The sequence below is a fragment of the Dermochelys coriacea genome, chromosome 1 (genome assembly GCF_009764565.3).
Source record: "Dermochelys coriacea isolate rDerCor1 chromosome 1, rDerCor1.pri.v4, whole genome shotgun sequence".
Classification (NCBI taxonomy): domain Eukaryota; kingdom Metazoa; phylum Chordata; order Testudines; family Dermochelyidae; genus Dermochelys; species Dermochelys coriacea.
Window position 1 is genome coordinate 196,544,490 of NC_050068.2, and position 72,089 is coordinate 196,616,578.

At 39.8% G+C, this 72,089-nt stretch overlaps 1 protein-coding gene across 2 annotated transcripts; it reads right to left on the bottom strand.

Moving 5' to 3' along the window:
• Positions 1-14,651: 14,651 nt before the first annotated feature.
• Positions 14,652-58,492, bottom strand: ZPLD1 (zona pellucida like domain containing 1). 2 transcript variants are annotated; one of them, XM_043510926.1, is made up of 12 exons: positions 57,142-58,492; positions 56,916-57,028; positions 46,379-46,492; positions 35,801-36,021; positions 31,922-32,103; positions 31,162-31,234; positions 27,540-27,637; positions 25,261-25,341; positions 23,576-23,747; positions 22,491-22,599; positions 19,482-19,511; positions 14,652-17,921 (listed from the first exon to the last, which is right to left on the bottom strand). In XM_043510926.1, exons 3-12 carry the CDS (start codon positions 46,482-46,484, stop codon positions 17,746-17,748), a joined length of 1,248 nt encoding a protein of 415 aa, XP_043366861.1. In that variant the 5' UTR covers positions 46,485-46,492; positions 56,916-57,028; positions 57,142-58,492; the 3' UTR covers positions 14,652-17,745. The 2 variants fall into 2 exon arrangements, with proteins under 2 accessions (XP_043366861.1, XP_038228943.1); XM_038373015.2 differs by having other exon boundaries at positions 56,916-58,492.
• Positions 58,493-72,089: the final 13,597 nt, after the last annotated feature.

The following is a 72,089-nucleotide window of genomic DNA, read 5'->3' on the forward strand; positions in this document are numbered from 1 at the left end:
GAAACCGGTGGGGACTGATCGTATAGTAATGTTAACATACTAAATTAGCATTCCCTACAATTTATGGCTCCTGCCCCGTTCCACTTCCCTTAGCAGACAAAAGCCAAAACCCACAGATCCCAGTGAGGGGCTCACTGAAAAGAAAGTGATTTTTTCCTTCCCACTAACTTCATGGAAACTGCTGTGGGGGTTCAGGGTTCCAGGTGCACAGGCTAGTGGATTCTTCTCCCTCAAACCTACAGGGCAATCATCCATGCACCACATTGGCATTTACACTAATTAACACCAGGGCTGAATTCAGGAGGATATATTCAAAGTGAAAGTTCCCTCAAGAGATAGACTTTAAGGCTTTATGCTTGGAAGGGGAGCAGTTCAGTTCCAAACTTAATCTGTTTCATATGGCTGTTTGTCTACACAGAATAAATTCATCTCAATATGAAATAAAACGCACATCCTTACTAGAGCTGCTGCTAGCTTCCAAACTGCAGTTTCACTACTAGTGAAAGAGTACCTTACAGTAGTTTCCCCCACACACATGCCCCCAAAATGCTATTTTGGTGTAGGGCTAACTAAGTATCCATCTTCTTTTTGTTTATGGAGAAATATAATGGCACCAGGATGCAACAATAAAAGCACCGCATCATAATGCAACAAAATGTAGTGCTATTACACAAGTGTGTTGTGGAAAAACTTCTTCATCTTGTCATGCCACACCACAATAGGAGTTTAACTTCAAAGCCCAAAATTCATTCTGGGGATGTAACACAGCCATGCCCAGTTTTATGGTGACCGGAACTCTATAAAATGTTAAGATAACTCACTTTGCAGAATTCAGACTCCTCCCATTGTTCTTGGGATGATCTGGTCTCAAGATGAGAGGGGGGGTTGAACTACCACTGAAATTTGCAGGACACCACATTCATGCTTTCCAAACAAAAGCCAAGTGATAAGCTCAAGAATTTCAAGCTATTTATTTACACACAGGCACATTAATTCCTGATATTTCACCCATTTCATTTCATTTCATTTTTAATACAGTTTTTTAATGCCATTATATCTCTTTTCCCGACAGCTGGATGTTAAGTGTGACAACTGCCAAAGAAGTATTTCCCCAAACATCAGTATTATGAGCAACACAGCCTGATATAAACAATGCTATAAGCAATGCTAATTTCAACAGCTTCTGAGCTTACATCTACATTGCTGACACTATGACATTATGTATACTAACCTTAATGGCTCCAGTTATATGATGCCTCAGTAAATTTGCTAACATTAACTTACAACAGTGGCAACTTAGCATTCTTTCATGCTGACTTGTATTGATTTGGAAACCTGCTGGTTCAGGAACAAAATAGCACAACCGTTAAACTGATTGCAGCTGTATATCAGTCATAAAGATTTGCTTGTTGGGCAATGTTATAGTTTAGTCTTTATGTGCTCAAAAATAAAATACAGAGCCCTGTTGTCTGTGACTCTGATCTAGGTTGCTGGAAGGTGCTGTAACCTACACTGAAAACACTGTTTCAGATAAAAGAAACAGGCCTGATCTATTTTCAAGTTTCATCTGAAAAAACATCTTTCCATGCTTGCTTGCATATCTTAATGTCTATCTCTCCTTCTGCATTTATGCCGCTATTTAAACATGACCATTTAATCCCTTTGGGATCCAGCTTGTATGACAGACCCTATGGAAAATAAACGTGTGTTGTACAGTTGTAGCATTAGAAGTATCTGTATCCTAAAACCAGAGTGTTTTTCTTATGATGTCACAGGATGTCAACAGTCTTGCTCTGTGCAGTTGTGTCCCACTCTCCCACCCCAGGCCAGCTCAGGCATTTTATATGCTGCCTCCAGAGAGGTGGACATTAGTGTCCAACAGAGTCCAGGACATGGTGGCCAGGTGCCAGGACCTGTTGTCAATGAGACCTGTGAGACAAAAGGCCCCAACTGGCTACTCTCTCTTCTGTAACACTCTCATCCCCACCCCATTATAGAAAAGAGCTTGACTGAAAGACCAGTGTGAGGGGGAAAAATCAAAAGTTAGTTCATGATTATTCCACATGCAAAAACTAGAGAGCCATATTCCACCTCCAAAGAAAGAGTGAAAAGCGCATGTAGTTACTGGAAGGACTGCTCATAATTGATAAAAATAGTGAAATTCAGCAGAGGAAGCAAAAGTACCACCCGCAAAAGCTGCGTTGGACCAAGAAGTTATTGAATATCATCTTCTAAATCACTTCCAGTTCCCATTTCAAGATGGGACAGACATGAGGATGCTGAGCAGAAGAAGATAAAAGTGCTCTGCTTTCACCGGAGGGATAGCTCAGTGGTTTGAGCATTGGCCTGCGAAACCCAGGGTTGTGAGTTCAATCCTTGAGGGGGCCATTTAGGGATCTGGGGTAAAAATTGGGGATTGTGCCTGCTTTGAGCAGGGGGTTGGACTAGATGATCTCCTAAGGTCCCTTCCAACCCTGATATTCTATGATTCTATACCTCCAGCCCAGGGTATGTCTACACTGCAATTAAAAACCCGTGGTTGGTCCATGACAGCTGACTCGGGCTTGCAGGGCTCAGGCTAAGGGACTGTTTAATTGCAGTGTAGGCTTCTGGGCTCGGGCTGGCGCCCAAGCTCTGGGACCCTCCCACCTCACAGGTTCCTAGAGCCTGGGATCCAGTCTGAGTCCAGAAGTCTATACTGCAATGAAACAGCTCCGCAGCCCAAGCCCAAGTCACCTGGCACGGGCGAGCCACAGTTGTCTAACCACAGTGTACTCATACCCTTAGATACTATAGTGATAGGGAGCAGTATAAAACCCTATGCTAAATATAGCTTGTCCCCTCAACTGCTCTGCCACTACTACATTACAAGTGGAATGGTTTTATCATGGTTCATGAACAAAATTAAATGTTCCATCAACACACGGATGGGAGGGAGAACTGTTGTATCCAGATCAGTTGACAGGTTTCTAGTCAACTCATCCCCCAGCTTGACTCTGTTTGTGCAGAAGGTGGGGCCTGAAGGTTCACCTGAAGTTTTGTAACTAGACTGCTGCCAATGGAAATAATACACTTGCCCTGCAAGAGGTTCACTTTATGTCCTGAAACTAAATCCTTGCCTTTTTAATCTTGGTTACTTTTTAATGAACTCTCTCTTCTTTGCAGTTTCAGAGTGTTGGAGATGAAAGGACAGAATGAATAAAATAAGTGTTGCAGGCCACTTATATCTAATTTCTTCCCATGTCATTTTGATACGTTGATATGCTGGAGTAGAACAAGGTGACATTTTTCAGACAAAGTTTTTTCACTAGAAAACGCATATTCTACAACATTTCACAAATTCATGTCAAATCTGCCAAATTGTTTCTTTCAGGAAAAATATTTCTGAAAGTCAACATGTTTCATTTTGACATTTTCAAAACAAAATATTTTGACTTTTTTTATTGAAGTGTTTCAAATTTTACTTCAATTTTAATTTTAAAAAGATATAAAACCCTCTAAAACTAAAAGAAGCATTTTCTTTGACCTGAAATTTGTCTTTCAAATTTTTCAATTCAGCCACTAAACCAAAACAATCAGTTATTCACACCATTCTAATTCTGTCTTCCTATTTCATTGGCGCTGCTCACATGAACTAAGTCACCAAATTACAATTAAATGCACACAAAAGCACACCATTTCTCAAGATTTCTGTGTGACTCTGTACTTCCTGGAGTTGGGGGGAAGGAGAGAGACATCCCAGATGAGCTAGGGGGGAAACTGATAGTCTTCAAAGAAAGCCCCACTCAGTGTTTCTCAGTGATAAAGCAGGGCCTGACTTTGTGATATTTCTGAAACTCCATCATCAAGCACTTTCCACAAGCCAACAAAATTAAGAATATTCTCCCTATTGTCCACGTTTCCCCTCCTTCTACACATTACATACTGCCCCAGAAGTGCTATTAATATTGGCCCTGTGATACGCATCAGGAGCTGGTGATCACAAATCATAGAATTGAAGGACTGGAAGGGACCTCGAGAAGTCATTTAGTCCAGTCCCCTGCACTCATGGCAGGTCTAAGTATTATCTAGACCATCCCCGACAGGTGTTTGTCCAACCTGCCCTTAAAAATCTCCCATGATAGAGATTCCACAACCTGCCTGGGCAATTTATTCCAGGGCTTAACCACTCTGACAGTTGGGAAGTTTTTCTTAATATCCAATGGAAACCTAGATTGCTGCAATTTAAGCCCATTGCTTTTTGTCCTATCCTCAGAAATTAAAGATTTTTTCTCCCACCTCCTTGTATCAACCTTTTATGTACTTGAAAACTGTTATGTCCCCCCAGTCTTCTCTTCTCCAGACTAAACAAACCCAACTTTTTAGTCTTCCCTCAGAGGTCTTGTTTTCTAGACGTTTAATCATTTTTGTTGCTTTTCTCTGGACTTTCTCCAAATTTGTCCACATCTTTCTTGAAATGTGGCACCCAGAACTGGACACAGTACTCCACTTGAGCCCTAATTAGCATGGAGTAGAGAAGAAGAATTACTTCTGATGCCTTGCTTACAACACTTCTGGTAATATATCCCAGAATGATGTGTGCTTTTTTTTTTTTGCAACAGTGTTATACTTTTTACTCATATTTAGCTTGTGATCCATTATGACCCCCAGATCCTTTTCTGCAATACTCCTTCATAGGCAGTCACTTTCCATTTTGTATGTGTGCAACTGATTGTTCCTTCCTAACTGGAATACCTTGCATTTGTCCTTATTGAATTTCATCCTATTTACTTCAGAGCATTTCTCCAATTTGTCCAGATCATTTTAAAGTCTAATCCTATCCTCCAAAGCACTTGTAACTCCTCCTGGCTCGGTATCATTCACAAACTTTATAAGTGTGCTCTCTATACCATTATCTAAATCATTAATGAAGATTTTGAACAGAACTGGACCCAGAACTGATCCCTGCAGGACCCCACTCATTATGCCCTTCCAGTATGACTGTGATCCACTGATAACTACTCTCTGGGAATGGTTTTCCAACCAGTTATGCAACCATCTTATAGTAGCTCCATCTAGGTTGTATTTCACAAGCTTGTTTATGAGAAGGTCATTCAAGAGAGTATCGCTTACTAAAGTCCGGATATACCACATCTACCGCTTCCCCCATATCCACAAGGCGTGTTACCCTGTCAAAGAAAGCTATTGGGTTGGTTTGTCAGCATTTGTTCTTGACAAATCCATGTTGTTACTTATCACCTCATTATCTTCTAAGTATCTGCAAATTGATTTCTTAATTATTTGCTCCTTACTATTGGTAAGGTAGAAGATGAAACCAATGGGAGAAGGATTGTGCTTTAGAGGTGCTGAAAAAGAACTAGAAAGAGACTAACAGGAAAGGAAAGAGGGGCAAAGAGGCAAAAAACTATAGTGTCAGAAAAAAGGAAGGAGAGAAGCAAGAAAAGAAGTCATAATTTATGCCAGAAAAATCTACATTTTCTTCCATAAAACAGGCACTTTTTAGTGTTTCTATAAAGTATTAAAGTAGGGACCCATTTATGAGGTGCACTGGAGCTTGAACTGCAGAGCTGTTTTCACCACATCAAATCAACACACGTGAATGTTAACATTTATTGCATTGTATGCTCTCTGCCTTGAAATTGTCGCAGGCATATGCCTCACGGGGGGGCTGGGTTTATGCCGTACAAATGGCAGCAAGGATCGAGCTCTGTTGCTTTGTCCTATCAAGCTGCAGGCAGTGAAAAAAACATGTAGTTTGCATATCCTCATTAAGAGAGATTATTGTCTGTCCCTGGCACACCTGGAGGCACAATTAACAGAGTCAATCACAGCAGCAAGAAGAAGTCTGAAGTAGGACTCTTCCTTATGATTTCTTCTTGAGAAAAACTCACAAAGCAATGAGGATCATATTCAATCTCTCTAGCACCAGAGCAATCCTGTTGAAATCATAAGAACAAACAGCTGAAGGTGCAGGAGGGAGGGGGGAGGGGCTAGGGGGTTGCCTTTTGAACTTTGTTTGCCTTAGTTTCTTAACTATAAAGGCCCAGATTCTGATTTTACAAAGGTATAAGATCAGAATAATGCCATTGAAGACACTGGGGTTTTATGTGAAACCAGCCCCAAACAGAACAGCTGAGAGGCAATGTTTCAATCTGAAACACCTAGGCCTTGATTTTCCAGATAATTTTATATGTTCAAAGGTCAGGTCCCAAATTATTTCAGTTGCAGCTGTGACTGCTCAGCACTTCTACAAATCTGACCCCAGCTGTCTCACATTGGGCATCAGATAATGAGAGACAAACAATTAGGGCTCATCTACATGGACACGTTTCTGCGCAGTAAAGCAGCTTTTTGCGCTCAAACTGCAGACATGTACACACTGCCACGCCACTTTGTGCGCAGAAACTCCTCAGTTGCAGTGCTGCAAAAAAACCACCTCAACGAGAGTCATAAGGCTATTTGCTTAGAGCTCTGTTGCCAGTGTAGACACTTGATTGCTCTCTGTGCTGTAACTGGCCTCCGGGATGGGGGTGGCGGGGTAATAGGTGCTTATATAAGAAAAAGCCCCAAATATCAGGACTGTTCCTATAAAATTGGGACATCTGGTCACCCTACATAATGTCTCAAGTGAACGTCTGCTCATTGTTTTGAACTCGGTTGCCCTGGAGACATGCACCCCTCCCCTTTCAAAGCACCATTTCTGACAGCCCGAGAGAGAGAGAGAGAGAGAGAGAGAGAGAGAGAGATTGCTGTGCAGAGAGCCCAGGGATGGAGGCGGGGGCTGATGTCAGAGTTTCCCCCTCTCCCTGCCTCAGGGCTGGTTGCTACCTGCCACTGTCTGAACTTGCAAGACAGCATGCTGACACCCTCTCTGTCCCCCAAAACACTCTCTGTCCCTCAAAATGTCTCTCTCCCCTCCATACGCACACACACTCCCTGTCGCACACTCTCCTCCCCCCCCCCCACACACACTTCAGTTGAAAAGCAGCTGGCCATGTAGTAGGATGCCCATGGAACAATGGGATTGGGAAACCTGCATCATGTGTCGCTGTGCCTGCCCCATGAGACATTGCAAACCCTTCCCAAAGCACCCTGTGGCCAGTTGCACAGTGGGATAGCTACCACAATGCACTACTGTCTTTGCCCTTGCAAGAGCTGCTAATGTGGATGCTCTCCAGCATAAAAAGGAGCACAAGTGTGGACATTCAATAGCAGTTTAATTCCAGAGTTTTAATGAAAGTGGTATAACTTGTGGCGCAGAAACTTGCCAGTGTAGATATACCCTTAGTAATCACCTATGAACAGTTTGGTCTAAGAGTACACCTTAGGTGACTTGCTCGCTGTCATACAGAAACTCTGTGGCAGAGGCAGAGAAAGAATCCCGTCCTCTAGGGCAGCATTCAACTGTCTTACCCAGGAGACTCTCCCTTCTCTTCCTTGAATCCCCTGTCTCATTCACTACAGTTTTGAACTTGTGCAGTAATGAGACACAGGTCCTACACACAACAGCCTCCTTCTCCACCAAACCCTGATTCTTTCTCAGATCACCATCTATCCTGTGCACTGTGGAAAGAATCCCTGGGGTCTTGTGGAGAAATAGTATTTGATCATGTAATTACAGAGTATCATAATGCACAGCCTGGCCAAATTAACTTTGTGCAGGCAGCCTTAATTGTGGCATTCCCTAACTTTTCAATGCTTGACATTCTACCTCAATATTCTTTTAAGGTAGTTTTTTGGATGTAATTTCCTAATTTAAAAAAACAGGAAAAAAATAGAATTTCTATGATGTGTAACAATATTGTCCCCTACCTTGAGTTACCAGCTGGGTCAGGACCTCTAGATATATAGCACAAATGTCTACCATGGGAGCTAACAGAGCAACTGGTAGCAGTAGTAGGCTATTATCCTTTATAAGCAATGAGGGATGAGACATACACTTTGCCCGTGGGTTTCACAGCTATTTGCTGAGGAAGGTAGAGATTCAGAACTCCTTGGTTTAATTCCAAGTTCTGAAGGGCAGCGTACTCTAGTGGTTACAGATACTTCTACCTCTGTGCCCTCATCCTAGCTCCTGCCCCACTTCCCATCTTCTCTTATCCACCATCACTCCTGAGGGTCCTGGCTCTTGCCCTCCAAGCCCTCCACTCTTCTCCACCCCTTCCTCCACTTCAGGTCTCCTCACTTTGTGCACCTAACCATGCCCCCTCCAACTCTGTTCCAATCCCCCACTCTCCTCCAATCCTATCTCCATTTCACTCTGTTCCTAACCACTGAGGTTTATAGCATGGTGATTTTGAGGCAAATTTTCATGGGGATGGCAAAAGGCACATTCCTGGCATCAGTGTCCCCACCCTCCCAAATTGCAAACCCTTTCTCCAGCACATAGAAGCACTAGAGCTTCTCAACAAAACAGTAAGAATCTTTCTAATATGGACAAAACAATGTATTTTCCCTTAATCTTATTCTCAGAAATGATTAAACTGTTTTAGTTGAAACAAAAAAAACAACACTGTGAAGCAGGAGCCCAGCATGGAAATTTTAGCACAAATAAAGTTTGGCAAAAGCGAAAGCAGCCCTACCAGGTCCTACCTATAATAAAAAGTCAACATTTACCAGTAGTTGTCATACCACTTATTTCAGAGTCTATTAGGAATACTGTATTATCTCACTGATACTACTCTTTGGTAACTGTTGGCAAATGTTCCCTTTTTAATGGTGGTCATTGTATATCACTCACACAGGTGAAGCTTAAGGAATTTATGAAACACTTTCAGATCCTCTTATGAAAAGTGCTAAGCAAATGCAAAGTATTATTGTAGAGTTCATGCCCCTATCTCAAGCGAAATCAACATTTATGTTCTCAAAGGATTAAACTATAGCCAAAGCTATTATTAAGATAGTTCTATGCTATTGGGTTGTTTTCTACTTGCCCTAGAACATTATCCACAAGAAAATCTTTCTGAGTGAGGCTGCAACCACAAGTTTGGACAGGTGGAAATATACATTGTCTTCATTTAGCAAGCTTAACTTAAAGGCTCCCAGCCCCAGCAGCATTAGGTGATTAACCAATCAATATACCAATACAATTCTCTACAAATATTGATAATCAGTTTTCCCATAGTTTCCTGTAGTTTTTAAAATGCTGCAAAAACAATGAGGCATATCCTGGTGTGCAGCTGATCTGCACCCAGGGCAGGCTGCTTAGATTTCACCTTTGCACTCTTCTGAGCCTGCTGAAGCCGCCATGGGAGGCTGGCCTCCCTGATACAGATCAGCCTGCTCTACCTCATCCCAGCCACAAAACGCCTCAAGAAGCTGAAGCCAGAGCCAAGAGTGGACATGGAGTTGAATTATAATTTATCAGCTGTTCCAGCAACCACTGAAGTTGGAGGATAGCGGCTCCTGTTAATGTGACAGGGCATTGACCTTTGTAACTCAGATGCCCAGCTGAATCTCTTCCCCGCAATCCAGAGTGTTGGATCTTTTTCTACAGTTCCTGAGGCAGTTTATACCAAATGTATCATGCTGTCTCACAGCCCAATCCCATGGTCTTTTTATTCCATTCTTTTCACTGATTGGCTGTGTATTTACTTTAAGTCAGAGAACACAGACACCCAGAGAGGTTATCATTCAGTGTTTTCCCCTTAGGTTTATATACCCATATTTGAGTAGTTTAGATGCATTCCCACAGTACAGAGTTAGAGCTGGACACAACTGATTTTTTGGTGCTCTGGCTGTTCCAAAACAAATTGGTTTGGATCAACCCACATCTGAAAATTGAGAATAAAAAAAAATTGGCAAACCGAAAAAATCCATTTTGAGGCAAACAAAACAAGCTATTCAACCCAAAGTATTTTGGATGGCATTTTTAAAGGGCTAGAGTCACAAAACAGTTGGAGGCAGACGACGTTCCTCTGCCACCACCCTCATAACTTTTAGCCAAGTGGTTAGGATGTGGGAGACCTGTGCTCAATTCCCCTCTCTCCCTGGTATGGATCTGAACATAGGTCTCTCACCTCTTTATTAAGGGCCTTAATCACTGAAGTATGGGGCATTCTGCGGTGGGGTTCTCTCACTCTCTCCTGTTGAAGCTGTTCCACTTTTTATGAATAATTAAGTAGTCAATGGAGCAGGGGCTTCCCCCCAATAGTACCCTAATAAACCAGCAAGCTATAGAGTCCTTCTCACTCTCTTTCCCTGGCCCAGTAACTATGAGTTGCCACTATGAATGTTAACTACTGTCCAGAACTACCTATTATTACATTGATGAATCCAGCTCACTGAACCACCCAGCTGTTTAATTAGTCAAATTCCTCCTCAATTCAGCACTTGATGGCTTCACAGAAAACTTATGTCTGCTCTTGAAGCAGGACCATGTAAACAGATGTTACTGCCTGCTAAGAATTATGAGCCTGCCAACAAGCATAGGAACAACATTTTGGTTTTGAATGAAGAGACATGAGATAAAAAGAAATTCTCTTATGTGCTGAGGAAAAAGCACTCACCAAATCAGACTTGAGATCCATTTTAAATAGCAGAGGTAGTGGATGTCATGCAGATTCTTAACAGTATGAGGAAATGGCTCTGTAAGACATCGATGTGAGTGTCATGAGTCTGATGCACACGCTATATTCTTGGGGATGTCCTCAGGCACCATCTTTCTGAAAAAAAGTTTCATTTATGTGAAAAATATGTAAATTAAGAACAGAAACAACCTCAGAGAACTGCTTTCAGGGATAAATAAAAAAAGATGTATGCAGAGATGCTACATTCTGCTTCTTGTATTCAGGAAAAAACCATCTTGGTCACAGGGTTAGTCAAACCAAAACACATAAGAATGGCCAACCCTATCCCTCCATGAACTTAGCTAATTCTTTTTTAGAATCCAGTTATACTTTTGGCCTTCACAACATCCCCTGGCAACAAGCTCCATAGCTGGACTGTGTGTTGTGTGAAGAAATACTTCCTTATGTTAGTTTTAAACCTGATGCCTATTAGTTCCTGCTTTGAGCAGGGGATTGGACTAGATGATCTCCTGAGGTCCCTTCCAACCCTGATATTCTATGCTTTCTGGAATCTAGTTTCATTGGGTGACCCCTTATTCTTGTGTTATGTGAAGGGGTAAATAACACTTCCTTATTCACTTTCTCCACACCAATCATGATTTTATAGATCTCTATCATATTTCCCCCTTAGCTGTCGCCTTTTTAAGTTGAAGTGTCCCACTCTTTTTAATCTCTCCTCATATGGAAGCTATTCCATGCCCCCTAATCATTTTTGTTAGCCTTCCCTGCACCTTTTCCAATGCTAATACATCTTTTAACACAGATGATTTAGGCCTTTTTTGGTTTGCCTAAATTTGCCTTGTTTGGTTTGGTTTGGTTTTGGTTTTTTGGTTTCCTGATTTCTACTAATGTATTTGCTATTTGTAAACAAGGCTTGTTAATTCAATTCTGGACTTGTCTATGAAGTCATTTAAACAAACACTGACTATTAGGTCCAGGATTCAGTGGCTGACCTTCTCCCACACTACCTCTGTCCCAAATTCTTCTACTCTGCCAGCTCTGAAGTAATCTGTCATCAGCCCCATGATAGGGCATTGGGGGGAAATAAAGAATGCATCCAGAACTGGGCTGTGTGTTTGCAGAGGGAGACAGGAGAATAGTGGATGTAGGTTTTCCATTAAATCAGAAGGTGGTTTATGTAAAATGCCCTAGGCCAGGGGCTGCTAAAGAAAAGCTTCATCCTAATTTATCACAAAGCAGTTCACACATCACACCAGGCAGCCCTAAAGTATACCACAAGCATTTCAACCTGTGCCTAGGATCCATAGGTCCTCTGCAGCTGTAAATCCGTAGCTGTGTGCTCATCGAGCCCTATTCATAAGCATCCACCATATGGCTCAGATGAATAACATTCATCCAATATGGTTTCATGAGCTGTTCAATTTGTGGAGTTTCTCCTAATTATATAAATAGCATCTTTTTTTTTAACTCGTACTGGAGTGTACAAGATTTCATTGCTGACTGGGGAATAGTCCACTTACAGCACAAAGCCACAGAAGGTATTGGATTCACACACATTTTCACAAATAGCACTCATACAAATAAAGAGCATGCCTCCATGAATATCAGTGTATGTAACTGGAGAAATTTAGTCACATAATTTGTAGATCTGTCTTCTCCCAACAAAATTTATCACTTCTGCTCTGAAGGCACTTGGAAAGATTTCAAGAGTCACTTACATAAGGAGTGGCAGGAATCTGCAGAATGATTTGCACGCAACACTGAGAACTTTCTTTAGTTTAATATTGTGCTCCTCTACCCTGTTTGCCCTCCAAGTGAGGAAATCTTATAGGCTAGAACATCTTCTAATCATTTGAGTATCTATTGTACCCACTTGTGGAATACCCCAGTGCGCTAGAGATACAAAAGGCAGCCATCAGAAACATTGTCTGCCAAACCGAGAGGGAACTGTGATATACCCTGATCCAGGGACTATTTGCCAAAATCAACTGAAATATATTAGCAGCTAGGATGTATTAACTCCAGCTGATTATGCTATTTATTTCTTCCAAAGTAGGGAGCCAAAAGTACTCACAACTTTCTATAGCTTTATTAAGTTCCTTTGGATCTAGACCAACCCTCAGAATCTTCTGTGATTATTCTACCAACCACCAATCAATTGGTTCACTGACTTTTTAAGCTTTTTAAGATCACAAGCTTGTAAACTGCATTTAGGTTGACCAGGAGTATTTTAATAGCTGGAGTTACCCTGTGGGTCTACAGAAATATCATGTGCATCCTTTATACAACCAGTTTTATTAGCACAGCTAAACATTCTTCTAGTCTATTATTTTCACTTAAAACGCAGGAGAACCCCATTATCACACCCAAAAAAGTCATACAATCAGATGACCTTATAGTGCTTTCTAATTTCTACCGTCCCTACTTTGCTGACATCCCAGTTCCTGGTAATCTCTCTCCATTCTATGTCACTATTACCATCTTCAGGCAGACCAGCATAATGCCATTCTAACTAGCATGTACCCTCCTCCACTCCCTCAATGAAACATATGAGGCATCCTGGCTCAAGCTAATGCTCCATGAGTCACTTTGGCTTCCCCATCACAGACTGACCCACTCCTAGAACAGAGAGTGGGGAAACTAGGAAAGGCCAGAAATTATTGTAGCTCAATACAAATGGCTCTTTGGAGGCTAAACCCCAGGCCTATTCAGAGATGTGGGCAAGCCCCAACCTCGAACTGAACTATCATAGGCAAAATCCCCCACACTGGGAACCCAAATTCTGTATGAGGAAGAACAAGAGTGATTATCTGACCCTATGTTAATTCCCATTGTTTTTGAAAAATATGTCAAATACTTGGAATAATGGCAAGTGAGGGAAACTAACTTTAAAGGCTTGCTTTACAGGATCTGTGTTATTGTGTACCATGCTGTACGTATCTGATGTACTTCCACTAAGGTTACTGATACCACTGCTTGGTGCTCTCATGATATTACATGCATAAAGGTCATACATATTTTAAGGACATTGCTTCCATAAGCTATACCTAGCATTAGTACAGGAGGATGTGATCAACAAAATGTGCGTTAATAAAACTTACCTCTTCTGGTTATTTTTATCTCCAATGGACAAGTGTGCTCCCAAGAAGTGGACAAGTGTGCTCCCACGCTATGGTATGCAAAATAAATAAATAAACAAACATCCAATGCCAGATCAATACATGACAATAATAGTTTTGCATTGTTACATATCACTTGTCACCTGTAGATTACAAAGTGCTTCACAAATGGGGTAGGGATTATCCCATTTGACAGATTAGAAAACTGAGGCACAAAGCAGTTAAGTGCCTTGCCCATCAATAGGACCTTCAACAACAGAACCCAGGTTTGACTCCCAGCCTGGTACCTTGATCACGTCCCCACTGACATGCATGGTGCAGTCGTTAGAACATAATGCATTTTTCACTCACATAGCAGAACATACAACATGGGGCAATAGTTTGAGGGGGGGGTGGTAAACCTGATATTGGACATTTTAATTAACTCGTCATCTACTAAGCAGAATACTTTTTACATGGAACTTTGTTGTACTATAGCAGCAGCACAATATCCAAGCTGCCAGCAGACCAGTGGGTGGTTCCTTGTTAACTATTATAATTTATGTCTATTTACAACAATTCCCTTATGGTACTGTCCCTTTCAAGAGCTGAGATGGACTCAAAGATATAACAAACTTATTGTTATACTTAGAATCCTCCCCCCGCCCCCAATAACAAAGACTACTGTTTTTCAGTGGTGTTACCTGAATCATAAGAGAATGCTTAATGGACTGAAAACATTCCTTATGGTGAAAGACTCAAGAAGCTCAATCTATTTAGTTTATCAAAGAGAAAAGATTAAAGGGTGACTTGATCACAGTCTATAAAAACCTACATGGGGAACAGAAATCTGATAATAAAAAGCTCTTCAGTCTACCAGACAAAGGTGTAACATGATCCACTGGCTGAAAATTGAAACAAGACAAATTCAGACTAGAAAAAAGGTACAATTTTTTCCACAGTGAGGGTAATTAACCATTGAAACAATTTACCAGTGGATGTGGTAGATTCTCCATCGCTGCAAATCTTTAAATGAAGACTGGATCTTTTCTAGATGAGATGTTCTTCTTCAACCCCAGCTATTAGATTTGAGGCAGGAATTAATTCATGGAAGTCCTATGGCCTACATTATACAGGAAGTCTGATTAAACTATCACAGTGGTTTCTTCTGGCCTTAAAAAAATAAATCTATGAATCATGATAAGTGTTGAAATCTGAATCTCACTCATTTCTTGCAAATTTCAAGTTTCTCCCTACTCCCCTTAGATTCACTATGACTATCTGATGTTTGTTTAGATTAAGTCATAGTTAGAGCTCAGCCAGTAAAATGTTTTTTTGATTTAGTGGCCAAATCAAAGTATCTGAAAAAAATCATTTCAGGTTGCCCTGAAACAATGTTTCTGTTATTCTTACAAAAACAAAAACAACCCACACAAAAAAATTTGGGGGTTGAACAAAACATTTATTTCTGCCCAAAACTAAACGTTTCATTCTGAGATGGTTTTTTAACCACTTTTCTTTAATGAAATCTAGCTAAATTTCAAAACAAAAAGTCAAAATATTTAATTTTTAACATATCAAAATGAACATTTTGACTTTTTTTTCTTGCATTCCTCCCCACACTTTTCCGCAGAAATTATTAGATGAATTGATGAGAATTCATGAACAGTTCCCATTTTTAGGCAAATAAACTATTCAGCCCAAATAAATAAATAAATAAATAAATAAATAAAATAAAAAAAATTTCACCCAGTTCTAGTCACAATACAAGAAATTTACTAGGATTAAACATGTGATCCCAATTTTCACCTCTGTAGGATTAAGTATTTTAATTTGAAACAGAATCAAGATAATAACCATAGCCGACTGGTGCCTCCCCATATTGGAGGGGAACAATCTAAAGGGGAGGACATGTGATCACTCACGTGTCTCCTATGCCCAGTGACCTCACTGCCCTGTGCCCATCCCGGGCCACCGCGCTCTCCCCGCCCACATTAACTGCAGGGGGGGTTCCAGCCTTCTCTCCCTATGCCTCCTCCCTGCATGTTTGGCCGCTCTCCTTGGCAGCTGGGCAGGGAATGGGACGAAGCCGCATCTGCCTGAGAGAGCCTGGCGGGGAGGCAGCGGCGGCCCTCTCTCTGCCCAGGCTCGGCTGCCGGGGACAGAAGCAGAGCATGCCAGGGAGGAGGGGCAGGGAAAGGATAGAGCCCCTCTCCCTCCCCACTCCCAGTAGGCCAATCTTTGGGGACATTTGACCCCCACCATGTCCCCTCCTACATGTTGCCTCTAAGAAAGACATTCAGACAAATATTTCTTCTGATATTTTTCAGTTTATTTTATTAAACAATCATGTTTTACATGTCATCAGACCTAACCCCTGAAGTGCAAAAAATTGTTTCTGAGGTATTAAGACTGGAGGAAAACATGCACAGTGTTGTTGTTAAAGACCCTACACTACAACAGGCTGGATAATTTCGGAACAGGCCTTTATACAGCATAGTCTAGATCAGAGAAGAGTGATATGACATGTCTGTATTTGCATTTAGTCTTGAGATTCAGAGACCCGAACATTAACCATTTCTGTCGCATCACAGAAAGCACACACATGATTAATATGGGAAAAAGTGATAAATAACAATGAGGTGCTGCTGAGCCAATATGTACAGTACATGGTAAATGAAGTTCAGAGTTTACTTACTGAGCCTAGACCCAAATCCTAACTAACTGTTTAGCAATCAAATTAATATATATACTGTATCTACCATTGCCACGCTTGTTATCAGTACCAATATCCTCTTCCAGATTCCTGGATAGATGTACCTAAATCCCTATTCATAGACACCTATTGAAAGGGACACATGATAATTCACACTTAATTCAGATGATCTGAGGTTTATCAGATTAGCTGGAGCTGAGAGTCTGGTAAGGCATGTGGCCTGTTCTTGCAAGGATTTTCCCCAAACAGGAAGGAAGTCTAGCTCATAGGGAAAACAGCAAAAAAGGGAAGCATCACTCTGTGGAAAGCTCTGGGTGGAAAGACCATCTTATTTTTTGAACTGTGCAACTGATATGACAGAATTGGTCCTTTCAAATTACTTCAGTGGAGTTTTTGCTCAAACTGCAGAATTTGGCCCTAAAACATCCTTTTGGCTGGAAAAGTGTTGGGTTTTTTTTTGTTGTTGTTCGGGGGGTGGGAGGGTTGTTTTGTTTTAGAAATAAAGGAATAAATTCTTTCCACCCTAGGATGTCCATGACAGCAGAGTTTAACTCAAGGCAATAGCAGTGCTGACTGCATTTAAGTAAGGCTTAGCAAAAATTGAACAACAGATGTTGCAGGCAAGCTTCTGTTAAAGTTGTCAAAGACTTCCCTGTGAGAGTTTTTTGTCTGAGTGAATGACAGGATTGTGCCCAGGGAATGGCTTTGGATTTTCAGCACTAAACAATTTGACAGGCAGATACCATGCCAAATTTTGACTCTCCTTACACTGTGTTCAATCCCACTGAATTCAATGGAATTAGAAGACAAAGCAGACTTCTGCCTACTGTGTCATATGACCCCATTTCCACATGAATGATAATCACCATCCACTTATTTTGATTCTTTCTGCAGTTATTTTTAGTCCAGATAGACAATAAAAATGTAGGTTCTGAGCTACAATAATTTGCTCGATAAGCTCCCACAATAAAGTAGGAAAATACACAAAAAAGGTAAAAGTAGAGGCAGTCTTTATCAAAGGCAGTGGTTAAATATGAATGTGGCAGGTTGGCCAGATCTGGTTTAATAATGGTGTATTTAAAGGTGTTTTATCTTAAGCATCTTTAAATTTTAAGACCCTGGTTGACAGTAGGACAGTAGGACACCAATTTTATTGTCAGTACACCCACAGGCAAAATGTTCAATAGTCTGATCACAAACACAAATGAGAAGAATTACGTAGGATTCTTGCCATCACTATGACTGTTTAGCTATACAATAAAGTCTACAACACTACAAATAATACTAGCTGAAATTTGATACAGGCAGAATGTTGCCTTGGTAAATTTAAAACATAAGTATATTTCATGGACAACGAAGGCAATCTCCCACCCCCAAAACCAGTGCAAATTAATTGTTCCTTTTAGTTGAAAACTGGGTTTCGTATGCCACCCAAAACTGAACTGCTGGGCCATTTCCTGCGCAGGAGGGTGAGGGAACATACGAAAAAGAAAATGCTCATAATCCCTAGAATGACTATTCCTGAAATCAGTGCACTGGTGACTGAGTTCAGCTGGAAAGGAGGTCCATTTGGATGAGCTGCAAGGGAAAAAAAAAGGCACAGAAAGGTCTCATCAGAATCTCTCTCTGCAGAGCTGGGTCTTCCTGCCACAATGCCTTTATATACAAAAATTACAGTTAACAGGCTGATACTGAACTGCACATTAAATCTATCTAATGTATTTAGGAGTGGCTGCAGGTGCATAGCTCCTTCACACGCACATTCACCATGATAAACCCATTGTTTCATGTTCTCTGTGTGTGTGTATATAAATCTCTCCTCTGTTTTTTCCACCAAATGCATCCGATGAAGTGAGCTGTAGCTCACGAAAGCTTATGCTCTAATAAATTTGTTAGTCTCTAAGGTGCCACAAGTACTCCTTTTCTTTTTGCGAATACAAACTAACACGGCTGCTACTCTGAAACATTCACCATGATGTGTGATGGGTGTGGGTGTAAGACAAGAGGACAATATTTAACGCATAAGATGATCTGAACTCCATGCTCAGGTGTGCAGGATATCAGCTGACAGGAACCGTAGATCTTTCTATTTAATGCCAGGTTTCTGTTTTACATGATTTTATTATGGAGGAGGAACCTTAACATGCTTCTGGAGTCCCCACCCTTCAAATGTTGGAGGAAGGGAGAGGAAGGGGGGACTTAAGGGGGGTTGGAGGAAGGGAGAACTAGGGGTTTCTTTCCCAGTTGCCTTAGACTTCAGGAGGGATAGCAGCTGAATTTTGTTACATGGATCCCTAGTAAGTATTGACAAAGAGTGATCAGCCAGACAACAATAACCAAGAAACTGGGAATGCATTACAGATTTATTTCTCCACCAAAAAGAATTCCAAGTGATCAGGAGGAGGAGCACTCTGACAATCTGCAGACCTCCTCCCCCCTATGCTAGCCCGTATTTTTTCCATACAGCCTATTTCCTCAACCACCAGAGCAGAAGCATTGGACTCTAACATAAGAATGGCCATACTGGGTCAGACCAAAGGTCCATCTAGCCCAGTATCCTGTCTTCCGACAGTGGCCAATGCCAGGTGCTTCAGAGGGAATGAACAGAACAGGGGATCCTCAAGTGATCCATCCCCTGTCATCCATTCCCATCTGCCTTACCACAGACCATTTGTGTGGTTCCTATGGTTACCTCCAGGACAAAAGAGCTGAAACAGGATTCTTTTGCCTTTTTGAGCTGTGAAGCCTGCCAGGCTAGGCTGTACCATAATGACCATTTTATGGTTTAATTCATCTGTTGTAGGAAATGAATTTATTGCTTAAACCTGCCATTTGGCTTCTTGCAGTTGCACTGTTTCCTAATGTGCCATAGCAGCATAAATAGGGTTGCATTTGATCTGTAATTTTAGTTCCATAGTAGAGATTGGAATTTGTTAAACTGTTAGGCACATGAACTTAACGGAGCATTCCAGATTTATCAATTGCTTTTCTTAGAACACATTCATATTTTCTCCTTTTAAATTAATGGTAATAAGGAAAATTTCAACACATAGCTGAATCCAAATGGTTTACCCACTCATTAGTGTAGCAATCCTGTAACACCCCTCTTTTGTGTTTCTCTTATTCTGATTAACTTACCTAGCTGTGAATTGTTGGTTGGTGTCTCATCTGTATAAAAATATAAAAATGGAGCTATTATATTTTACAGATATCAATATCTGCATCATCTCTTCTCTCCCACTAAAACCAGACAAAAATAAAGCTAGGACTATCCTAAAACTCAGCAACTGTGTTGGCAATGGTGGCTTGTCACAATCAATGTCTCTGATCAAGTCAGGCTAGGAACATTAGCTATGAGAAGCTTCCTAATTTTTACTGCGAGGATATTGGTCTAATGCACCACTTATTACTCTGCAAAAAAAAAAAAGATCTTTATCAAGGTCCAGTTATCTGAACGTGTCGCTAATTCTCTTCTGTCACATTTCATAAAAATATGATCCAAAACAATGCAGCAGGAACTACTTCTTCTCACCATCTGCTGTATTAGGGGGAAGGATCTCAGCGATGGTGGAGGTACTTTATCTTTGTTTCATTAAGGAAATCTGTGACTAGAAAGCATTAGGAAACTTCTCCTCCACACACACTTTTTTCTTGACAGGAGCACAGAGGGATGAGTTTATGTTTTTAGGGATGAGTTTATGTTTTTCCCCTAATTTTCACTTATTCCTCATTGTCGGTCCTGAAACTAAATATCTTATCTTTGTTTGGTTTTGCTTTTCTCTTTGTAAGCCTCAATCACAGCTCAAAAGTACATTTATTTCAAGGTCCTGACTTGTATTTATTTTTAACTAGGATATACAATGGCTTCCATTCTTTTCTTTTTAAAGACTTTTGCCTTCACAAGTAGATAACTATTTTGTTTCTGTACACAGAGAGAAAGCCACATATTTTGTCTAAAATGACTTATTAGAGATAAACAAACAAGTGCAAGGTCTCTGTGAAAGAGCAGAGTGTTAAAATAGCTTAAAACATACATGAGACAGTCACAAGGAGCAGCAATCCTATGTATCTATCTAGGTTTTTATATGGCTCCTCATAACCATAATACCTGACAGCCCTACAATCATTACTAGATTTTAGCCTCAAGGTAGGGAAGTACCTTTCCACACATTTCACAAAAGGAGAACTGAGGCACAAGGTAGATTAAATGAATTGCCCAAAGTTACACTGGAAACTTGTGGCAGTCAGGAACTGAACCCAGACCTCTTGAGTCATAGTCCAGTGCTTCATATACCCAACTATCTTTCCTACCAGTGCAACCTAAAAGCCAGAAATAAAAGTAAAATGGTCCTCTATATATTCCATAAAATGTTTGAATTCCATTTTTGAAATAGATGACAACTGCAAAATGATTATTTCCCCTTTTCATATCTATTCATGGCTAAACTAGAGCTAAGCAAAGAATTTTCAACAATCATGTATTTAAAGAATTTAGCCACCTCTTCTGCTTATGGAATATCCATGAACATTCTGTGGTTTACTTGAATGTATTCAATATCCAAAGGCAATTGATTAATATTTTTCTATTTTTGTAAACCTATGTAGATTGATCCCAAATATTTGAAATTTGAGCTGTATTGCTTATGACTGCTCAAATATATCCTGTGGTCTTGTTTCTGTTTCCTGATTGAATGATCATATGTGGTGCAAAATAACTGCAAATCTGAAAATTCAGTTTCCTCATGTTTGCAACTCTGAAATTAGTTTTCCCCAGATATTTTTAAACTAACTGAACATTCATGAAAAGTGAACTCAAAAGGGCCATGAGCATGGCTGAAGTAAATGCCTTATCTACTTCAAATATGTGCAGAATTTTTTGGCATTATTCATCCAATTCTACTTTAAAAAAACAACAAACCTTTTCTAACCAAGCACCTACAAAAAAATGAATACATTCCCAATTCTCTATGGGCAAATTTCTCCTCTTGCATATCCATGTATCCACCACTACACAGCAAACAGAGACAAACAGAGTCCTAGAGTCCTAATAATTCTTTTCCCTCTATGGGACTGTAATCTGCTCTCAGTTTCATTCATTTCAGTCCAGATCGACTCCACTAAAACCACTGACCCAATGACAGTTACTTACATGCATCTGACTCAAAATTTGGCTCAAAATATTTTATCTTTACTAGTTACCACAGGTATTCACAAAATGAATGCTTCTCAGAAATTCCAAGATGTATTTGAAAAACTTTAAAATTCTAGGAGAACAGAAATCCGTGGAATTACACTCTGGATAGGTACCAATTTAAGTGAGAACAGCATCTTGGCAACTGTCTTTACATTGAAAACCTGAACTGTTTGCCTCAGGCTCTATTTACAGCTGAAAGCTGAGCAAAAAGTATATTACCAACACAAGTCACAGTTAATGTCATTAAAGTTTCATCTACACTGCAAAAAATGCTGTGTTCTTTACTTGTCTTATCTAAATTGGGTTAAAATAGCAGTGAATGCACAGCCACTTGCGTTTTAACTTAGGTTAGCAGCCCTATACGCTTTAATTCAAACTTTTTAAGTCAGTTAAGAGCTAAGTTGCTGTGTCTTCACTGCTAATTTAAAGCAAGTGAGCTAACCCTAGTTAAGAACACACCATTTTTGGCAGTGTAGATATACCCTAAGATGGAAGTGAAAGAGCTAGGCAAGAGAAGGAGTAGTTAATGTTAGAGTGGGTATTCATTAGCTTCTAAACAATTTTTTCCATTTTGTGGCTTTCCCATCTTGAGCTCTGATTTTAAGCAAAATGAGTCAGGCTAATTTTTTTCTTAGTTAGATGGGTGCACCTTCCGTTATCTTCAATGGAAACTGCATCTGTACGGGCAATGAAAATTTAGCCTATTGAGTTTAGGTGTTTATGGCAGCCCCAGACACATGCACATAACCCACAATGACTTTACTGGGTGTTTTGAGTGCATATATGACCAAAACAATTGGCTCAGAATTTTTACATGAAAGTTTAGTCTAGCCATAGGAACAGATCCAAATAAGTTAGCTGGGTTTTTTAATCAGAGTCACTGCAAACTCTCAAACAGCAAAGCATTATTTTTTAAATTCCTGCAATATACAGAAAGGTTTGAGAATTCCTACCGCTCCTTGTAATGATGGGTCCAGCAGATATTACAGCATTTCCAGAGATGCTCTGAGGGCTCCAAGTTGTTCTCTTAACAGCATCTCTTCTTTCTCTGTTACTGCAAATCTGAGAATTTAATCAAAATTACAGTTTCAGAGTGGAGTAGAATTATTGCCTTCTTGTGCTTCCATATTTAATGCCAGCTCTTTTAAAAAGTGATACTACAACTTTATTTCTTGTATGTATTCAATTACTTTGCAATAGAAAGAGATGCAATACCCCCTAAGAGTGCATGTTGTAAATGATTGGCTTCCAGTTATATTTTGCCTCATTTCATTTATGGAACTGCATTGAGCTCATATTACAGTATAATAAACTTTTCAGTAATTAATTTCCTGAAATAAAATTTCATCAGAATAGACACGTTCCCACAGGAAGTTTAAGTTTCAACAAAACGACATTTTCTGATGGAAGAATGTTCCATCCAAATTTTTTTGACCAGCTCTACTGCTAGACTAGGGGTATTAAAGACTCGTACACTCTACCCACTAAATAGGTATAGCAGGGGGAAGTGATAGTGCAACTTTTCCCCAAACATCTTATGAATGTTCTTCAACTTTGTCTTGTGGGGATCACATCTCGAAATGAGTGGCTAGGTCAATCTAAGGCTCAAACTCATTCTCTATCCTTGAGCTTTCTAGGAGCTATATTAAGACCACCAGCTCATTTTTCATAAACTATCTGAATGGCTTTCTGACAGTGGTCACCTTTGGTCTCTATCATCCGAGGCATGATTTGACCCAGAGACCTAAAGGTGAACACTCCTTATGCCAAGCCCAATTCCCCTTAGCTTTACAGTTCCCAGTGTTACGTCACACAGTGGTGATGACATTGAAATGCCACTCTTTATTTGTTGCGTTCACATTCTCTAGAGACAAATGACAAGTTCAAACTCTAGGTGCTGTCTTCATCTTCACAACCCAGATGCCCTCCACTTCCACTATCCATCTGCAAATTACAGTTGTAGAATGGTCCCACAGTTCTGCCTCTGGCACAGCACAGATTCATAAAAATTATTGACAGAGCTCCCCTCAAAACTTACAGGTGCAAGAAAGGGGCAATCATCTGTTCTGCACAGCTTTGTCACACAATGGAGGAAGACTGTAGACATCTTCTGGTTCTTGTGCTTTACAAAGCGGAACACCTCAAAGGAAAACCGACCCATCTGACTCTTGCCATTCTCAATTACAGTTGTCTGTGGGTCCTTGTTGCAGCTAATTGATATAAAAGATTAAAACTGGGATGACCATGTGTACCTCTGATTTTTAGCCCCTGAGAATAAGGGACTACAAGTAACAAGATCAATGCTTAAGCTCTGTGCAAAACAAGACAGCGCCATAATGTCCAAAATGGGCAGCTACAAGAGTGTCAAGTGTGCTATAGTAGGTCAAGGACTGAGATGGCATGGCAGTGAGCACTGCTCAGATGCACAGGCAAGCAGAAAATGACAATGGACAAAAGGCACAGAGTCAAAATTACTCTTACAAACACTAAAAGGGATCTGTGTTCAAGAATGCAACATTTCCAATATTTTCTTTAGGTGATTCACTTGTCTTAGACTGGAACACACAGGATGTGAGATAACTAGCCCTGATCTAGCCCTGATCCTGCAGTGTTTACACTCGTTGACATTAGTGGGAGTTATGCCAGAGCACAATTTTGGTTTTGCATTCTTAGCGAATGCAGATAGGGACCCAACAATACTGACAACTGGAAATCATGTCTGCTTGACACTGTATGTATAAGGGCACCCTGTCACAAGCCCTTTAAGAGGGTTCAGAGCTCAGCTGAACCTGTGCCAGATGTGGCCTGCCTCCCTATGTAGAGGTAATAAATCCAGTCACCTGACAAGGAGTCAGGTTACTAGGAGATGGGCCTGCTGGTAGGGGATGAAAAGAAGAGTCCTAGGACAAGAAAGAAGGCAACTGGTGGTGGCTGCTGAAAGGAGGGCTATAGCAGGAAGGAGAGCCACTGTTGAAGAAGCCACAAAGGGTGTGTGTATGTGTATGTCTCGCTCTCTCTCACACAGACAGACACACACACTTCTTTAAAGTGGTACTGAATTGTGTATTTTGCCACATCAAAACTAATCCAAGGGAGCTCAGCTCCAGATTCCATTTAAATTCAAATCTCCAAATAATTATGAGACCTGAAACAAAAAGTTATCAGGTAAGCTCATTTATACAGATAAGCACCTCTGAACGAAGGTAGCAACTCCATCAAGAGCCACTGATATGATTCAATCTGTGGTGTTGCTGAGACACCAAGCTGCTCTTTGCTAGCCTTTTTAAGGTCCCGATTCAGGAAGCCATTCCCACTCAGGACAGCACCTAAGCACTTTCCTGAATCAGCACCTTAGACATGTTAGACAGTTATCATCTACTCATAGGGCATCCTCTCACTTGCTTGCATTAAAATAAGTGTTAACAAATACATACCCATTGAAATTTGCGTAGAGGGCCCCTAGTATGTGCATGCAAAATGCCTATTTCTACACTTACATTGGTGCACACAATTTTCATGCCTGTGCACACTTACCCAATATTTATGTCCACAAATAGCTAGATTAATGACTAATAAATTATTTACAAGCATAGACATTGGACCTTCCTTAAAAACCTCATGCCTGTCAAGAAATGTAGCATCACGCTATCATACAGAGGCTCATAATTGCGGTCTTAAAAGGAGGGCATTTACATACAAATGCTGGATTTGCAAAGTACCTACCTAAAGAAGAGATCGTATCGAAGCTCATCATTGGGATTACCAGATGGAGTGGTGTAACAATAGTCCATCAAAACATTCCATCTGCATGAGGAGCAAGATAATTGTCAAGGAAAAAGATTTAAAAAAAAAACCCGAGGTACAAGTTGATAGTACTAGCTGATGAACTGAACCTACACAGTTATGTACAACTATGAGCCATGTATAGAATCCCTGCATTCTCACTGAGACCATTCTATGGCAGTATAATAGTTTTTGTTTTTCTGCATTACTTATATTACTGCACAATGAATCCCACAGTGTACGAATGATACAATTCAACCAACATGGTTTTACCCCCATCTGTTCCACAGTAAAGAAGCTGTTACAAATCAGTGGCCACATAGCACTTCAATGGGTATCACTTTGGTGCACATCATCTCCACTAAGAATTTCAAGGCAGCATTGGACAGGATTCACATCCTCATAAGAATGGCCATACTGGGTCAGACCAATAGTCCATCTAGCCTAATATCTTGTCTTCTGACAGTGGCCAATGCTAGGTGCTTCAGAGGGAATGAACAGAACAGGCAATCAAGTGATCTGTCCCCTGTCGCTCATTCCCAGCTTCCGGTAAACAGAGGCTAGGGACATTTCAGAGCATGGTTTTGCATCCCTGCACATCCTGGCTGATAGCCAATGATGACCTATCCTCCAGGAACTTATCTAGTTCTTTTTTGAGCCCTGCTATAGTCTCGGCCTTCACAGCATCGCAAAGAGTTTGAGAGGTTGACTGTGCATTGTGAGAAGAAATACTTCCTTTTGTTTGTTTTAAACCAGCTGCCTATTAATTTCATTGTGTGGCCCCTAGTTCTCGTATTATGAGAAGGAGTAAATAACACTTCCTTATTTACTTTCTCCGCACCAGTCATAATTTTATAGACCTCTATCATATCCCCCCTTAGTTGTCTCTTTTCCTAGTTGAAAAGTCCCAGTCTTATTAATCTCTCCTCATATAGAAGTTGTTCCATACCCCTAAGCATTTTTGTTGCCCTTTTCTGTACCTTTTCCAATTCCAATATATCTTTTTTGAAATATGACGAGCACATCTGCACACAGTATTCAAGATACGGGCAGATGATGGATTTATATAGTGGCACTATGATATTGTCTATCTATCCCTTTCCTAATGATTCCCAATATTCTGTTTGCTTTTTTGAATGCCGCTGCACATTGAGTGGATGTTTTCAGAGAATTATCCACAATGACTCCAAGATCTCTTTCTTCAGTGGGTAACAGCTAATTTAGACCTCATCATTTTGTATGTATGTATTGTTGGGATTATGTTTTCCAATGAGTATTACTTTGCATTTATCAACATTGAATTTCATCTGCCATTTTCTTGCCTAGTCACTCACTTTTGTGAGATCCTTTTGTAACTCTTCGCAGTCCATCTTGACTAGTTTTGTATCATCTGAAAATTTTGTCACTCACAGTTTACCGCTTTTTCCAGACCCCTGGAATATGAATATGTTGAATAGGACTGGTCCCAGAACAGACCCCTGGGGGACACCACTATCTACCTCTCTCCATTACGGAAACTGACCATTTATTCCTACCCTTTTGTTTCCTTTGTTTCCTCCTCTTACAAAAGCCCAAGAGAGTCCCTCCCTTGAGCTCAAGGAGAATCTTTGTTGATGATTACCAATAAAGGGCCTGTGACACATAACAAAACAAAACAGATCTGATTCCATCCAACAGAGGGAAGTGATTCACACAGATTAGCCATTTCATTACTTGTAAATAGGCTTGGAAGTATTAGATTTTTATCAGTAAACGTGGATTTCACTATACAGACACAAACCTACAAAAAAATATTTCCATCGATAATACTCAAAATGTACAGGTAGAAAAGGTAAGAAAACGCTGCTTGAGAACTTATTAGAGTTCAACGTAAGGATATTTACTTTGTATATTTTGACGCAATGTTGACAGTTTGTATTTTGACAGTTATAAAGATTTAAGTTTTTGAATCTCAACGTGTACTGTTATTATATAATTGATTCTCCTATTGTTGGACACTCCCATAGTTTTCCACACCTGTAAAAATTTAAATTAATAAAAAGCAATACTTGAAAATAATCAGTTATCCATCAAAATTATTTAAAAAAAATCAAATTCTACCAAGCCCCATAAAAGACGGTCAAAAAAAAGCCATGTATAATTATATATTTACATGGTGTTTGATGCTGCTCAAGAGCTGCAAAAATTAGAAAGGAAAGAAACAACATCTTTTACTGTACCTGCCATCTAGGTTGGTTGCTCGCACTGCTGCATATATTTTTGTTTTCAAAGGTAAACCTATACTGGGGATAACCAGCAGCTGGCTGTAGGTTGAGTCCTGGAAAAACAAACACACAGTTGCTGTAACACAATGGCAATACCAACACCTTGCAACACAGAGACTTTTTTGGTCAGTTGGCTTAGTGGAAACAGCAGTGCTATCAAGTTTCGCAAAGTTCAAGGTTTGCCCTCAGACAATTAGAACAGATGTTTTGCTCTACGCAATGCAGCTTTAGTGGGAAATGACATGTTAAAAGTGTTAGGTAACAAACAAAGATTGTATTTAAAAAATTACTTCCTTTCAAAAGCTCCATTACCAAACTAGTGTAAGTGTGTGTACAGAGAGAGAGAGAGAGAGAGAGAAAATCACAGCTTGTACAATGCTGTAAAATGAATATGGAGTGTAAGACTGTGACAGGGTGCTGTTAGCAGTTATAAACTGAGCTCTTTGGAAGCCAGCACCCTGGTCACTTAGAACACCCAGGGCACTGGGTATAGGTAGAGTAGAAGGGACTTAGGTAGTTTGGATTTGGAAGGGTAAAAGGGATCACTTGCACCTGTACAGAGCCTGATGAGCTAATGAGGTAATTAGCTCACCAAGTGGGTACTCCTGAGAAGAAATCAAACTGTGTAAATAGCTGATCCAGGGAGCAGCAAGGGAGCATATCTCTCACTATATTGTGATGTACCTGGAGTATAAACAATCAAAGACACTTGGTGGATGTACCTCAGTGCTCTGTGTATGCTGCTAAATTCACAAAGAGGGCCTACCAGCCAAGGTTTCCAGGAGCTGAAGTAGGAACCTGTTCACACACACATAATTCAGCAATACAAGACCCACCTGGGGCGGGGGGGACGGACGACAGACATCACTTAATATATTGCAGATGAGCAGTAGAAAGAGGGGAGTGGTGGGGGAGGTTCAATATATGGGAGAAAGGCCTCTAGTGGAAGATGAGGACACCCAAGACTAGTCCACATTTTCAAAAAATCCTGCCTTGTACAAGCTGTGTCGCAATAAAACCAGGATGGTGTAGCAGACACCAGAAAGTTTGGAAAATATTAAATTAAACACGCAAAGCATGTGATTTTTCTAAAGGAATGAAAAACAGAATTTATAAACTTTCTATGTACTTCACTCCTATGGAAGTGTCCTTTCCAATATTAAAGAGAATGAGAGAAAACTGGCTACAGAACTTTTAAACTAAGCGGTAGAAAAGTGGGGTGTACTTCTCTGTTAAATTTGTATGTTGGCTAAGAGAATCTGTAGAAAAGATCTCAGCCTTGTTACATCCTACAGATTTTTGGAGTAATTTCTATAGATCGCTATTGGTTTATGCTGAGAATTTCAAAGGAGTCTAAAGACAGGTTTTGTACTGCAATTGTGAGGGGCGACTGCAACATGTGTAGCTAAATTTGATCAAGCTATCTTGCTAAATATATCTGTAGCAGCACAGACAGCGGCACGGGCTAGTTGCCTGAGTATTTACCCAGGGACGAAGAAGGGATTGTAGGTGGGCAGCTAGCCTGTGGCATGGCCTGTGCTGCCATGACAACAGTGCTATTTTTAGCAAACTAATTAGAGCAAAGCTAACTCAGTATCTGAGCTACACATGCTACAGTCACACCCAAAGATTTATACATGGGTATCTAAATCACTTAGGCTCCTCTGAAAAGCCAAGCCTTAATCCCTATTAATCTCTTTACGCCTTTTCCATAATGGTTAGTTTTGTGCTTGCATCCAGAAATTTTGCAGCTGGATTCATACACGGCAAAGGCACGAAGTAGCACAACAGAACAAATGAAAACATCAACAAGTCAGAGAGGAGAGAGAGGGGGAATTGAGGATAACAAGTTTAAACATCAGAGAAATAAGTGACAAAAAACACCAACAACCTGTCTAAAGTGTTCAAACATAGGTGTCTGAATTTAGGCACTTAAATCCTTCTGGGCACCTAAAAAAGTGGTTTGATTTTCACAGCCACAGAGTCTTCGGGTGCTACAAATGCACAACACCTTTGACAAACAGGACTCTTATGTACTTAAATACGGCTTTAAATGTCTATTTTTGGGGTCTGTATTTATAAATGTTGGTCTTTAATATCAGGAGCAAAATATACTGTATAGATCATCTATGTACAAGTCCCTAAAAACAGTTACAATTAGTAAGATTATCTTAATACTTTGTGTTTGGTTGCTTTTTCATGCTTCTGTGAATTGGAGTATTTCTTCTAGGAGCATCTCACAAGATTAAAACTCAGCATCAAACACCAATGACTTCATTCTAAATCACTTGAATATCTTGGATCTGACCTTATTGACTTCAGTTGGGCAGGATCAGGCCCTTTAAGCTTGGGCACTTCATTCAAGGGCATATTCTGGCATGATATTAATTTTATTATTCTCTCACTGCAGAAACTATGAATGGCTCTTCCAATCCACTATACAATTCCTGTAGTTTGGAGGAATTTGGCTCTCTCTCCTTTTTACTACAAATTTATTTAAAAATGGGAGAAATATAATCTTCATTCTAACACATTTTAATCTGTTTTTAAGAACTCTGCTCTACCAAATGACAAACTTACAAACATGAATTTTAAAAAAAATGTCTTTGGAAAATGTCCTGTTACAATATTTATAGCTCATTATATTCCAAGAAAAAAGCATTGACTTTTAAATCAGTTGCATGAATTATAACTCAGCATCACGATGACATGAATAATAAAGCAAAAAAAATCAGATTCATAATTTACAAAAACGTTGCTTGATAGATTGAAAAATTGATATTTAAATCAGGTATTTAAAATGTATGAATAAAAATTTTAATCAACAAAAATTATTTCAGGAATGAAAGTAGCTGTTATAAATAGAAGTCTGCACATTTTTTACGTTTCACTGACGTTGTTCAGATTTACATAATAAAAGTTTACACAGCGATGTGTATTCAAACCCAATTATCTGAAAAAGTATGAGAGAAGTGTCAGCAGCCAAAAGCTGTTATTAAAAATATTAACCCATGAAGTATCCAAAATGCATGCAATAAGCATCTGTATGGATGTATAGATTGGGGGTAAATCCTGCATACTTCACTCCTATTTAAAATGGTCAACATGCTTGAATTCTACATAAGTTTGTGAGAAATTTAACATATCAATATTGTTATGAGATCATATTTAGAATAAATATAATATTCAGGTACAATATGCAATATATATATGAATTCTAGTGCATCACTTATTATAATTTGTACTGCCAAAGGGTCTGGAAGCCCTAACTGTTGATCGGGATCCCTTTGTGCTAGGTGCTGTACAAACACAGAATAAAAGGAGAGATGGTAGGTCATTCAGGGCAGAAACTAAGAAGAGAGACAACAGGTGCATTAAAAAAAAATAAATTAAAAAAAAGGACAAGCACAAGGTAACAATTAGATGAATGACAACGGTCTGAAAGGCCTGCTTCCCTTCCGGGGAAAACAGAACATAATAAACACATAAGGAGCCTAATTCTGCTCTGTCAATGAGAGCTGCAGCCATGTAATTCAGAGAATATTATATATAATTTGTTTACTAATTTTATACTTACATTGTAAAGCAGCAAACTCAGAGTGCTGATAAATGTCCCATTGTTCTCTCTTACAGAAATAGCAGCTGATGACCTAAAACAGATTTAGAAACCAGAAACTGTTTAAGGGTTTTTCTTGTTTGTTTGCGTTTTCATATTTCAGTGCTTCTTTACTCCTAATCAGTTCTTGAGATACATCATAAGGAGTGATTTTTTTTAAGGTTTGTGTTAGAAACCTCTGAAAATAGGAATTTATAGTGGAGACAATGACAGGACCTTAACTATACTGGAAGTAATAGAGGCTATTAAAAGCATGAATCAGGCAAATAATTAGCAGAAAGGCAAAATGGCATAAAAGAACCAGTTCTCCATGATATAGTGTGTTGGCTCCTGGAAAATGTGTTTCCTTGCACTACACATTTATTGATTACCTACACAAAAAATTATATTGCATGGGAAATTTAAAATGTGTATGCAGCTACTATTTTGTCATAAAACCACATGCATTTAGAAGGCAAATTTTTACACTAGTCAGATTACAAACTGCAGTTGTTTTGGTAAATCATTGTATTATATAGATCCCATAGTAAACTTTTTTCTTTTTTCAATCTCCCCTTTCTCCCTGCCAGTTCTTCCCACAATCTTGGTTTTACTTTTTTCACCATCAGTACAAGACCACAATTTTTATGGAGATAAATGTTGAGTTGTGCAGATGTATGTAGACAGATACCCTCACCCTTATACATATAAATATATATGAATGAATGAAAAGCATACTTACGAAGCCAATTGTGTATTGTTGACCAAGTATTCCAATGGATAGCTACAGCTAAATTTGTACAGAAGCCCTGGTAAGTAGCTGATGATTGTTGGTGGATCTGGCGTATCTATGTAGCCTGAAACGTTACCTATCTGTACCACTGATACATTCCCATATGCATTGATGCCTGGACCTGAGGATACCTATTGAGGAAAGTATGAAAACAGACATTACCACAAGGTTAAGCACATTATAAAAAGAGAGAGAAATACAAACACATTGAAAAATTCTGACACTTCGAGTCCAATTCATCCTTGGTGTAACTTCATTCAGTACACCGGAGATGAATTGGGCTTACTAAATCAGATTCTGTTTTCTATTTCACCTGCATAGCCTGTAGTCATTTGGGATTGCAGGGGTCTGACTGAATGCAAAATATGGCCGTAGAGCCTAAACACAGATCTGAAATGTCCTGAGGTCCCATGAATAATTTTTCAGGTGGGCACTTTCTCTGAACATTCCTGATGAATTCCCATGGATCACTGTGGGGAGGAGGGGGCTGAAGAAGCAGTTGCTATTTGGTTTGAAAGGTAACAAAATATTGGAGCTTTTAATACTTGAAAATGAAGTTATTTTACAAAGAATCCCACTCACTGAAGTGATGCGCGGCCACTACTGGTATGTTTGTTTGTGAAGGTTTCCAAATCACATAATAGATTATGGAAATGGGAGAGTTATAGTATTTTTAAAGTGATATTAATGAGACACTAAAGCAATTCAAGTCAAACAATTGAATTTCTGGTCAATGCTTGTATCTGTCTGTATGGAGATGCATATCCATGTATGATAAATTACTCACATAAAAACTAAGTTAAAATAATGCCAATGCTGAAAATCCAAGCTCAATATTTAGACAATGCCACAATTAAAGTTGCCTGTGTAACCTTAATTCAGCCCCTTTGCATGTCTGAATTATGACTGATTTGCTCAACATCACGTAAGTATGTAGTTGACACAGAAATAATACCCAGCTCTTCTGGGTCCTCATCCAATACCTTCAAAATACAATGAACATCCTTTCTCTTCCTGCAACCCACTGATTCATTCATCATATATCTTATGTACTATGTGAATTAATGGTCATGTGGAGAAAATAGTAATTAAGAATTGAATATGTAATTAAGAGTATCTTATAATGCATGTACACAACAGGGTCACATTGAGTTTGCATGAGATTAACTCTGGCGTTTCCTAATCGTAGCTTGATTTTGCATTGTTTTGATGTAGTTTTTGTATGTAATCTCCTATATTTTTAAAAAATAAAAACTGGGGGAAAAAACCAGGAATTCATCAAACCACGCTGCCCTTGGCACACCTGGGTAGTTCATCAGGGTTTGAACCCAGGACCTTTAGATTCATAGCACAACTTGATTTCTTGAACTAACAGAAAACCTGGTTGCAATAGTAGGCTGTTATTCCCTGTACATTTTGCCAGTGGTGTACATAGCCATTTGCTAGACAACAGAAAAATGTTAGGAATCCAAATTCCTGGCTCTGGAAGAGAGAGAAGTCTAGACGTTACAGACAGTACAGCCTAGCACAAAAATGTGGCAAGTTAATTCTAAAAGCTGGAGTGGTTAAGAGGATGTGAATGGAGTCTGCTATGTTAGAGTTCTGTGTTCTATTCCCAGCCTTTCCAGAAGTACAGCCTCTCAGTTACACCATTTGTAAAATGAAGGATGCCTGCCTCCATGAAGCAGAGAGGTATGAGTCTTGCTTAGCAATAAGGGCTCTGAAATGTGGGGTTTATTAACACCTGTGAATGGAAGAGCTGAGATCAGTATTCATGGTCTCCTCTTGACTTTCAGCCCAGCATACCTAAACCATAGGGGTTGCTATTGTTTCCCCACGAGCTGTTGCTTTATCTTTGCACTATCTGGATACACATAGGGAGCCCTGCGGGGCATGAGTGCATGTTCAGAAAATTTGCTATATAGGGAGCTCCAAAGAGAATGGTAGCCTGCACAGAGCAGGCAGAATGTTCAAAGATTTTAACAGCAAATTTCTAACAAGCTCTATGAATATGTCAAAATGGCAATTTTCAGAGGCTTATAATTTTGCCCAATCTGGGTAATTTTCATGGGAACAGTAAAAGACATCTTTCTGACCTTAGAGCTATCGGCCAAATTTCAAGGCCTTGCTCCAAACTATGGAGGTGGTAGAGCTCTTTTTAAAACATAAAAAAGCCACACAGTTTGGGGGGGTTAGCATTGGCAACACTACCCATTTTTCCTCACCTTACCCTTGGAAACAACTGAACTATTTTTGCTGAACCTTTAAAAAGAAAATTCATCTTGAGACAGAGAATGCACATAGAAAGTTTCACCCTGAACACTTTGGCAAACTTATAAGCAAATGAAAACAGGAACATATAACAGAAAATGCTAGGAGTACTTATGTTGAAGTGTCATTACCAACTCCAGCTATAAATGGCAATCTTGCAAAATATTATAAGTTGTTATTCTTTTGTAAATTACTTAATGCAGATTTTAGAGGCTTCAGTGACCCAGACCATCCCTGTGTGTGTCAGAAATCCCCACCTTACATCTGAAAGCATACTGCAGAGATCCAACGTATAGCGAAAAGTTGAACAACAATTCCGTAAAAGGAAATTCAAGTCTAAAATCTGGGCTTGTCCCACAGATTGAGGCATTGTTGGATACGACAATTTAGAAGACAGAGAGCCTAATTCTGCTCTCATTCACACTGGTGTAAATCAGGAATAACTCCATTAAAGTTAATTAAATTACAGCTCTGCAAAAAAGGTACCAGAATCTTGCCTTACGTGACAACCTGAGTATAACACATCTGTGGCTGTCTGCATACAGCCAGATATCACAGTTGTCATTTATGCTGCATAGCATATCAAGTCTAAGATGATTGGCTCTAGAAACACAAGTATTTACCTCTTCCACTAAAAGAGAATCTCAACTAGCTGTTAACACTATTAAGGCTTCCATCCTTCTGCTGACCAACCACTACAGAGCAACATAAATCAGACATTTGAGCAGGTTTTACACCATCCAGCAGCAGTTGTGGTACATACACTTGCAGTATATTAAATAAGAATTAGAGCTGAGTGAGAATCTGAATTTCCTTCCTGAGGGAAATTCCGATGTTTCAATGTTTATTTTTGTCCTGAAATCGGGTGAAAAATTCAAATATTGAAACTGAGACGTTCTAAAAATATTTGATTCAGAAATCGCAAAGCATTTGTTTCAGGTCAATTCAGCATTACACAGCATTTCCCAATGGTGGTGCATTGCCTCATGGGAGCTGTAGTTCAGATACCTGATGTCTCCATTCTCCACTCAGAGTCAGGATTCCTGGCCAGATTACATCTCCCATGATGAGCCTGCAGACACAGTACTTCCATGATGCATCATGCCACTCAGTAAGAGGGCAGATTGTGTTGCACCATGGGAAATTTAGTTCAGTCAGGGAGCTTAAACTACAACTCCCATGAAAAATCAACCCCAAATAAAATATTTGTTTCATTTTTCCAGATGGAAATTTGGAAAACTTCCACAAAATTGAACCATTCCTGCAGAAAGTTTTGATTTTGCAGAAACTGCATTTTCCAGTGAAAAATCCTTTAGAAGGAAAATTCCCAACTAGCTCTATAAGAATAAAGTTGTTGTCTACCACTATATCCTAGTCCTTGCCTTCTTATTGGCACTCAAATTGATGAACTATTCATTTCTTTAAAAAAGCAAATTTTTACTAAGTGTATAAGACTGTTTCAGAGGTTTTTGTAAAGGATACAATGCTGGAGTACCCCCCACATTCTATTCCAGGCACTACTAGCTATTATACAATCTGACAGTGATCTTGCCTTACCACTAAAGTGCTTCCACAGGACTCCAAAGTGCTGAGATTGATGATGAAGATGACCACTGCTGGAAAGGTGTTGTTATTTATAAACCCCTTGCAGTGAGCGTCCCCATGTTTCCCATTCAGGGCCAAATCTGTTTCAGAATAACCAGAAAAAAGAACTGTGCAAAAATTAATCTTCATAGTAATTGCCTGTACTCCACAGTAGATACTGATATCTCGTTCAGCTGTAAGGAAAATACAGGAAAAGCAAATGTAAGAACTGGGATTTCATTTGACAACTATGTAGGAATGCTAGGATGACTCCTACATCAGTTAGTCTGGTTATATTCTACAGATCTATCATACTATTGTCAGAGGGTTTGATACGTATTGTGTTATCAAGTAAAAACCTCACTAATCTGTTCTTTAACTAGGCTGATGAAGAATCAGAACTAAAATACTTGGCATATAATCTACCATGGAATTTAAGTGATTACCCAAATCTCACCATTAAATAAATCATAATCTCATTGACAAACTGAGAGAATGCCAAGGGATACAAATGGGCAAAGGGTTAAATGTATAGGACCTGATTCTGAAGCCCTTATTTATTATGGACCAAGACACCATTGTGCTAGGCACTGTATAAATACATTTGTAATTCCCACTGATTTCAATAGAAATTCAGGGGCTGAATTCTGCCCTCCATTGCAACTGTACAACTCTCATAGAAGCTGAGAGTGCTTATCTGAGGCAGTATAGAGTCCACTTAGTGTGCCAAGTACAGGCTCAAACAGGACAGTTAAAGGACTGAAGTGCAATCAACAGTTTATAAGATTAATTCATTATGATTGTTCTGAAGATTTCCTTTTTAAGAACATTCAGTGTTAGCATTAATACAAATCAGTTGGCTTGTGAGAGATAGTAATCAATAAAGTGAAGTATGTTGGAGATTTACCATACTGCACATTGTAACATCTTGAATACAAAACACCAAGAAAATAGCAATTAGAGCTAGTCACATCTTTCTCTTCCAAAGATTTTTAGTTGAAGAATGGCCTTGTGTTTGAAAGTCCTGAAGACTCTTGTGATCTTCAGAAAAAATTGTACACATCACAACAGGCTAGAGCAGTAGTTCTCAAACTTTTGTACTGATGACCCCTTTCACATAGCAAGCCTCTGAGTGTGTCCCCAATCCCCCTTATAAATTAAAAACACTTTTTTACATATTTAACACCATTATAAATGCTGGACGCAAAGCAGGGTTTGGGGTGGAGGGTGACAGCTCGCAACCCCCCATGTAATAACCTCACAACCCCCTGAGGGGTCCCAACCCCCAGTTTGAGAATCTCTGGGCTAGAGGATCAAGGGATAGTTATGTTTAGCTTCAGTGCACGATAATATAGCTTTTGCGTTCAGACTCATTCCTGACTGCACACTATTATACATTTTTTTCAATGCTCAACAAAGAGACATTTTTCAGCATGTTAAATGCAGGCATTACTCCTTTAAACAACAATTAGTTTATTGCATTTGCTTCAGGATTTATTGCTACTGAAAATGGCAGAACAACTTCAGTCAATACTATCCCATTACAACTGCTCAAATAAATTGTTGTGCTGCATTTGTCAGAGGAGAAAGGAATGAATCTCCATTGCAATGCACTGGCTCTTCCCCATGCAACAGAAGCCCAGGCAATTTCAAGTAGATAGCCGTAATCAGGAGACAAGGTGGGTGTCTAATATCCTGGGGCCAACACAGCTACGTCAGCACTACATGCAACCTTAAATAGTGGCATTAAAGAAAAAATAATTAAATACAGTACATAACAGGCCAAACTCTGTCCTGCTTTACACATCAGACATTAAGCACTGGGCAGAAATGGGTGTAGGAGGCAAGTAGGAGGAGCTGGGCTGAGATTTTCCTCACACATAAGTGTATGCAATTCTGTTGACTTCCGTGGAATTACTCCCCAATTTACAAAGGTATGAGAAGACTCAGGCCCTTTGCCTTCAGTAGATATGAGTAGCAAATCACTCACTCCAGTTATATGTTAAGGAGGAGGGGTAGCAGGAAAAGAGGGCATAGCAACAGAAACTTGCCATTAAGGTTATGCTGCAGTGTTACCAGCAGCCAAATGTAAATGTAAAATAAAAGTATCCACCCTCACTCCTACCAACTTTTGAAGTGTGCTTTTTACATTTTCAGAACTCTCATTGACTTTAAGAGGAGCAGAGTCCTAGCTCTGTAAATTATATATTTATTACCTCTGGATTATATTATAACAATCTGGCCTTTCCCAATATCAAGTTCTTCCCTGTCACTGTACCTATGGTTACTCCTTTATAATCTGCCCATTCTGCAACTCAAAAAACAGAGTACAGATGTTAGAGATTAGTCTGAATCCAGAGGCAAAGACCCCTACCACCCATCCCTGAATGCTTTAATTCAGGCTAGTTTCTACTGAATTTATGATACTGAACACTAGTAATTTACATGTGCAGGCTTAATTTACAAATTTTTCACACTTCCACTGCAAAATGCATCTCCTTTGTGTATTCATAACAAACAGTAGCAGAGAGGAATGATGGTCCAATGGTGCTAGCTTGGGACTTGGGAGACCTGCATTCAAGACCCTGCTCTGTCACAGACTTCATATGAGACCTTGGGCAAGTCACTTAGTCTCTCTGTGCCTCAGTTCCCAGCTGTAAAATGGGGATATTAGCACTGTCTTTCCTCACAGGAGTGTTGGTTGGATCAATTCAGTTAAGACTGCAAAGTGCTCAGATACTGTGGTATTGGGGGGGCATAGATAGATAGATAGATTCAGGACAGTATGACCCACATCCACGGAGATCCTTAGCTCAGTTTTATTCAGGCACACTTCCATATGCTGCCAAGAGTTTGCCTTAGAACAGACTGAATGAATAGTAGACTAAGGAAGCTAGTTGGAACACTTCTAATGCCATAAAATGTAATCAAAATATCCAGTTTTGACAAAGCCGGAACATTTTGAAGAGATTATCTGTTTTGACAAAGTCTTCACCAAGATGGTTTTTGAGGTCTACTGCTCTCTGGTCATTTCTGAGGAAGGAGGGAGGGAGGGAGAGAGAGAATTTGAATTAAAAATTTGAGCTTTCAACCAGACATGCCAAACCCGGGGGGAAAAATGCAGAAATTGGGCTTGTTTTTGGCTTAATTGGCTTGTGAGTTGCTTGTTGGCTAGTTTTTGACTTGTAGCTTGTTTGGCTTGTAGCTTGTTGCTTTTTTTTTTTTATCAGCTCACAGCAAGCAAGGGAAATGGGGGGCAAGCAGGGGTAAGGGAGAAGAGAGTCAGGGGTGCGCAGCAGGCCTACCACAGACCCAGACTGCACACCGGGGGGGGGAATCTATTCACAGATTGAATAGGGGTTGAGGTTCTTAGGGGTTGGTTTGTTTTGAAATGGGATTAGCATGATATTTGGCTTACTTGAAAGTCGGAGTGCTTATTTACCTCATGAAAGTTGGCAACTGTGCTTTAAACCCAAACACAGCTGTTTAGCCTGGGAGCACATGTAATTCCGTGGGCAAGTTAATGACAGAAAGGTAAGGGAGGTGTCATTTGATTCATAAAAATCTACAGAATCAAGAAGAACAGCCTAAAGCTGTTTTCTAATGCAAAGACGACATTCAGAATGATGGTGACAGGGATTATTACAGAGCTGACCATGGACAGGTCATTGTTTGCTCATCTCCTGGTCATGCCAAGATCTCATTGTGATGTTTCCCAAAGTCTCACATAGGTCAAGTACCAAACTGTACTTGGTAAAATGGTACCAAATTGACATTTGAATGTGACAGAAATTCAATGCATGTTTGCTAGGTGAACAGCAAACATGCACTTCTTGCATCATCTTCCTAAACCAGCATCTACTGACAAAATGACTAGTACTTTATGCCAGCAGAGGCCTTTCAGTGTAGCAGTCTAAATGACACAGCTGAGGTAGAAGCTCTCAACAAACCAGAAACTGTTAACACTTGTTGAGAGTTGTCTGATCACTTTATTATGAGGCTACGGAGAAAATACTGGGCCTATGATGATGTCTACCTCTTATTTGACATGTATGCAGAGGAATCAATTAAAAATATTACCAGAAAGAAGAGACTCCATGGTATTACACCTGGGCAATAGAAAATGTTTGACTCCACGAACATCTCCAATGTCACAATGGAGAAGCTACTGTCCCAAACTCACATGAAGGATGAGTTAAGCACATATCTGGCAGGAAAAATGCTCCAGATTGTGAAGAATTGCTTAAAGAGTTTCACCATTACATGGCATAATGAAGCTGCTGCCCTGCACTGTTCAGTGGAATTTCTTCTTCATTCCCATGCAGAGGCTGACACTAAAATTATCTTGCCTGCAATCAGTGCCAGAGAGAGAGGTGCTACTAAACTTTGGATTTTTGCACAAGACACAGATGTTCTAGTGCACTTTGTAAGACTCTACCCAAAACTTCCACAAGATTCTGTTTTTGTGCAGGCTGCTGGGGTACAGAATCACTGTATATCCCGCAAAGATGTTTTCCTATCACTTAGACCATTAAAAACTGACAAACTGCTAGGTTTCCATGCCCTTTCAGGATGTGACCTTTCTGGCAGCTTGGTTGGAACAACCAAATTATCTTACTAAAAGGCATTTGATTCAGCCTCTGAAGACTCTTCCAAGCACTTTCAGAGCAAGGACAGCTGAAGCAGTCACTGATGAGTTCATAAATGCACTCAAAGCATTTATCTGCAGCATTTACCGTCTGAAGACCAACATTGTGACACTTGCAGAGCTATAATCAGTGAATATTTTCCAAGAAGCAGACAAACAATGAAAAATTGCCACCAACAAGCTGTGCATTTATCAATGCCCTCTTGCATTTGCTATCAAGAGGGCAGATTATTAAGCAATGGAATGGCTGTAGGATGACTGAGTGCATCCAAAACTACCCTCCCCTATTGGGCATGGATGGGTCTTGGAGGATGAACTGATCACATCAGCCATGTGTCAAATACCTTGCCCTCATGAATCAATCCTTCAGCTAATTAAATGCTCATGTGCAAAGACCACCTGCACCACCTGCAAATGTTTGGAGAGCAGCCTCCCTTGTAGGAAGACATCCAAGTGCAGCATGGACAAGGATCTAGCAACATACCTATCACAACATATGACAACATATCTAGCAGTGGAGCCCTACATGAAGATGACACTGATGACTTAAATGGGTACCTGATTTTCAGTCCCACATTTCAATGCTAACTTTTCTAGGGTTACCAAAGAACAATGTCATTTTCATGTAAATAAAGCATCCTTGAAAGTATTTGAAAAATCAACCTTGATTTTTAAAAATAGTTGGATCTACACTGGTGGTTTTGTCAGCATAGCTATCTCAGCTAAAGGGAGTGGTTATTTTTTTCCACATTTCTAGCGGACAGAACTATTCCAGCAAAACTTAGTCTGTGCTACAAAGTTCTAGTCTTCAAATATTAAGGTATAGGATTTTCAGTTCATCAGAATAATACTTTTTCTTCTATCCAAAAGACTAGTTCAAGCCTTAGCTTGGAATCAACCTTCAAACAGCATAAATCAAAATTGTGTGAGAGATTATTTATGCAACGCCACAGGTGTGCAAGATGCCACCCCAGCAATAAATGATAAAAATATAATCAAATGAAAAATGGATAGGCTGCTGCTGCTTTTCTGATGTTTGCTTTAGGGAGATTTTATTTCCTTTGTCTACACGTGCAGAAGCCAAACTTGCATATATTTGCCAACCTTTTTTCATTATTTTTGTGCAAAACAACTTTCAGGAAAAAAAACTTCATTTGGAATCTGCAATGCAGTTCTCAGCTGGAAATTCTGCACTTGCCAACGGGGAATTTCAAGCAAGAAACATCCAGGGAAATTCTGCATGTGGAACAAATGCAGAATGGGACGATCCAGAAGTAATCTCTACCATACTCAGACTCGAGGACTGCTGCCACACCTTCATCATTGCACTAGTCATGGTTGCACATCCATTCCCCCTACTCACCTCATCTGAGAAGAAGCAGGCCAGAGGCTCCATGATCCATACCCATGTCAAGCCCATAAGCTGTGCCAAAGTCCTACATGCTGGAACAGAGGGAGTTCCCACAGAGCACATCTCCCCAGCAGGCAGGTGTATGAGCTCACAGGTGGGCTCACAGCAATGTCCATGAACCCCACAAAACAGAACTACATGAGCCTCACTGCATAACATATATCTGCTTGTATGTGTATTCACAGTGTGATGGGTGGACTAGGCCCAGAGGCCCTCTGCTGGAGGCCTCAGGGTCCTACCAAACCCATCCCAGGAAAGGAGCTGTGGAGCTAAGTCCTCCAAGCTGCCTAGAGAGACTGTGAAGAAAGCAACCAATCAGGAGGGGAAGTTGCAAGGGGTTATCCAAGCAGAGGGTTTCAGGTTAGTATAAAAGAAGCTGTAATGCAGACCACAGTCAGATCCTTTCTGGAGCCAGAGGTTGCTTCTGGCTGGCCAAAAGGAACTGCAGCACTACAGACAGCTTAGGGCTGGCAGCGACCAGGAAAGTGAGGAAGAGCTCCTGGATGGCTGCAGAGGCTGAACATATAAGAGACCTGAGGTAAGGGTGAAGTATTGGTGAAGACTGGGGCTGTGGGGAAATGGCCCAGGGAACTGAAAGCACTTTTGTTAAAGAGACAGAGTGGCACCTGGCTGCTATTCTCAAGGTGCCTGGGCTGGGATCCAGAGTAGTGGATGGGCCTAGGTCCCTCCCTGCTCCCCCCCCCCACCATAGGCCACTGGGGAAGTGGCCTACAATTGAACAATGATAAACTCCCAGAAGGGGATCTGAACTACTTAGTGGCCCAGTGGAGACCTGAGGCCAGAAGGGCCCACAGAGGACAAAACCATTGCCTCCAGGGAGGAAGCTCTGGGGGTATGCCTTGATATCAGGGCTGGGACTGTTTAAAGACTGCAGATACACCTGACCAGAAGGGGTGCTCTTGAGAGGTGGGTGCCATGCCATTATATTTGGTATAAGAAGTGTTGATCTTTCAGACCAACCCCTGATCAATAAGGGGCATGACTATGGAAGAGGTGATTTGTCTGTGGGTGGCAGGCCAGCAGCAGCAGGGGTCTGCTATGCAGCAGAAGTGGACCCAGGCCCTGCTGATCCAATTGATGGAGAACCTGCTGAAACAGGAAGCTTAACTTGCAGCACAGCAGTGATGGCAGGAGATCCACTCCAGCCAGCAGGAGTGGATACAGAGGCAGCTGGGTCATGCCACAGCTGGGAACCCAGTTGGTGATGAAATTGGTGGTCCATTGGCACTGGGCCTGGCAAAGCTTGGATTGGACGATGACCCTGAGGCCTTCCTCTGGACCTTTAAGTGGGTGGCAAAGGCAGCAGGATTGGAAGAGGCCATTGGTGCCTGATGGGTGAGGCACAAGCAGCTTACTGAGTGGTAAGTGATGAGCAGGTGAGTTCCTGCCCAGTGATGAAGGCATCCATTTTAGATAGGCTGGGGATGATTCCGAAGGCATACAGGCACAAGTTCTGGACAGAATCATTCCTTCAAGGAGAACAGCCATGGGTAGTGGCCTACAAGCTACAGGACCTGAAGTTGGGCTGGCTTTGTCAAGAGACAGCTTAACCACCCTGACAGTTAGGAAATTTTTCCTAATGTCCAACCTAAACCACCCTTGCTGCAATTTAAGCCCATTGCTTCTTGTCCTATCCTCAGAGGTTAAGAAGAATAATTTTTCTCCCTTCCCCTTGTAAAAACCTTTTATGTACTTAAACTATTACATCTCTTCTCAGTCTTCTCTACTCCAAACCAAACAACCCAATTTTTTCAATCTTCCATCATAGGTCATGTTTTCTAGACCTTTAATCATTTTTGTTGCCCTTCTGTGGACTTTCTCCAATTTGTTCACATTTTTCCTGAAATGTGGCACCCAGAACTGGACACAATACTCCACACTGATTAGGCCTCAGCTGGAGTAGAGTGGAAGAATTACTACTTGTGTCTTGCTTACAACACTCCTGTTAATACATCCCAGAATTATATTTGCTTTTTTTGCAACAGTGTTACACAGTTGACTCATATTTTGCTTGTGATCCACTATGACCCCCAGATCCCTTTCCACAGTACTCCTTCCTAGGCTGTCATTTCCCATTTTGTACATGTGCAACTGATTGTTCCTTCCTAAGTGGAGTACTTTGCATTTGTCCTTATTGAATTTCATCCAATTTACTTCAGAGCATTTCTCCAGTTTGTCCAGATCATTTTGAATTTTAATCCTACCCTCCAAAGCACTTGCAACCCCTCTCAGCTTGGTATCATCCACAAACTTTATAAGTGTACTCTGTATGCCATTATCTAAATCATTGATGAAGACATTGAACAGAACCAGACCCAGAACTGATCCCTGTGGGACCCCACTCATTATGCCCTTCTAGCATGACTGTGAACCACTGATAAGTACTCTCTGGGAACGATTTTCCAACCAGTTCTTCACCCACCTTATAGTAGCTTCATCTAGGTTGTATTTCCCTAGTTTGTTTATGAGGAGAAGGTCGTGCAAGACAGTATCAAAAGCCTTATTAAAGTCAAGATATACCACATCTACTGCTTCCCCCATCTCCAAGGCTTGTTACCCTGTCAAAGAAAGCTATCGGGGTGGTTTGACACGATTTGTTCTTGAGATGAATGATATTTGTAAGTTACATTACGTCTGGCCTTGCCATGTCCCTGTCTTTGCAGACACACCCTCTTCCCTCCTCCTCCCCCCCCCACATACACCAGAAAGGAGACAGATGGGTAGAATGAGAACCTGCTGAATCAGACAGCCACAAGTTCTGATTGTCTGAGGAGAATTACCCAGTTTTAAGCTTGGTCGACACTACCAATTTTTGTCTGTATAACTATGTCTCCCAGGGATGTGGATTTTCCATGCCCCTGAGTAACGTAGTTATATCAACCTAACCTCCAGCATAGACAGTGCTATCTCAACAGGAGGGCTTCTCCCATCAACATAGCTACTGCCTCTTGGAGAGGTGGTGTACCTACATTCATGGGAGAAACTCTGCTGATGGCATAGATAGTCTTCACTAAGCGCTGCAGCTGCACAGCTATAAATGTAGACCAGCCCTTAGAGTAAATCTGGAGTAAGTTTCAAGCTGTACTCTTAATGTAATCTAATTCAGGCTACTAGTTACAAACAACAGGCTGGTCTCCTCATTAACACTTAGAAGTAAGAACCTTGAATGGTACTGGTAAAAAAAAAAAAAAAAAAAAAAATCCAGTGAACAGCTGCACAACTCTAGCAATGTCCATAATGACAAGAGTTAAATTTTTGTTATGCATGCAAGCTCTCCCTGTAGGTGTATTTAGATGGTAAACTCTTTAGGGTAGTTCCTACACACTTGATTCTCCTCTTGCACCATGAGCAACTCCATTAACTTCAGCAGAGTAACCCATGATTTATATCAGTTTAAGTGAGAAGAGAATCAAACCTATTGTCTTTAAACATGCCCACAGGCACCTAGCACACTGTTGGCAGTATGGAAAAAATAGTAATACTACATATTGTAGATTGCTGCTGGCTCATAATTTGGACAACAACAACTAAATCCTGCCAGCAAATCCAAGCTATAATTGCAAAAAGTATTTGAGAAGTGTTACAGCACAGTGCTGTGCTAAGAGTTCCGTGCTATATTGTTTGATTCAATTACTAGTAGAAGCACAGAGCAGGATATCAGCCCTTATACACGGACTTCCTTTTTTAGCAGTCAAAAAGCAAAGAAGGGAGAGTGAGGCAAGAGACAGAGTACATTATTTTAGCCACATAACCCAATATACATGTTACTAAGAATATAGCTTCATTTCCGGCTCTGATTTATGTAAATGTATCCCACAAGGTCTGCTTTCATTATTTTTGATGTCTCCAGAGTTCCCTGTGTAATTACAGCTTTCTTTGTAAACATTAGTGTACATCTTTTCTTTATATTTATCTATACTGGCTCGCTCATGTGTCTCATTATTAAGGACCTGATCCTGAAGTCAACAGCAAAACTCTGTGCCAGCCCTAATTTAAGCTTCCTCAATATTAGAATTTTTAAATGTATTGTCATAAGGAGACACTAAACGACTATATTATGCTACCAGAGTAAAAACTGTAAAAAGTAAAAAAAATTCCAGTTAATGTCTACAAAGTTAGCTGCACCCAGTTTTCATACCAAGTGGCCAATCCTTTTAAATTTGGGAGCAATCATTCCAGCAACATTAACTCTGAACTTTCTGGATACAATATAAGGACATAAATGGGTTAAACCCCAGTGATGTCAATGTAATTACACCTGCCTGTACCACAGCTGAATTTGGCATTTTCCTCATTAATGTTGGCATAACATGCAACTCCAGAGGAGTTTCATTGTCACTTAGACAGCTAATATTCCTTAATGTGAAAGTCTATTTCTAGGCTTCTTACAGATTAAAGCTTTGTACTTAAAAGTAATACTCACTGGAAATCATAATAAAGAGCCCATTCTAAAAAGCCCATTAACACTTACCAGGAAACCTGCTATGTAGGTTGGCCTCACAGTTATATCCATTGAACTGTGCATTCACCGAAAGCACCTGAATTGTCAGGAGGAGCAGTAACCATATTCGTTCCATTGCAAAACCTAGCAAGACATTATGAAGTTATTGCATGCATCTGTTTATTGCATTAAAGAGACTTAATGCAACAATTAAACGATTCTATAGCCACTCAGGTTTTCAACCCAGGAATCAGGGACAAGGCTCACAAACCAAATTGACAATACACCACGGGCAGGGGGTCCCATTTCTCTGACTGCTGGATATGAGTAATGCCTATTGATTTCTAGGGAGTTGACCTATATCCCATGGGCAAGAACAAAGTCCAACAAGGTTTGAAAAAAGCTCCTAAAACAGCTAAGAAATAAAGGCTTCAAAAGTATATTACAGATTTAATAGAGCATTTAACCGTTAAATACAGAGTATTTTTGTTTTTAATTTCAGATACTTAAGGAGAGGTATTGCCAAATTAGATCTGATAGAACAACAGTTTTGCTTCAGTAAACCATTGAAAACAGTACAGCTAAATGTATGTAAGTTACTTCTCAAGTTTAAGATGCTGGAATAAATCTTTTTATATCTTATCACCAAATTCTGCCTTGGAAGATGCCTGCAGTTGCATTGGCCTTCACTAGAGAGTTTGCATAGAAATGGAAAACATTATTTTAATGAAATTTGGCAACCAGGCTACGAAATCGGAACAAATGGACATATTAGAGCATACCTTGACTGAGGGAAAACCTCAAGATATATAGTGTATATGCAATAGATATATAACATAGGCCAATCAGGAAGAATGTTTGCTTTACCAAAATGTCAATGTTTGACAAAAGATCTACAACTTGCAGAATTTAAAAGACAGAACTTTTTCTATTTTAGGAAATAACTTTGCACCCAATGTAGTTCTTAAGATACTCCATATGTTTCCAGACAGTAGATGCTGTGAAATTCTAAGAAGTGGTAAATTCCGAAGTTTGGGTTTCTATAATGCTGGTACTAGTGATACATTACTCAGATTACTATCATCAGTCTTTCATCCCAAATAATCTCAAAGTCCTTCACAAACTGTATAAATACAACATGACTGAAATGCAGCCATTCTAGCATGGCGAACGGCAGCCATAGCACAGAGGAATTGACAATTGTAGGGTGAGGGAAAGTTCTAGCCAGTGACATTAGTTTAAACCCTTTTCTCTCGCAAAAGTACCAATGGATCTTTAGTGTCTGCACAAAGTTTGATCCAAAGCACACTGACATTAATGGAAAAGCTCCATTGGGGTTTGGATGGGGCCCACAGAGCCAACAAAACATGAGCCTTTTAAAAGGCTCATGCAGAGAGAACCTCATATGGTACATTCCCTGTACACAAACTCCTCCTCCCCACAAGTAAAATTTAAGCAAGCTGGAGCATATACAATGTTGAACCAACTTCTGCTCTCATTTACACTTTTGTAATCCCAGCACAATCAAGGGAGTTACATGAGTGTAATTGGGAGAAATTTGACCCATTAATTTCTGTGCAGTTTTGCTTGAACAAGCTCGGAGTAAAAAATGGAATGCCGTACGTAGTAGGTTCTTATTAAACATGGTACTTTATAATCAAACTAGATTTTTGATTGGTCCATCCAAAAGAGGCTTGTCTTACAGCAATTTTGCAGCTTCTGGGACAACATTTGCTCAGTCACAAAAGTTTGTTTCAAGCATTGTTAATAAGAGCACATTTTGGCTTTCTTATTTCATTCATTAGACCCTTCATTCATTCATTTCATTAGACAAGAAGAGTTGAAAAAGCTATGAAAGAAAATGGCTAAATGAGTTGCTGCAAAAATCTTTACTTACACTCTCACACTTTCTCCTCTTCACCCTCTGTTTCCCACTGCTGGAAATGCTCTTTCCCCTACAATCTGTATTTTTATTTTCTAAGAACCATATTTTTCATTCAGGAAAATTACATCTCTCCTGCAGTAAAACATCCCGGCACCTCTCCTTTTACAATACTGGATGGACAAAGTTGCAATTATTCAGCTCTGTTTGGACCAGATTCTGATCCAGTTACATTGTGATCTCAGTGAATGACACTGGATTTACACCCATCTGGCTTTACCCCTCTAGCTGCTACACTAGTTTTCTTACTACCAAAATCCCTGATCTGAAAAGCAGCTAAGGAAAACACTGAATAACAGTAACCTTTCCAGTTTCAATGGAAAACAGATTTTACTGTCAATTCTAAAATTTTAAATATTTAACTTAACCTCAGCTGTTGCTGTTTTATTTGTCTTAGCAGGAGAGGAGGAAAAACAGAAGAAAGAAATGGACCCAAATAAATAACATTTTTTGCAGCACTTCATCTCCAGTAACCTCTTGAGTAGGCCAAAATCTAACAAGCCTCAGTTTTTAGGTACCTCAGTTTTTAGGTACTCCTTACTCACTGGACTTCCATGTAAGCCTGTCTGACTAAGGGCAGAGTGCTCAGTTGCTCCCCATCTTCCCACCCCTACCAACCCTTCAGTGTGAGGAGCTAAGGGATAGCATGCATCTCTGAGATTTTCATGGAACACCAGACTCATGAGTCATCTTTTAAGGAGTGCAGGGCAAGATGCAGGTGTCGGGGGGCAGAGGCAGCCTGCACCCTTTCCATTTAGTGGAGGTGAGATTCATGCATGGATTGTCCCTTCCATACATGGATAAGGAGAGTACAATTGGATCCTGAGTAAATACTGAAGAACCTCAAGATTTGGCCTGGGAACTGCAGACTTATCTGCAGTATAAAGACTGAATTAGAGAGCCTTGAAGTGAAGCATATTAAATCAGAAAGACAGTAATGAGACATTCTACACCATAATCTCTAGCACTCAGCTTGCTACCATTAAAGTCAATGACAACTCCAACAGATTTCATAGGGGCAGGAACAGGCACTGGCAGGATTCTACTGTATATTTCTGACTAGCATGTTAAAGACAGACATACTCAGATTGTTATGGGTATAATATACTGTAGTGGATCCTTCATTTCATATTCATGCCCAGGTAATCTGATCTGGGGGCCTGACTAGTTTTTTTGTTCAACTTACGTTTTTCAAAAAAATTGGGTAAAAAAAATTTCAATAGCTTCATGTTACCCATCTTATTTTTAGAAGAACAATTTAAAGGTGGGACTTTGGTAATTTTCCACTGAGGTTTAGGATTTCTTCTCCAAGGAGGTATAAAAAAGTAGCACACATTCCTAACCTGTATAAACTGACACACACAATCAATTTAATCTTCAGTAGTTATGTTGCTTATTCCACATTTAAGGAAATATTTATATACAACAACATTAGATGGGGTAGATCTTATGGCAAATAATACAGTAATGAGTGCAGTATTAAAAACCTGTGCAAAACAGAATAGAACAGCCTCTGCAACCACTGGCTCAAGTTTAGTTTACCATATTTTGGATTAACAACTATGTTTGGTGGGACCACTAGTCCGGGCAAGCCTCCCACAGTGAGACACCTACAGCCAAGTCTCCCCATCACATGTCCACCGCCTGTTAAAACACATAGTACTCATTGCAATACTCCATTACAAAAGTGCTAGTGACCATCCTATTGATGAATGGACCAACACCAGCAGCAAACAGTCTGTGTAAAATTATATACCTAGATAACCTCGTATGGCCAGACTATTATAATTATAAACCTCATCATTTTACCTGGACTATTTGTGAATTTTATATAGATATGGATTCATAGATTTTTAAGGCCAGAAGCAACCATTAGATCATTAGTCTGACCTCTTGAATTACACAGGCCACAGAATTTCATCCAGTTACTCCTGTTTTAAGTAATGTGCATTTGACTAAAGCATATCTTCTAGAAAGACTTCAAGAGATAGAGAATCCATCACTTTTCCTTGGTAGTTTGTTCCAGTGGTTAATCACCCCCACCATTAAAAACATGTGCCTTATTTCTAATTTGTCTGACTAATTTCCAGCCATTAGATCTCAGAATGCCTCTTTCTGCTAGATTAAAAAGCCTTTTATATCCTGTATTTTCTCCTAGTGAAGATATTTATACACTGTAATCAAGTCACGACGGATTGTCTGTGTGTGTGTCTGTGTGTGTGAGAGAGAGAGAGTTAAGTCTAGTTTCAGTATTTAGATTCAAGGTACAGAAAATATATTTTTTTCTATTTAAACAAGAAAAAAATGAGCAAATAATCATGGTATACATAATTTTGCTATTTTAACTATACTGTGTGAAGTCCTTTGAGCCTATTTTGAAAAAGAAAAACACACACAGCACATTCCTGAAAATGCTGCTTAGCCTAGGAAAGAAATATAGTCAGTTGTCAAAAAGACAGTTTGAAGTTTTAGGACTCTAAAGATGCTGACATATGCCATAAGGGAAATATGATCCTTAATGGCTATGAAATCCTTAGCTAAAAACCTGATCCAATTTTGACTGACACATGCTGAATTCTCATTTATTTTTCTAAGTCCTCCTTTCCCATTGGTGTCTCTGCTGAGGGTTTTCTCAGGTAATCTTTAATGTTCAAATGATTATAAAAAACACAAATGCTTTGGCTTTGTGAAGAAAACTGAAAATGTGGCCCAAACACACCAAAATATTTTTCTAAACCATTTAATAATTTCACTTCCAAATGATTTTTCCCCTACCCCGTCCCTCGTATTAAGTATGCTATTTTCTACTTTGAAAGGGTCTATTTTCCCTATGGATTTAGTGGCAGAGGTGAAATTTGTGTACAAGATTTCCATTAACACCAGCAGAAGTTCACTTGATTAATATCTCAAGCATTAATAGAAAGGACACGGACAAAGGGACAGTCAGAGATTTAAAAAGACCTATCAAGCCAGGTTAATTAAGTCATTTTGTAAACTGCAGTTTTTTCCGTTTTTTTTAAACAAACAATAATCAATTCAAAATGTAAATGGTCCTACAAATTAAGGGCCCTATTTAATGACACAATAAATTTTCACAATATAGAAACAGCCAGCAGTGATCTTTACTGAATCACGTTGGTTCTTTATATGCACAGCACAGAGGCAGTTCTGACTGTTCTACATTTTGCATCATAAAGAAACAGATCATGGTGACAACAACCTCCCAGTAACATCATTATCACCATTTTTTGGAACCTTAACCCTGCTTTCCCAAGTTTTGCTGTGCCAGAAAATCTTCACAAATGTCCAGAATTAAATGTATTATTTGTGATTGAATACAAAAGCATTTTGTTTAAATCAATCTATAACTTGACGTTCATGGCAAAGTAATTGTCTGTGGATTATCCAGCTAGAGTTTATCTGACAGATAAGCTCTGTGTCTATCATACTTATTTTCTTCCGCTCCCATCCTTCCATCTTGAAATCAAGATCTGACATGATTCTTTGGTAGGGCTGGCTGGATTTTCATTACAAACAAGATTTGTTACTAATTTAGCCCTATATTTTTATCACAATTCATTTGTAAGCTAATCCTGATTTCCATGAATATATTTATTATTTTTAAGTATTCACCAAATAATTTATGAGAGAAATCTATCATTATACACAGTGTCTGACAGATCAGCAAACTCACATGATAATGTTTATGCTCCCTCATTGAATGACTCAAACATGTGTTGTTGTTTTTTTAAAGAATTAATAAGAAAGAAAACTTTTCCAACACAAATTTTCAGACATGAAAAAATCCATGATCAAAATTACAAAATATTTGAAGTTTGCAAGCATTTTCACACATGCCTACTAGCTGTCTGAATGCTACTGAACAACATATAATATGACTCTACAGACCACAGCATATAGAAATCATCACTTTTATTCAAGAAAATACTGTATCTGATTTCAAATCTAGAGTCTGTATCAGTGATGGACGTGGTGAAATATCTTGAGTTGTAATTATGGAACAATTCTTCCAGTCCTATTCACTCCATATGTCTACATGGTCATTTTGCAAATATTCATATTCCAGTGAATATGAGTGGAAAAATAAATACAAATACCAATTAAAATGGGCAGCACCACATGGATGGCAGTAGCCATTTTAAATATGGGCCAACTTCCTCCTGTTACCAGGCCAATTCTCTCCTGCAACATTTCCCACTTTAACTAAATGATCAGACACTATCGTCATCCTGCCCGTGTCTTTAGTACTAAGTCTTCTCTTGTTTCTCATCAATGCATTGAATCCTTGGGTCTTCTAAGAACATAAGAATGACCATACTGGGGTCAGTCCAAAGGTCCATCCAGCCCAGTATCCTGTCTACCGACAGTGGCCAATGCCAGGTGCCCCAGAGGAAGTGAACCTAATAGATAATGATCAAGTGATCTCTTTCCTGCCATCCATCTCCACCCTCTGACAAACAGAGGCTAGGGACACCATTCCTTACCAATCCTGGCTAATAGCCATTAATGGACTTAACCTTCATGAATTTATCCAGTTCTCTTTTAAACCCTGTTATAGTCCTAGCCTTCACAACCTCCTCAGGCAAGGAGTTCCACAGGTTGACTGTGCGCTGACACAGATACAACAGGATTCTGGTCTTAAAAAAAATTTTTAATATAGATATATCAGTAATTAAAAGCATATGTTTTTATAGCTTCTTAGGGAAGTTATGTCATACTTCCACCTGAGGGATGAAGAAGCTGTAGGATATGCTTCAACTATAAGGTTTACTAGTGGACAGAACAATCATTCTGGGAGAGCAATCCAGAGACTTAGAAGAACAAAGAATTATTTTCCTTTTCAGATTTAGATTTCTCTAGTTTCAAACCATTCTGTGAAGATCTAATTCTGAAATCAAGCAAAACAGAAAAATCCCACAGAAGTGCAGAGAGAAATTCTGCAGATCAGCAATCCCTGAATGGTGAATTGCAATGCTAAACTGGAAACGGAGTTAAGCCCACAAATATGTGCTGAATGTGCCCACTAGCCAGCCTTTTCGGGGCATTCAGCACATAATTAAGTTTTAATTTGTTGTTAAACAATGTTTAAACGGGAATAAGGGAAATCAGTTATGTTGAAGATCAATGCATTCATGTGCCGGGGGATTTTACAAAAGGGAAAAAGAAATATTCATTTTTAAAAGGTAAATTAAGATCTGTTTCTTTGCTAGTTTCATTTCTCTCTGACACCCCTACCCACCCTCAGTTATTGGGTCATTCCATTATATTGACAAAAGGGCAAGGAGAACATATAGATGATGCAACGAAGATCATACATAGATATGCAGGAGTGTCCATAGTGAGGCATAATTCTTGCATTGAACATCAAATATTTGATCCCAGCATCATCCTTGTATACTTGCAGTCCTTAGTATGAGTCAACACATAAATCTGACATGAATTTCATTCTTAACTCAGCTTTGTTATTGATCTTCAGCCAAAATCCTGAGCCCTTAATCAACCCCCACTGAAATCAAATGGATGCTTGGCCTGAATAAAGATGGAATAACTATTAAGACCCTGAACTATCAAATACTTTGTTGTGTTTTCAGGATGAAAACCTGAGTGACATCAGGATCTGGCCCTTTGAAAACAACAAAATAGTTTGTTTTGGAGTAAAACAACCTAAAGCAAAAGTTTGGAATATTCTGGTTTATTTGCCAATCTCTGTCCAATAACTTATTTTTTAGCAGGAAAAACACAGGAGTGAGACAGAGAAATGGACATCATGTTACAACTATATTCAAACCATGCTGTATGTAAGTTCTAAAAACATACAAAACCATCAAATTTCAAGAGGAGGCCAAACCAAACTGAAGTTTGGGATTGGGGGTAGTTTAGGGAAGGTTTCAACCCCAGACCTGAATTCTGTGTTGGCAATTAAAATCCAAACCCAGATGTAGTTTTAAGTACAAATGGTCCCCATCTCTTTAACAAGTCAAACCAAAATACCAGCTCTAAGCGCTGTTGAATGGGAAGATGTTCAAAATCTAGATATGCATCTGAATTATGCATCTCAGACTGAACTTCATCACATTTATGCCAACAAGAGTTAGATGTGGTTTCTGAGTGGACAATAAAGCCATGTAATGCCTGTAAATCTATGACAGGTTTCAGAGTAGCAGCCGTGTTAGTCTGTATTCGCAAAAAGAAAAGGAGGACTTGTGGCACCTTAGAGACTAACAAATTTATTAGAGCATAAGCTTTCGTGAGCTACAGCTCACTTCATCGGATGCATCCGATGAAGTGAGCTGTAGCTCACGAAAGCTTATGCTCTAATAAATTTGTTAGTCTCTAAGGTGCCACAAGTCCTCCTTTTCTTTTTGTAAATCTATGAATAACTCCTGTTGGAATCAGCAAAGATTTGTTTTAAGATCAATAATAGTGTATGTTTCACCTGCCTAGGGACTAGGGAATCAGGCAGCACATGTAATAAATATACTCTATAACAAATATGCTATTAATTCATAAAGAAGTGAATGAAGCTGATCATTTTTTAAAAATGACTACCAAATACAGCCTACAGTTTTTATGAGCACTAACTATAGATTGTGTATTCCAGAAGAATTTGTAAGAATTCGTAGTGTGTGAAATAATAGCTGAATGTTTGTAAAATAAACAATATTTCTTACTTTTATCCCTCTCAGTAGTGAATATATTTTAAAAAGGTCTGATTCAGATTTCTCTCATGCCAGTTTACATTGGTTTTACTCTATTGACTTCACTGGAGTTGTTCCTGATTTACACCAGTATACGATCAGAATCAGCCCAAGATCTTTTCAGCTGTGAGTAAATTTGCAAAAGGGGCCAGATTGCAGACAAAATTACTAAAGTCCTCTGTGCACAGCCCAGTCCATAGTTGTGCAGAATTCCCCCAGCAACATTCCTCAATCCTGTGCTGAACAGGGGTAGGGGTAAGAAGTAGTTCATTGTCAATGCATGTTCGAGTCAACTGACTGTCTTCTTAGACTACTGATCATGATGTTGGCTTCAGTCCTCCTGGGAATTTACAAGGACTATCAAAGCATTTTACAGAGACCACCAAGAAGGCATCAGATGCTAATGACCTTTAGTTGCCTCTAACCCTGGGCTGGATTCAAACCAGTGATCTAGCAGTGAAATGCTCCATATTTTAATGCCTGTCCCCAGAGTCATCTAGTCACACAAGTAAATAAATATCTAAATGAATACTATTCTTCTTTAGTGACTCCTTTTACACTTTTGGAGAGAGCCATATAAATATAAATCTTTAGTAAATAACTGTTTGATATCACTAGCAAATAGACGATACTGCAGCCATGTCACCATTAAAACAAGACTTCTCTGCACCAAACTAGCAATAGTTTATTATATCAGAATCACTTTAGTTCTCCTGGTTTTAAGAAACTACTTGAAAAATTTTGCTGCAATACACTACAACTTTATCTAATCCCTACAGGTTTCACAGTTTTTGTTTCCAATATATCATTTTGAGAAAGCACATAATACCATAAGTTTCCTAAAACCTTTTCCGTCAGAGTACATACACAATATTGCCAGGTTTTTATTTAAAAATGAAAAAGAAATGGGTTCCATGTTGAAATGGAAAAATAATTAATTTACAGACATTTCTTTCACCTTGTTTTGAGTCCCTTTCATAAACAGACTGGATTCATAACAAGATTTGAAGTCACATTAGAATCAGCCTCTAGAATGAGAGGAAGGATACTGCTCAAGATCTAATTAAATGAAAACAATAAAGTATGTCATGCACTGATAAAATATTCTTTGATCAAGAGAAGTCAAAAAGCAGGGCCTCTAGACAATCTTTTGTTGTCCTCAGACTAGGGTAACAGTACTTCTTACAGTGCATGTAACATTTACAATAACGATGTCGGCTTGACCTGTATCTGTTAATCAGTTTAACAGAGACTATTTCAAATTCCAGCTATTTCTTGGTCAAGAATATAATGTCATTATTATTTTAAGAAACAACGCTAGTACAATTAGTATATCCAGTCATCTTTGTAATTCAAGATGTCACTTCCAATCAGTGAACTGATGTTCAATTGCAGTCTGATCCTGATAAGAAATCTCACTTATCAAAGCTGTCGGTTTGTCTCTGTCAATGCAAGGAGTGTGGGAACTGGCAGACTGACACTGCAAGTCAGATAAGATTGTTTCCTTGATGGAATCATGTTGAGAGGGTTTGACTGTGTTTGACTTGCAGCGGTAACCTCAAGGTTGAAAGGGAATTGCTGAGAGGACCCTTGATGCCCTTCTTACATCAAAACAATAATATGGGTCTGGACTGGATCTCATCAAATAAAATCCAAGTTGAAAAATTACTGTTTCTTTTCAGACTCTGACACTGGCAAATGTTTACATTTGGTTCCCCTTTTTCATAGTCAGCTCCTAATGTAATGCCCTCTCCTCCATCGCTAGAGTTCCCATTGAGGTCAGCCTTGCCTAACAGGTAATAAAATGATAAACAAACAAAGAATGCAGTCTTTTAAAAAAAAACAAAAACAAAAAAAATGCCAATATTCAAGAAAGTTTTAGGTGGTTTACATGATGGGCACTTACCAAATCCCCTGTAGCTGTGAAGTCAACTGTACTCCATCTATCCTGTACTGCTGCATGTGAATAAGTGTTTGACTTCTCTGCCCTGCAGAACTTTTTCAGAAAATACTCCGACCCTTCAGATGGGGGAAAAGAGACACTCATTATGAAAATTCTTTTAAAAATATGCCTGGATTTAGGATGGGAAAATTTGACAGGTCTTAGAATTCTTAACAAGTCTGTTCATCACCAGACTGAAACCGGAGCAGGTTCTTTATGGTAGCTTTTTCAACCCTGAATTTCTCTCTCTCTCTTTTTATTTCCCTGGGTTTTGATCTCCATTTTTCTTCTGTACAAATATCTCAAGAGGTCCATGTGGGGTGAGCAATCAACCTGGAAAAATTATTCTGTCGTCAGCTTGTTGAGGGAAACCCTTGTCTGCCTAAAAAGAGAGACAAGCACTGAGATAGGATCAGTAGCTAATCTGCAAGGTTATCCATGTCCCATTGTGAGAAATGTCTAGCCTTTTCAATTCTGGGTTAAACTCATAAAAAAAAGCAACATTTCATGTTGCGATGAAACTGATATGGAGTGTCATCATGAATATGGAGTGTCATCAGAACTATAATTACCAAAAAGACATCAATGCACACAAAGCCAACTGCGCACAAAGGCAAAGATCAAGCTGCTAGAAACTGAACCTGCTTCATAACATCTATTTCTGTAGTTCTGTAATTCTACTTTTTTTTAAAAAAGCACCTTGGGCTGAGGGGGTTTCTCCCTGCTTTGGTTTTACTTGGAACAGTCCATACCTATAAACTACTATTACTCATTGGGTAAGGAAATCGGAACCTACAGTTTTTGGCACCACAAGGAATGTTTGAGTGAGATGGGTTTTTATGGGTGGTGGGTTGGTTTTTGGTTGGTTTGTTTTTTTTAAACAGAGCAAAGTCCTGTTTCTGCCATTACTGCATTTAGGATACCACTCTATGCATCAAAGTATTGTGTAGGTTTACAAGCCTACATAGTTTGCATTATTTTTTTCCAGCAGTCATCTGCTAAATGCAGTAATGGCAGAAGCCATGCTGTGCTGAGGTTATGCATTTATGTCCAGCTCATGATTATCATTCTGATACCACCAGTGTTTAATGACAAATAGCAGAAATAAGCAATCACACTGCCCCTTAAATAGCAAGGACTCAGTTATGCCATGTAGGTACAGTCCATAGTAAGGAGTGGTGCTTAGCCACAGTACTCCAGAAGGAACAGCAAGAAATACTCTCCCCAAGGCAGAGGCTGTGTGCACGCTACCATGCCCCTTTTTGAGGTACAGATTCCTCCAACCCCACACAGTCAGCCAGCTCAATTGGTCAGTGTGGAGGGAAGCCAATGTCCTGTTCTCCATCAGCTCATTGTGCACCTCCAAAGGAATTTGGAGGAAGCAGTCCCTGAGTCATCCAACACTGTGCACCCACATAAGAGATAGGCAGAATCTGGCCCTTATTGATTCACAGTAAGCATAGAAAACCAAATCTTGCCTTCCTCATTTCTTAAACAGGCAAAACTCATTGACTTCAACAGGAGTTTTGACCAAGTAAAGACTACAGGATCTGATTTTTTTATTATAGACCAAACACTAGGGGGGGGGTCTTTACCTAGGCAAATTCCTGACCCTTATTCAGGCTAATTCCTTCCATTAACATTAATGGGAGTTTGGTTAGGTAAAGACTCAGTAAAAACTAAAGTTTTGAACAGGGTTCAAAAAGAACTAGATAAGTTCATGGAGTATCTGTCCATCAATGGCTATTCGCTAGGATGGGCAGGGATGCTGACCCTAGCCTCTGTTTGCCAGAAGCTGGGAATGGGCGACAAGGGATGGATCACTTGATGATTACCTGTTCTGTTAATTCTCTCTGGGACACCTGGCACTGGCCACTGTCGAAAGACTGGCTACTGGGCTAAATGGACCTTTGGTTTGACCCAGTATGGCTGTTATGTTCTTATATAAAGTCCATTCCATGCCATCAGCAGTGTGGTATGGCCTACACGAAAGAGCCCAGGTTTGGCCTAATAATACAAAATGAAGACAAACATAGCAACAAGGAGTTTCTCATCTCTTACTTCCTACTAAAGTTTAGACAAGTTAGCGTTCTGCATCAAGCAAATCTATGATTGAATATTTCAGTGCAATTTCAGTCTCACAAACAAGAGTGTTTACAGCATCATCTACCCTGTAACAGATTTCCAATATGCCAATCTCCTGGTTTTTAAAAAAAACCCAAACCATTACTATAAAAAAATTGCTTTCTGGTTTTGAAATGAGATGATTAAATACATAAAATCATCTTACAACACTGCTTGCAGTTTCTCTCCATTACCGCTGACAGCAAGTACAGCTTCACAGAGACCTCCAACGATGTTTGGGCTGTTTTCCTTTGTTTAGGAACACAGTGAAATCCTGGGCCAGATTCAGCTATGTAGTTTCACTTTTCCATTTCAATACAAAGCAAATAATTCCATTACGTATGAGGTGCTATGAGCTGCATGACAGGTCCTCAAAGCCTGACCTGTACAGAAGAGGTATAATATTATGTCTTTGAAAGGCACAATGAGGCCAGATTATTCTCACACATTGAGCTAAACCAGAAGTAACTCCACTGAAGTCAGTAGTTATATCAGCATAAGTGAGAAGAGACTCAGACAGTCTACCCCAGTGCTCTTCACTATGCAGCTATGAAGACTTGGGACCTTCCTGCTGGTAAGACATACTCCTTTATAGGTCATTAACACTGCCGACAGCACAAACAATTCACCTCTCTCTCTATCCCCTACTATCAAAATTACAGCTCCCACTTTCATTGGTGGTAAGCCTGGCTCCCTGTGCTCTCCCCACTCACTTTTCCAGCCATCATTGGAGTGGCCACAAGTTAGTCTTAAATCCATTAACATTAGATAGTAGAGGGGAAAATCTTGTTCTAATGGTAATTAACTTTATAGAAAGCAATTAACAAATCTTATTACTTCTTAGAAATGGGCACTTCAATATTGAGTTGTACTAGGTACAATCTAAAGGTCATGCTGCATGCACCCATAAAAACAAAAGGATCCATTATCCAGGTCTCTAAAAATAATGGCATTCAGTAATTTTACTGCTAAACAAATTTTATTTACCTACCCTTTACATTTAAAGAATAGGAATCCCCTTTACTCATTAATATGGAAAAATAAAACAAAAACTAGATTATCTTCATTCTTTTGAAGAATCTGCATCTTTAAGGGTCATAGCAAGTGATTGACTGTCTTCCACAAAGCATCAGCTTGCTAGACATTTGATTCTTTGACTTTATGCTATTCATTTGTAGAGAAATGATTTTGCTGTGTAAAATATTCAATGTTTTTTGCACTTTTTATAGCAAATTTTCAAACAGTCATTCTCGCAAGAAGATATAAGTGCACAGTGCTATGCATATATCATATATCATAAGAGAAAACAAAATACATTTACTTGTTCTGGCTCTCAAACATACCTCATTACAATTCCAACATGTTTTACTCATTGCAAACTCAAATTTCTTCAATTCCACGCAGACCTTTTCCTATCTCACCACTCATTTTTGTACATTCTTTGAAATCAGAACTGCTGACGCTCAAATCGGATAGTTTAGAAAACTTTATACATGGTCAATAAATAAATCCTACCTTATTTCAAGCTTCCTCCTTTACTATTTGGAGGGGTGATTCTTCATGTGGATTTTTTTGAAAGAGGTTTTAAAAGCAAGCCAGCAATGATGCACCTTTTGGCCTTGGCAGCCAAAGAGCTATGCTGAGGTAGAAGGAAAGGAAAAGTATGGTTGAAAGGATTGCTCAGCTCAGTGGAAAATATAGTTTGATCATAATGAGACAAATGTTAAAATTCTCACACAGTCCAGTCTCACACTAAACTCCTCTTGCAGTTTTGTTTGAGTAAAAGCTTCAGGATTTGAACCAAGATGGGTTTTTTTTTTAAACAAGATTTCTCAGCAGGTAAAACTTTATTCTATTATAACTTTATTTTAAAAAAGTGGCTTTCAGAATTGTAGATGCAAATAAATAAATAATAATAGTAATAATGATAATGATAATAATCATCAAGTTATAAAATAACCTGCTTTTCTTTTCTAAATATCAAATATTTAGCCAAATACATCACTGCCATAACTCTCACTATTTATTACACATTAAGTACCAGTGATGTGCATATCTAAAACAAGACAGTCACCAATAACCTGTTACATATTTTTCCTTGTCTGAATTCCCTCATCCACCATAGGGTTAGAATGCTGTTACTTTTTGCAAGACAAATTTGATGTGAAGGGAATATAGTCACCAATTGCTAACTGAAACTAAAATCTGTGAGAGTGTTTCTGCAACAGGCTACTCCCAGTTTTTCCCTGATTATACAAATATCTTGCAGTGACTAGATAAGTGTGCTTTGGATCAGCAGAGCAGTGAATTTCTTGTGTGAAAACTCCTCTTCATTTTAAAATATTCTCTTTATTGTATTTTAAAGCAATGGATCTCCAAGTTTGGATCTAGACTTAGATATCACCTTCAGCTCATTTGGAAGGATCCAGGCTTTTGATTTGGCCCATTACAGGAATAAAGGCCAGCTGCGAAATACAGATCTGGATCTGCATTTTCTCACAGTTCAGGGATATTGACACCTAGTGTTTTGCTTTGGGATCATCTGATTTTTTTAAATTAATTTTCAACAAAACATTTGCCATCACATTTAGTCCTACAAACAAAGTTATACAGTACAAATGTAGACACACATTACTGAAATGAGGTTAACTCTAAACAATCCATCCTTCAGTTATTAATCAAGCAAGAGTCCTGTCTACTAATAGAGACAATTCCCAACCCCTACTCTAACCATTATCCTACACCCTCTCCCTGTTAATTGTGTTATATTTACATCTTTCATTAACTCAGTGCATTTTTCTTCCTCTACGGAGGCCTATAAGAATTTCAGGAGGTTGGGTAGAGGGGGGCCTTTTAATTCTGGAAAGTGACATTAAGCTAGTTCTGTGATACTTTACAGTAGTGCCGTTCCCCTCCCTCTGCCATTAGCTATTTCAACAAAGCACAGGCACCACCAGTCTCTCTTTGGCAAGAAGAAATAAGCAACCCATTAAGTACTTAGAGGAGTGGACAGATTCTCCCATTCAAATAGTTCCCTACACACCTGCAGATGCTGAATAGTAAATCGTGTATTTCTGAGAAAGAGTAAAATAGCCTCTCTGTGATGGCCCTAAGTGCTTTTCTGATTTCACCTTTTCTGGAGTTTAGCGTTAAGTTGCTGAAAGATTATCTCAAGGACTGGAAGTCTGTTCATTTTTAGAATGTAGGGTGAGTGAAGCAATAATTATTTGGTTGAAAAATGTGGGTAGTTCAGCTTGCATTGCAAGGAAATACGCCTGCATTTTCCATTATTTGGGGAACAAATCCTGATGCCTTTATTCAGTGTTTACTCAGATATTCAATCCTTACTCACACCGGTGAGAAGTTACACACACACCGTCCCAGATGCTACAGTGATGAGTGTTATAAGAACTGAATAGAACAGAAATAAGTGGATTACTTGCATGAATCAGTGATCACCATGCAAGTAACAGTTGCACAATCTAGTGCCTGTCTACATTGGAAAGATATACTGGCATAAGATAGAGCTTTAAATTCATAACCTACAGTCATATCATAGAACACCCCATATGAACAGCCTTATTCTGGTAAAAGCCCTCTTCTATTTTAGCTTATGATCTAACATACAAAAGGGGTTTAAGCTCAATTGAAAAAAAACACTCTTATTCTAGAACATGGTCCATAAGAGGAGTTATACTAATATTTATAGTCTAACTAGTAAAATTTTCCCATATGGACAATCCCCCTCAGTATTTACTTAGATTTCAACCCGCTTCTCTGAAACTTTCCTACTAAGTACTGAGTAAACACGGAGTGAAAATTGAATGAGGGTCTTGGAATGTAGTCATGTTAATTACTAAAACAATCTTAACAGGGAAGTTCACATTCGTAAGATCGTAACATGCATAGGTACAATCAATCAATCAGGGAATACCCTATCAAGCACAATAAAGTAGAAAATTCAGATTCTCCCATGCAAGAGGCTTGATCTTTAGATTAGAACTCTAAGTTATACTCTGTACCAAAATACAGAACAATAGAAAGGTCCCCAGTGAGAGGAAAACTCTATGTACCTTTATACCTCCCCTTTATACCTCCCCTTTGCAAGCTGGATTTTAGCATATTCAACTGGATCAATGTACCATCCAGACAAAAGAATAATATAAACTGTCCTGACAGTTGGTTAGAATTTTCTTTACTGTCAGCCACGGAATTAAAAACTGAGCAAGAGGCATATTGAAAGTAGGCTCTCATAACCTTAATCAGTAGGCTGGAAAATGAGTTTTTCAAAAGAGATAATGAGCTCCCAAATCATCATGTGCCAAGAGCGCACCAATTTCACTGGGCTAAGAATATTCTCAAGCACATGGTATAACTGGAGCACCCCCCTACCTCCAAACACCACAAGCCATGCGCCAAAATGGACTCCAACATCTGTACAAGGCACTGAATGCAGCACTGTACTAATATTGCATACAGTGGTATTTCAAAGGGGTTTTTTTGCAATAGGTTAAAAAAAATCACCCACTGGACCTAAAGAACCCTTGAAACAAATGAAAAGCTGACACCTCAACATAACTATCAAAATGAAAACATATGACTGACCTAGAGATTTAGTGATAACGCAGTACAAGAACCGGTCCCTGGTCTGTTCCCGACTTCCACACCCAATCAGGAGCCCGAAGTGCAGCACAGTCCCAAAGGCAAAGTAGTTGTGAAGAGGGAACTATGCCCAGCTGTCTTTGGCAGGGTGACCAATTAATTTCCCTGTGTGTTTTCTGTTGCCATTTCATCAGCCTGAAAATGTTACAGCTGCTCAACAAAAAGCATTTGCCTAAGAAACAGCAAGATGATCACCAAATCAACTATAGCTGGTGTTTTAGTCCCTGAAAGGGCCTCTAATGCTATTACTTGTGATGAACTTAACAGACACCTTTGGATACTTTAAAATCTGCAAACCAACCAGGACAATTTACAATACTGAGAGATTATTATTCAACTCAGAACTTGGTTATTGCAGGGAGAAAAACAAACCAGCTACTACTTCACTTTAGCAAATTAAGCAAATGGGTATATTCTCTCTTTCCGGTCTTGGGAAGGAGACAGTCCTCCAATATACCTTCTGATGAAGCCATGTCAGCAGAGGGAAGAGAGAGTCCACAACCATACCACAGGGGCCTATCTCCCACCATGTGGGGATTCCCCACAGGGTCTGAGAAATTGTTGTTCTTTCTACTCCATAGCCTCCAACACATTTTCTGGGATCTCCTCAAGGTGAACCACATAGCATTTCCCAGCCTCTCCATTCCTCTCCCCTTTCTGTGTTGGAGACGACATTCTAGACCCATGACGCTAACAGTCACATTTTCCTCTTTGCCATTTTGTCCTTCTAGAGATTTTATTTGTGGTTTGAAACTGCAAAGTAAGCACTCAAATGCTGTGCTGTCACTTTTGGGCCTTCAAGTGTTTTCATCTCATCTGCCGAGAGCTTGCCCTTTCCTGTGAATCCGGCTGTTTGGTACCAGCTCTGTCTGCTACTCCATTGTCTCACTTCACACACACACCCCCATGTACCTTTTCTTTCTTTCTTTCTTTCTTTTTAAGCTGTGCTCATCCCATGTTCTGGCTGACTGCAGGGTGGGACATGATTTGTGTTTGTTTACTGCAAAATTCAATCAAAAATGTTTTTCTTTGGGAGCCATTTATCTTCTATATAACTAAGGGCACTAGATTTTTTTAAAATTTTGGAAATTCACTGTAGTATTTTAAAGTATATCAGCACTTTCATTTGTTTTACCCCTACGTCTTCCTGAGGGAGTCTTTTCTTTCTGCTCTTTAGGCCAAACTATGCAGTTCCTTCTCTCCCATCCACCTTTGTCACACCTATGCAGGAGTCAGCCATCATTTAGCTTCACCAGACACTAGGGGAGCACTGGGCTAGGGATTACATGTTTTGGTGGTTGGTGGGAGGCAAGGGCCTCGTCTTTCATACCAGCAAGTGTTAGTAGGAGAGCTGTTGAGGGAAATACTGACTATGGCTGTGGTAAAGGTATCTGCCTATTTAGTTCTCCCTAGAACAATCCATTGTGCATATCAAATAACTGCATAGCCTAAGCTTTGTACCCTTTTTCCTTCTACATCCTATGCCTACCACAATCCCCATTGCTCTCATTCACTGTATTGTGTCTGAAATTCAGACCACAAGCTCTTAGGACAGGGACTTCTTTTTCTGTCATCCTCTAAAAATCCTAGCATGTTTTAGGGACCATTTAAAGAAATCATAAATAAGTACACTGTTACCTGTTACTAGACAACAAAATCCATTCGAGTGAAGAGCAGTAGTGTAGTTGAGCGTGAACATAGTAAATGGGAAATATTGCATTTACTCAATGTATTTATTTATAAAACTCTCAAAAGCATTAAATTCATGCAGTGTGGTCACTTTGCATGTGAAATTAAGTGATGAAAATATGCATTTTAAGGTCACTTCTGAGTTTTAGTGCTGATGTCATCCTAGCCTAAACCCAATTCAAAATAAGGGCGGCTCTGCATACCCTTAAATGCCTAACATGCCTCTGCCCAGCCGGGAACACCAAAAAGCTTAGTTTACCCTCTCCTTTTCTTTTTTATTTATTTATTTTTTTAAACACACCAATAGTGAAGAGGCCTCTTTCTCCTTTCTTTCAAGCGTCCCTTGCTTAGCACCCTTGTTTCCAGCCTGTAACGGTGCAAGACTCACCCCTGCAATGCCTCCTTCTGGTCGTCCAGGGAATTAGCATTCCAGCCTCCAGTGTGCCCTCTGCAGGCCGGTGTCTCACTTGCTGCTGGGCCCCGAGTCCGTCCTGGACCCCTGTGCCCCCTTTCATGCCGGGGTGCTGCCACCTGCAGTACCCCGCACAGATCTTGGTCTCCCCTCCCCAGGAAACCCCCAACCCTCTACCCCACCTCGCCTCAGTCTATGGCCACTGCCAGTCATCACCTAGCCCCCGTTCCCTGGGGCTGACTGCAGTGTAAGTGCCACTCTTCATAGGCAAGGGCGGTTTGGACCTTCTGACTCTGCCTACCCCTTGGGCTGCCCTCTGCAGACCTATTTGGCCTTCCACTATCCCTGCAGCCTTGGGGGTTTCCAGGCCGGAGCTCCCCAGCTCCTCTGGCCTTCCCCCAGCCCTCCTGCACTTCAGGTACCTTTGTATGCTCCCAGCAGCAGGTCCCTCCCTCTCCACAAGCTAGAGAGCAAGTCCTTCTGCTCCTGGCTTCACTGGCCCCACTGCTGAGGCTGCCTCCCATTCAGCCCAGCTTTTCCCCTGCCCCAGGGCTGTTTTAAACCCTTCCAGGCAGGAACGGGTGACTACTCCACTACACAGCCCTTTGCAGATGTGCCCATAAATTAGTGCAACATAATTAGCCCCTTTGAGTTGCCCTGCTTGACCACACTCATAATTTTCCTGTTCACAGTTCTTTGTCATTACGCTGTGAGAATATCTCAGAAATGCTGCAAGCAGGACAAGATCGAAACACATTGGTGGGACAGCATGAGGGAAGCTTGCCCTGCTATTGCATGGGGGAGGGGGGGAAGAAAACAAACAAAAGTATTAAAAACACTTCAAGGCTTCGCAAAAAGAAAAGGAGTACTTGTGGCACCTTAGAGACTAACAAATTTATTAGAGCATAAGCTTTCGTGAGCTACAGCTCACTTCATCGGATGCATTTGGTGGAATGAAGTGAGCTGTAGCTCACGAAAGCTTATGCTCTAATAAATTTGTTAGTCTCTAAGGTGCCACAAGTACTCCTTTTCTTTTTGCGAATACAGACTAACACGGCTGCTACTCTGAAACTTCAAGGCTTGAATTTCATCTTTGTTTTCAGATGAAATGGGGAGGAAATAAAGGCTTACAATTCTCATTTGCCTGTACATTAGAGAAAGATACTGTCGGGTAGATATCATAAGAGCGTGCTGAGTACAGTAACAAGAAGACCAAAGTAAATGCTGTTATACAAAATGAAAACATTATGAGCCATTGTGATTAGAGTGACTTCATTTAAATAATCCATAAAAACCAAAAACAATGTTGGAAACATCCTCTCTGACCTACAGCTCTATCTGAGCCATTTCTTCCCTAGCTGTTAAGTCCACTTCATCATTTATTCATTCAAGGGCTTTAATCAAGAAAACTGCTCAGAAACCACATTCCATTTATGAGGTTTCAGGGCTCAATGTAACAGCGAGAGATCAGCGATGGTCAGACCGTGGTGCTATGCAGACACATAAGCACCTAAACAGATTAAAAAGATACTGAGTAGTGACAGCCAAGAAGAAGGGTAGTTTTGTGCTTCAGGCACAAGACAGGGAACCAGGAGATTTTGGTTGTAATCCCAGCTCCAGCGCTGACTCACTGTGACTCAGGGCAAGTCACAGCATCTCTCTGCACCTCAGTGCCACATCTTTCAAATGCGGCACATTTAATTTGGGCATGGGGAGGAGGTTTTTTACTTTAAAATGAATTTAGTGCTGATTAAAGAAGCTGTAGTGAAAGCACTGGGAACTGAAGTCCTCTGTTTATGACAAAGGAAATACGTTGTTGAGCTGAAGTTAAGGTTGCTGCTTAACATTAAAGTACCTCCACCATACTTAAGTAACCCAAGCTAACACTGTCAATTCTTTAGTGAGAGGGAGCCAATGATTATTATCATGTATTTGCTGCAAAAAAAAGGTGTGTTTTCACCTGGAGATAGCTGTCTGGATACAAAATCCTAGGGGTTACAGATAGTTTTTACTTCAATGTAACTAGTCAAGATTATCACCATGGAGTTTACCTCAACTAGCTACAATGAAATAAATACTACCTGTCCCTTGTCTCCATTAGTATATTGCATTGAGAAAGCTATCCCAAATTAGCTCTCTTAAGGTAAAAAAAACCACACCTCTTTTCCAGTGAATTCATAGCCCATTTGGTAAATTTACCTGCAAGTACGGTGGCCAGATAACAAGCGTGAAAAATCAGGATGGGGGAGGATAATGCAGGGGGGAAGGGGGAAATAGGTGCCTATAAGACAAAGCCCCTAATATTGGGATGGTCCTGATATTAATCAGGATATTTGGTCACCCTACCTACAAGTCCTTAAGGGAGCCCATTAAAAGAAGACTTGTAATGAAAGTCTGACTGCAACCTTAACAAATGGAGTCAAAACTAACTAACATTTCCTCAAAGTGCCTTAACTCTGAGCTGGGGAGTCATCTCTGCAGGCTTAAGATATATCAGCATTCTGCCTAAGCAAGATGTCAATCAAATGCTTCAATTTTGGTTGACTAGAAAGATCTGCAAAGGATTAATACTATCCATGGATAGAGCAGATCTATGTGCTCCACCTGAATAAGACGTACTAAATAAATGTTTCTGTTAATGTAACAAGCTGTTTGACCTCATCACTTCTTTTCAGGACAACTTTACAACAGCAACCAAAAGAAACAAACTAAAATTGAACTAAAAAAAAGGAAAGGTCCCAAGAAAATAAAATTATTGCCTAGTTGAAAAGCTATGTGAAGTCTGATTAACAACATAATTGTTGCTCCAAGGAATCAGACCCATGGTCCATCTGTCCATTGTGTCAGACAGTGGCCTGTAACAGCAGTTTGAGACGAAGGTGTAAGCAGCTCCATGGAGGAAAATTATAGAATAATCTTCCTTTAGGGGGAAGGTTTTTTCCTAATCATTATCAGGAATGGCTGGCTTGTGCCCTGAAACATTCCAGGTTTACGTCCCGTATAAAAAATATCCTATGAATTCCCTATATATGTTCTCATTAACAAGATAGTTAAGATAGTATACTCAGTTACATCTCAAATAGTAAGATCACACTCTTCATCTGAGAGCACAGACTCAGTGGGAATACATGGTATTCCTTCACGTGGAATAAAAAGTTAAGATTTTTTTTAAAATATATTTGCAGAATTGAGTGCAGATCACTTGAGCTGGGGGGAAAAAAAAGGATGTCCCATTGCATTTAGCAAGACAAATGTAGGATATGTATGCAAGCAAGCCATTAAATGATACAGAAACATATAGCCAATGTAAAAATGCATTGAACAAACACACACTTTTGTCCTACAAGAAACAGAACATGAAAGATTTAAAACTGGAACTGCAAGGGAAAAAGCAGAAGGCATACAACATTACGATCAGACTGAGAAGTGATAAGCATTTTAGCAAGGTAGACCCTGAAGCAAAAGTCAGGAAGTTCCAGCCCAGAATAACCACTAGCCAAGTGGATAGGACACTCACCAGGGATTAGAATTTCAATAGCATAATAATAGAGTAATTGATTTTTCAGTTTTCTGGCAGTTCCGAAAAATTGAAAAAACAAACAAAAAAACATTCAGTTCAGGTTAGGACAAACTGCAACCAAAAATTTTCTGAATTTTTGGCAAATAAAAATTGTGTTGTTTTGGGTATTTTAAAACTGGGTATTTTAACACACGTGATGAGAGGACTCGTATTCAAATCCCCATTCTGGAGTAGCGACTTGAATCAAGATATCCCACATCCCTGGTGAGTGTCCTATCCACTTGGCTAGTGGTTATTCTGGGCTAGAAATTCCTGAATCTCTCCTGTGGAAGAGGTGGTGTATATCTCCAACAGACCAAATGTTCAACCTTTGGAAAAACAGTGTCTCCTATGGGGATAAGGAATCACTTTTCTAAAATATGTCCTAGCAGGACAAAGCACAGAGGAGTCCAGCAAGAACCACCACCAAAGAAGGGGATTTTAATATTAGGAAGGAAATGTAAGGGTATCCAAAGAAAACAGGGTAAGGGAGCTTACTCAAATACATCATGGTACTGATGACTGATGATGGTCATGATAGTGAGCAGATATTGAGCTATATTCTGATCTTATGCAGTTTTAAACTAGATTTCAGTGGTATTACACTTGATTTACATCAGGTTTCAGCATAGCAGCTGTGTTAGTCTGTATTCGCAAAAAGAAAAGGAGTACTTGTGGCACCTTAGAGACTAACAAATTTATTTGAGCATAAGCTTTCGTGAGCTACAGCTCACTTCATTGGATGCATTTGGTGGAAAATACGGTGGGGAGATTTATATACACACACAGAAAACATGAAGCAATGGGTTTTATCATACACACTGTAAGGAGAGTGATCACTTAAGATGAGCCATCACCAGCAGCGGGCGGGGGGGGGGAAAGGAGGAAAACCTTTCATGGTGACAAGCAAGGTAGGCTATTTCCAACAATTAACAAGAACATCTGAGGAACAGTGGGGGGTGGGGTGGGGTGGGGGTGAGAAATAACATGGGGAAATAGTTTTACTTTGTGTATTGACTCATCCATTCCCAGTCTCTATTCAAGCCTAAGTTAATTGTATCCAGTTTGCAAATTAATTCCAATTCAGCAGTCTCTCGTTGGAGTCTGTTTTTGAAGTTTTTCTGTTGAAGGATAGCCACCCTCAGGTCTGTAATCGAGTGACCGGAGAGATCGAAGTGTTCTCCGACTGGTTTTTGAATGTTATAATTCTTGACGTCTGATTTGTGTCCATTTATTCTTTTACGTCGAGACTGTCCAGTTTGACCAATGTACATGGCAGAGGGGCATTGCTGGCACATGATGGCATATATCACATTGGTAGATGCACAGGTGACCGAGCCTCTGATAGTGTGGCTGATATGATTAGGTCCTATGATGGTGTCCCCTGAATAGATATGTGGACAGAGTTGGCAACGGGCTTTGTTGCAAGGATAGGTTCCTGGGTTAGTGGTTCTGTTGTGTGGTGTGTGGTTGCTGGTGAGTATTTGCTTCAGATTGGGGGGCTGTCTGTAAGCAAGGACTGGCCTGTCTTCCAAGATCTGTGAGAGTGATGGGTCGTCCTTCAGGATAGGTTGTAGATCCTTGATGATGCGTTGGAGAGGTTTTAGTTGGGGGGCTGAAGGTGATGGCTAGTGGCGTTCTGTTATTTTCTTTGTTGAGCCTGTCCTGTAGTAGGTGACTTCTGGGGTACTCTTCTGGCTCTGTCAATCTGTTTCTTCACTTCAGCAGGTGGGTATTGTAGTTGTAAGAATGCATGATAGAGATCTTGTAGGTGTTTGTCTCTGTCTGAGGGGTTGGAGCAAATGTGGTTATATCGTAGAGCTTGGCTGTAGACAATGGATCGTGTGGTATGATCTGGATGAAAGCTAGAGGCATGTAGGTAGGAATAGCGGTCAGTAGGTTTCCGATATAGGGTGGTGTTTATGTGACCATCGCGTATTAGCACCGTAGTGTCCAGGAAGTGGATCTCTTGTGTGGACTGGTCCAGGCTGAGGTTGATGGTGGGATGGAAATTGTTGAAATCCTGGTGGAATTCCTCAAGGGCTTCTTTTCCATGGGTCCAGATGATGAAGATGAAGATAGTTTTACCTTGTGTAATGACTCATCCATTCCCGGTCTCTATTCAAGCCTAAGTTAATTGTATCCAGTTTGCAAATTAATTCCAATTCAGCAGTCTCTTGTTGGAGTCTGTTTTTGAAGTTTTTCTGTTGAAGGATAGCCACCCTCAGGTCTGTAATCGAGTGACCGGAGAGATCGAAGTGTTCTCCGACTGGTTTTTGAATGTTATAATTCTTGACGTCTGATTTGTGTCCATTTATTCTTTTACGTCGAGACTGTCCAGTTTGACCAATGTACATGGCAGAGGGGCATTGCTGGCACATGATGGCATATATCACATTGGTAGATGCACAGGTGACCGAGCCTCTGATAGTGTGGCTGATATGATTAGGTCCTATGATGGTGTCCCCTGAATAGATATGTGGACAGAGTTGGCAACGGGCTTTGTTGCAAGGATAGGTTCCTGGGTTAGTGGTTCTGTTGTGTGGTGTGTGGTTGCTGGTGAGTATTTGCTTCAGATTGGGGGGCTGTCTGTAAGCAAGGACTGGCCTGTCTTCCAAGATCTGTGAGAGTGATGGGTCGTCCTTCAGGATAGGTTGTAGATCCTTGATGATGCGTTGGAGAGGTTTTAGTT

Bases quoted from the DNA above. Each gene is read 5' to 3' on its own strand.
- ZPLD1 (XM_043510926.1), bottom strand. From the start codon at position 46,484: ATGGAACGAATATGGTTACTGCTCCTCCTGACAATTCAGGTGCTTTCG. The intron at 27,638-31,161 runs GTAAGTATAAAA...TTGTTTTTCCAG, and splicing joins TGAGTTTGCTGCTTTACAAT to GACTCAACCTACAGCCAGCT. The intron at 23,748-25,260 runs GTAGGTACTTTG...TATATCAATTAG, and splicing joins CGATACGATCTCTTCTTTAG to CTGCAACAAGGACCCACAGA.